General features: G+C 42.9%; 3 protein-coding genes across 4 annotated transcripts; 1 reads left to right on the forward strand and 2 right to left on the reverse strand.

Annotated features, from left to right (window-relative positions):
- Positions 1–7,115: 7,115 nt before the first annotated feature.
- Positions 7,116–27,670, reverse strand: LOC106602756 (succinate--CoA ligase [ADP/GDP-forming] subunit alpha, mitochondrial). Its single transcript, XM_014195595.2, has 9 exons — positions 27,563–27,670; positions 25,610–25,710; positions 23,613–23,729; positions 23,241–23,453; positions 23,035–23,092; positions 21,643–21,726; positions 19,787–19,938; positions 10,362–10,550; positions 7,116–7,579 (listed from the first exon to the last, which is right to left on the reverse strand). Exons 1-9 carry the CDS (start codon positions 27,594–27,596, stop codon positions 7,553–7,555), a joined length of 975 nt encoding a protein of 324 aa, XP_014051070.1. The 5' UTR covers positions 27,597–27,670; the 3' UTR covers positions 7,116–7,552.
- Positions 27,671–30,604: 2,934 nt separating this feature from the next.
- Positions 30,605–35,213, forward strand: LOC106602754 (CDGSH iron-sulfur domain-containing protein 2A-like). The gene is made up of 3 exons (XM_014195594.2): positions 30,605–30,889; positions 33,308–33,522; positions 34,054–35,213. The coding sequence occupies exons 1-3, from the start codon at positions 30,787–30,789 to the stop codon at positions 34,141–34,143; spliced, it is 408 nt and encodes a 135-aa protein (XP_014051069.1). The 5' UTR covers positions 30,605–30,786; the 3' UTR covers positions 34,144–35,213.
- A 2,351-nt stretch (positions 35,214–37,564) lies between these two features.
- Positions 37,565–56,248, reverse strand: LOC106602753 (sodium/hydrogen exchanger 9B2). Of its 2 annotated transcripts, none has more exons than XM_014195593.2 (13): positions 55,861–56,248; positions 49,540–49,876; positions 47,875–48,055; positions 47,040–47,210; positions 45,304–45,446; positions 44,794–44,921; positions 43,142–43,317; positions 42,555–42,661; positions 42,192–42,341; positions 41,571–41,679; positions 41,268–41,404; positions 40,581–40,764; positions 37,565–39,800 (listed from the first exon to the last, which is right to left on the reverse strand). In XM_014195593.2, exons 2-13 carry the CDS (start codon positions 49,639–49,641, stop codon positions 39,742–39,744), a joined length of 1,647 nt encoding a protein of 548 aa, XP_014051068.1. In that variant the 5' UTR covers positions 49,642–49,876; positions 55,861–56,248; the 3' UTR covers positions 37,565–39,741. The 2 variants fall into 2 exon arrangements, with proteins under 2 accessions (XP_014051068.1, XP_014051067.1); XM_014195592.2 differs by having other exon boundaries at positions 49,540–49,942.
- Positions 56,249–72,089: the final 15,841 nt, after the last annotated feature.

Here is a 72,089-nt window from a genome sequence, read left to right on the forward strand (position 1 = left end):
TACTACATGTAGGCCATGTGTCCGATGCTGTCTGGACATAAATAGTATGACATACCATACTATTTTTATCCAGACAGCTTCATATACATGTTCTGCACATACTTAGACAGAGGGGCGCGGTTTCGCTCGCTCGAATGCTTTTGAGCTCGACGAGTCTTTCTGTCCACGCGCCTCTGCACGGGGCATGATGATCAATAATTCAATATTTTATTTGAACAGGCAAGGAGGTACGGCAGTGCAGGGCCAGGACCTCTAACGCCGGTCCTGGGTGTGCATGCGTGCAGAGAATGTACGATGTATTTCTTTAAAGTTGGCATTTTCAAAAGAAAAGAGAGAGTGCTTCAACAAAATAGGAAAGAGTCAGCGAGGAAGAAACCTGGGGCTATTTTTGCCTCATCGCCTGTCACTCCGACACAGCGCGATGCACGTACACTTTCTGACCTCCGCGATTGAAGCTGTCGCTCGGAGGGTGGCGGCCAGAGCTCATGCAGCCCGTTCCTCTCACCTGTCTCATTATATGCGCAGCGAGATAAAAAAGCTTGGCGGTGTCTGTGTGCTCACTCGGCAACAGTTGGTTGAAGGAGAATAACAAGTAGAAACTCCTGAACCCCAAAACAAATCAAATTGAAATTCCACAGGCAATTTGTATTATGGTAATTTATCTAATGCAGATTATAAAGTAATTGCTAACAATGTATACACATAATACGTCTTGGCCACCTATGGGTTGAAGACAAATACTACAGAGATGTCCAGTATACTGCCCTACCAAGAGAAATTTTAAAGCTTCATTACCGACTCCAATCCCTGCATATTTAGAGAATATATTCCAGAGGAGTTGTCCATCTGTAACGTTCAATTTCCAACGGCATATCCTTTAAATGTTCTAATTTCACTTATTTTGTAGTCTAAATATGTAGGCCTTGGTTTAAGTGGCCTAATCTTCTTCAAGTCCTTCTATACTGTGTGTCATCTTATCTATTGTGCCACTTCTTGCGCTGCTTCTTTCCAAGGTTAATACGCCTACATGCGAGAGGAATGAATCTAGGCCTAGAGTTTCTCCCATTCTTCTCTGACCAAGGCCCTTCTCCCACGATTGCTCTGTTTGGCCAGGCAGCCAGCTCTAGGAAGAGTCTTGGTGGTTCCAAACTTCTTCCATTTAAGAATGATGGAGGCCACTGTGTTATTGGGGACCTTCAATGCTGCAAACATTTTTGGTACCCTTCCCCAGATCTGTGCCTTGACAGAATCCTGTCCCCGAGCTCCACGAACAATTCCTCCAACCCCACGGCTTGGTCTTTGCTCTGACATACACTGTCAACTGTGGGACCTTATATAGACAGATGTGTGCCTTTCCAAATCATGTCCAAACAATAACATTTTCAACAGGTGGACTCCAATGTAGAAACAAGATGCACCGGAGCTCAATTTCGAGTCTCATAGAAAAGGGTCAGAATACTTATGTAAATTATTTCTGTTTTTAATTTTTAAATTTGAGAGAAAAAAAAATGAAAAAACCTGTTTTCACATTGTGTATTGTGTGTAGATTGATGAGGAAAATATTTAATCCATTTTAGAATAAGATACATGTAACGAAATTTGGAAAAAAGTGAAGGGGTCTTAGTACTTTCCGAATGCACTGTACTTCCATAATGTTTTCAAAACCGGTACTGGTTACCTTAAGATGAGTCCCCTGACACTTGTGGGGGTCATAGAGCAAAACGGAGAACACCATCGTGTTCGTCAGAGTCTCCCCTTTCCATATAGTTCGTGGGTCAATAGTTTGTAGGTCAAACCGTTCTGACACTACAGACGTTTTCGCGAGAAGACCGATTTTCGGGATGTCTCATGGTCTGACACCGTTCTAGCTCTGCCTCCTTTCTAGTGCGACATCAGCGGATGCGGTGGATTAAGATGCATCCAATGCAAACATATCTGTAGTTTAAACTATATCACAAGCTTAAACTGATGGATTTTAATGGGGATTTTTTTATTTATTATGATACTTAGATTGACAACTCTAGGGGGGTTAAAACACTATTTTTGCACACAGAGTGAATCCATTAAATGTGTTATGTGACTTATTAAGCACATTTACTCCTGGACATATTTAGGCTTCCCACAACAAAGGGGTTGAATACTTATTGACTCAAGACATTTCAACTTTTCATTCTTAATTAATTTGTAAAAAATCTTGACATTATGTGGTATTGTGTGTAGGCCAGTGACCAAAAAAATCTAAACGTAATCTGTTTTATATTCAGGCTGTAACACAACAAAATGGGGAATAAGTCAAGGGGTGTTAATACTTTCTGAAAGCCTCATTATAATTCTCTGAGTTCTACGGACATTTCCTTGGACTTCATGGAATAGTTTCTGACTTGCACTTCTTCGGCAAGGTTTAATGGTGGTTGGCATCCAATATGTTGCATTACCGCCCCCAACTGAACTAAAGTATAGATCCATTACACTTTGATACAAAATGGGAAAGGGGAAGCAGGAAATAATATATATACACACATACATACACATCTATGTTTAATTATCCTACCAACTAACCCTATATTAAAACCCATCACCTTATTCCAGTCTGTTCCTACCCCAGGCCAACGGCATGATAGAAGAGGACACTACCACTCAACACACGCTGTAACTCTTCCGAAGTCAAATCTCATACCCCAAAGTACTGCTCTGAAGCTGCCACCACAACATATATTTTCTAGGACTATACGTTCCATCTCTGCGGTATATCCATTGCGATCAACGCTAAGAAGCCAACTTTACTGAAACGTATATCACTCATTGACCTATCCCTCTGTTCTGGCACAGATCTACTATTTGCAGGGATCCTCTCGGAATCCTTCACCCTTGATCCACTCTCCCCTACCTTCTTCACTGTCTCAGTCTACGACACCTTCTGCACTACTCTGACCCTGGCCACCTCTGATTCAGAGGAGTTAGGTTAAATGCGGAAGAGATGTTTCAGTTGAATACATTCAGTTGGACAACTGACTAGGTATCCCCCTTTCCTTTCAACATGCCTCTCTCGCACCCGAAACCTCCGATTCACAGCAACATGAGCACCCCGACAGTTGACACAGCTTTTTCCACTGAAACTACACATTCCTCTGTCCCATATCCTCCTACACACTTCCCACATCTTGGAATCTCCCTCCTACACACTGCTGTGACATGCCCATAAACGTGACACCCAGAACACCGCAGTGGATTTGGCACAAAAGCTCTAACAGCATAACTCATATATCTTAACATGACTTTGTCAAAGCTCAAAACAACAGACTGAGTCACCGCTGTTTTACCGGGTCTGCGTCGCACCAAACGGCGGGCGTAACAAATACCAGGAATCTTCAACTTCAATTGCTCCACCTCCACACTTAATGCTACCCCAGAAATCACTCCCTTCAATGGTGCCCTGTACCTAACCACAAAGCAAGATACATATCTTTCCCCAAGTGGGGTCGCACAGAGCGCCTGCACCCTCTGATCTGAAGAAACACAAACAAACGTCACAAGTCCACTTCTTCTCCGCTTCTACACCTGCATTGCTTGCTGTTTGGGGTTTTAGGCTGGGTTTCTGTACAGCACTTTGAGATATCAGTTGATGTAAGAAGGGCTATATAAATCAATTTGATTTCTTCTCCACTCAACCTAAAACCACCAATGGATCAGCCAAAAGGCCTGGTTCCACCCTCTTCAAAAGTCTTACTCCCACATGACCAAATGTATCTTTATCGTAGACATGTCCATCAATGCAAGGCTAGGGCTCCGAGCTCCTCACAACACCTTTTCCCCCTTCCATTTCACCTCCAGAACTCAAACTGGTGTCCGGCTCACTCTGTTTGAACTTGACACCAATCTTCCTCAACATACAGTCTTCCCTGGTTATTGCTTACTTCAAGAGATTCAAACCCATCCTTTTCAACCTCCTCTCTCTTCCCTCCAATGCTCTTCCCTTAACCAATTACCCGACTGCTTCTGAAAATATTCAACTTTTCCAAACCAAAATGTATTTTTAGCCTCCGAGAAAGACATGCTAAGCCCTGTACAACCTCCACTTCAAATTCAGTCAGCCAATCTACCTCGGTGCCCGGTCAAGACCAGTCTGACATGCATTTCTTATTCGGTGGAGTTTAACAGTGGTTGGCATCCAATGTTACATTACCACCCCAAACTAAACTGTAGTATACATCTATTACACTTTGTTATACAAAATGGGAAAACTGAAATAAATATTTATGACCATACCAACTAACTACACTCATTAAAAACCCAATACCTCATACCACAACTTGAACCCTATCTGCTCCTGCACCATGCCATCAGCCTGGGAGGACGGACCACCACTCAACACACCCTGTAACTCTTCTGAAGTCAAACCTCATACTTCTCTGCAGCTGCCACCATGACATCCATTTTCTGTGATTTCCATTCCATTACTGTAGTACAGTTGATAACCATTTCTAAGAAGCCAACCTTACTGAAGCATATATCATTCGTTGGCCATGTAGTATCTGTGATGTATATCGGTTTATATTAGTTACTATGCTGTTACTAAGCAGTAATGTATTACGGCAGTGTTATGTTACTACACCTAATAGGAAATGCACATGCGCACCATTGGGCCGGGAGCTGTAGAGCACGAGGTTTTGACTAAACGAAACTAACTGTACTCTCGTCTCCTGCCTGGTCATTTGTCCACAACACAAATATCCCTCTGTGCTGTCACAGATCTACTACTAACAGGTGTCCTCTCAGGATCCCTCACCCATGACCCACCCTCTACTTTCTTCACTGCCTCAACATATGAAACCTGTACTACTTTGACCACTTCAACCTGCCTCTCTCACACAGGACACTTCCAATCCCCAGCAACATGAGCACCCCTACAGTTGACAACTTTATCCACAGAAACTACACAATCCTCTGTCCCATGCCCTACTGCACACTTCCCACATCTTGGAATCTCCCTCCTACACACTGCTGCGACATGACCATAAACGTTGCACCTGAAACAGAGCAGTGGATTCGACACAAAAGCTAACAGGATAACTGATATATACTAACATGACCTTGTCGGGTAAAGACTGACTCAAAAAGGACTGACAGTGACTGTTTCACCACCGGATCTGCGTCGCACCAAACAGCAGGCATCACAAACACCAGGAATCTTCAACTGCTCCAGCTCCACACTTAGCACTACCCCAGAAATCACTCCTTACAATTGTGCACCCGTCCTAAGAGCAAAGCAAGAAACAGATCTTGACCCAAGTTGCGTGACACGTTGTTCCTGCTCCCTCTGGTCAGACAAAACACAAACAAATATCACAAGTCCACTACAGGTTACCTTCACTGATTCAACTGCACCCAACTTCTTTCTCACCCACCCTGAAACCATAAATGGATCCGCAAAAAGGCAAGGATCCACTTTCTCCAAAAATATCACTTCTTCATGCCCATTGATACCAGGCTTGAGTTCCGAGCTCTTCACCACACCTTCCTCCTCACTTAACTCACACTCCTTCACTTCCATTTCACCTCCAGAACCCGTTCTTGCGCACAGCTCACTGTTTGGACTCAACACCAACCTGCTTCAACACCCCAACTCCATGTTTATCACCTTTCTCAAATTCAACCGCTGCTTTCCTAATTATTTTCCTCCTCCCCCCCCATTCCTCAGAAATCCACCTTTCTGCGTCCCTGTCCCAATATTCCTTTTCTCCAGACTTCACTTGCAGCCCAGTGGCATCCCGATGTAACTCCCATCTCATAATCATCCTGCCCACCTCCGAAAAGTGTCTCCTCCAGGAGCCAAGATTTTGAGAGCATCTTCCCAATATAGCTACAGTCCTCTCCATTCGATTTCCTTCTCATGTGCCTGCAAAGCATGCACTGGGTTTGGGCTGAATTGGCCACAGGTGGAAGCCAATCAAGTTGTAGTGACATCTTAAGTATGATCAAAATTTGTTGCACCTGAGCTCAATTTTAAGTGGCATAGCAAAGTGGGTGTGAATACTTATGTAAATTAGATTTCTGTATTTCATTTTCAATAAATTTGATAGTTTCTAAAAACATGTTTTCACTTTGTCATTATGGGATATTGTATGTAGATGGGTGATTTAATTTTTTTAAGCCATTTGATTTCAGGCTGAAACACAAAATATGGAATAAGTCAAGGGGTATGAATACTTTCTGAAGGTTACTATATGCTCTCTACTAGCCTGGACAAGGTACACAATTGAATGTAGCCTATAAGTGGGCCAATTGACTGAGGGTGTGATGATCAAAATGTAATGCCTGATTCACACAATGCTACTATGGTGAATGCTTACCCAGGCTGATCTACAAATAATGAGTAGTTATGATGCAAGGGGATTTGTAGTCGGTAGTCACCTGCACTGTCGAACAAGCCCATAAACCCCTCCATTGATTAGTCTTTTGACCAATCGTATCAGATCTTTTGAGATTTTCCGTTTAGTCAAAAGACCAATTAGTTGGGGAGAGAGATCAGAATTGGGTTGCTTCTGTAAATACATCCTTAGTATTCATCCCTTCAACCACAGCTCCAAGAGCAGTTTTGAAAAGTGAATTGAGAAGGAATTAACATTTTCATCTGGTATACAGTTTCAACATTTGTCATTATGTAATGAAGCAATGCAATTATACTTTAGGAGAAAGAAAAGGCCTCCTACACACTTTCCCTTTCCACGAGGCAAAGAGAAAAGTGTGCAAATGCAAATCCTGTAATGGGTGACGTGTTAGCTCTATTATAGCACCTGAAATCCCTGGATTGTATATACACTGCCTCCTAATTGGCCTCACCAGGGAGTGACACTGCATGACGGGGGAGTGTGATTGGATGAATTCAGTTCAGTGGAGACCTTTTCAAATTCGAACAAAAGAAAAACATCTTCCAAATAAAGTTTAGTATTACATACCATTTCCAAACAGACATTGTATGTAATGCTATTACACTGTAAAGCTTAGCAGAACCATCCATACATCAAAACCAATAACACGCTCACACTGTCATGCCAACCTGTGTGTGCTCGCAAAAGAGCGAGAGACGAGCATAAAAATGAGCCCATAACCAAAACTGTGTTTGAGAAATATTTTCTTATTCAGGTGTATAGCCAGTGAGACCAGACATTTTAATGGAATACTTGGTTACAGTAGGAGAGTAGTAGAAAGACACCAGATCACCTCAGTTACCATGGCATCCCTCAATAGTCTAACTAATACACATCAAAAGCTACCATAACAGATGGCAATAACTGTCCTCTAAAGGACACTTTTACTCAAGTCTATAACAAGCATGTATTGAAAAAGACACCATCAAGACATAGTGATATAATTACTCTCGTGTAAAGGTAGGAATTCATAGCTGAAATTAAAAACACTGCGTAGTGACTGTGCGTATGGTAGTTTAACTGAACTGCAGGAGAGTTGTAGGACGCTGGAGGGCATTGCGACCTCAAATCAGGGTGCTCGGCTTCGTTAGGGGAGATGGGGGGGGGGGGTGTTGCCTCACCGTTTACAACATCTTCCTCTTCTCAAACTCCTGCGGAGAGAGGGACAGAACAGAGGAGAGATTATTAATTCATGTGGATTCACACAGTTTGTTTACATCTGGAAGCTACAGGGGGTGGGGGATGGATGGGTGCTAGTAGACCCCAACAAGGCACTTTCCTTTCTTCCCGGGGGTTGGGGGGGAGGAATGTCTTCGTCACAAATGGCACCCCCATTCCCTACATAGTGCACTACTTTTGACCAGAGCCCTATGGGTGCCATTTGGGATGTAGACAATATATTTATCTCATCAGGGATTAATGAAGAGTTTGTAGGTACAAATAATATTCTAAATTGTTCTTTTAGATGCAAAGATAAATACCTTACAAACCGAATAAGGTGCTATGCAAGGCTCATATACAGTGTGTTATAGTCCAAACACAGAAAACATGTATATTCACACCAAAGCATCAAGATCCATAGTCATGTGATATGACAGCGAAAAAAAATATGTGAAAGCACATAACCAAAAGGATGAAGGAGAACATCACGCATGAGATGTCTCCATTTACATACACCATTTACTAAATATCAGCAGAGGAAGGGCGATAGAACAAATACTCTCCTGCCCTTCCTCCTAGAATTTCCAATTTCACAGAGGAAAAAGCTTCCTTTATGCAAATGTCATTTATCAGGTCTGCAACAACAGATGCATGTTGTTGCCCATTGGAAAATGCCTAACTTTCAAAATACCTGGATGTCTACCGCCACCAAGTGGTTGAACAGATCTACTTCGGCTCAACACTCAACTTTGACACAGTGCTAGAGAACTCGGCGGGGTGTGCGTGTGTCATCTGTAATGTAATACAGAGGAGTGTTAAGGGAAGACGCCCTTCAGTCTCACGCGGGGTGGGTTAAGTGGATCTGTACGCTCCGATCAAGGTCAGGCCCTTGACTTTCTGAGAAAGGGACAGATAGAAAGAGGAGAGAGAGAGAAGAGAGGAAAAAGCGACTGGGGGGATGAGCGGGGCTGTGTTAAGACTTCATGGTGGCCCCGAGGAATTAGGCACTCTCTGATGGATGAAAGGAGGGCGAAGGGTGGAAAAAGGGTCCACTCAGAGACTGTTCTGTCTGCTACTGCACGGCAAGTGGTACTGATGCACCAAGTCTGGTCTCAACTGGACCCTAATCAGCTCCTAACCCCAAACCACTGCTAAATAGTATACCAATAGCTACTCGAACTTACACTTGACTCATCACATACGCTGCTACTGTTTATTACCCATCCTGTTGCCTAGTCACTTTATCCGTACCTATATGTACATATCTGCCTCAATTACCTCGTACCGCTGCACATCGACTCGGTACCCCATGTATATAGCCAAGTTATCATTACTCATTGTGGATTTATTCCTCGTCATTATTTTTCCATTTTACTTTTCTTTTTTTGATGCATTGTTAGGAAGGCCCCCGTAAGTAAGCATTTCAATGTTGGTCTACACCAGTTTTTTACAAAATATGTGACATAAAATTCGATTTGAAGAGGGCGAGAGAGCGAGCAAGATAGAGCAAGAGATGCAAGAAGGATCGTCCTTGTGTGTGACAAACAGTCAGGAGGGGAGAGTGTCAAAGGTGCTCAAGACAGAAAGGGGAGAGGCGGAGGAAGATGAAGAGCGATGAGGGCAGGATGAAGGAGAGGAGAGAGGGAGGGATGAAGAGTGCTGGTGTGTGACAGGGACATTTTGTCAAGAAGGGAGGCCATGAGAAAGAGTGAAAATGGAGAGAGCAACACACAGGGGTGAATGGAGGTTTATGTGGGCTTGACAGAGTTTGCGTGGAATGCTAGGTGAGTGGAGTTTGCACTTTTGGGACTATTCTATCGGTGACATGCAAGCTTAATCTAGCGCAGTTACAGTATTTGAAAGAAAACAAATACTTGAATCTAGGTGTGGACACAAGGGGAGCTTCACTGACCAAGCAAAAACAAAAACACTAGAGGGTTGGGCATTGTACTGTACTGAGAGCTGAGCATGTTATACCAAACCAAACTACCCCCTGCAGGCACTACTTTGTTTGTTTGCTCTGGTGTGTCGTGTGTATTATTACGCCGATTACAGCAGCCGCCAATGAGATTAACAGAGACGTATGAACACAATGGGCTGGGAAATTAACAGGCCGGGAAAGAGTTTTTCATCATTACGCGCAATGATTATGAATTAAACCAAAACAGTGCTACCACCGCACAAATCCATATCTGTGTGTTCGGGTTTGCCACACTGCGCTCGCTCGTAATGAAAGAATAAGATGATGAATGGGTGTAATACACGCTTTAACTTTTTATACGTCTTGTTAAAACTGCCGTCCTCCGGTGATAAATTGAAATAAACACGCAGCAGCAGCGGAGCTAAATTGCCCACCCCGGCATCAACAGCCATGGTTATTAATTTCCCCCTTTCACCTCGCTGTTGCCTTTTGTTTATTACGTATTAAAAAAAAGTTAGATCAAGTCCCACAACCTTGCTTGTTAACAAACCCAAACACTGAAAACATCAACAGACTCAAGTAGAAAAAAACTCAAACGTACTCAACCTACAGTAAACTCTGTTTAGTTCATAGTTTTTAGTATATTTGAGGGAAGAGGCAGAGTTGGGATGTGGGACTAAAGTAACCCTTTTGCCATCCTCCCCCGGCTGCTATGAGAGAACGGTACAGTCCGTCACGCCACTGAATGACAAATGTTCTCGCTCTACTGGTCTCACCCATAGAGTTGGCTAGAGGGCTCTAGAACCATGGAAAAGGTAGATTAGCTCTTTAATACATATCTCTAGTCTCACCTTGAACATGGTGCTGCCCAGCTGGGCGGGGGACATGCTGACCACAACGCCCGCCTGCTGTAGGGCGGCAATCTTCTCTTTGGCTCCGCCCTTGCCCCCTGCGATGATGGCACCGGCGTGACCCATCCTACGGCCCGGCGGGGCAGTGAGCCCGGCGATGAAAGACACCACAGGCTTGGCATTCGCTCCCTGGGGGGTGAGAGAGAGAAAGAGCCTCAGTCACACTTGCATTCTCAGACAAATAACAGAATAGATGCTGCAAAACAGACAAAATGTCTTCCTGTTAACAGCCCCTCTAAAATGGCTTCTAAGAATGCCTATCTTACTTTATTATTAAAGCAGATGGTAGTGTACAGTAAATGTTATTCACATTCATGTCAATACTATATTACATGCTCTGTCCAGATGTGAGTGAAAGAGTCAATGAGACCATTTAATTGCATGGGTGTGAGCGTGGATGGGCACACATACACACTCCACACACACCCCTCCCTGCCATTTCATATGATCTCATTCTTGCAGAAGCAGGTAATTAGTCACACGGACACTGATTAGCTCTGGCCCTGTCCGCTCAGCTCGTCCTGATGGATGGCTAAATTCAACATTCGAGATAATCTTCCAGTGCTGGCGGGAGGGGAGAGAGAGCTAATATTTCACACTCAGGAATAACATCATATTGGGGATGAAAGACGCAAGGGTGGGGCTTGTTCATTAGGGCATGTGAAGGAAAACTTTTTGAAATGGGTAGCAAAAAATGAGTGTTTCCTATTAGACCAGGTACTGTAGTAACTACCCATTTCAGTACATTTTTTGCCAAATGAACACAATCCAGGCCTCTCTTCAGACGCTCTTTCTCGGGTACTTGCCTTGTGATAAGGCTCTCCCTCCATATTTCTCTTGCTCTCTTTCTCTCCCTCATTCCGTATCCTTCAGAGGAGTTAACACGGCATGTCAAACAAACTGGCCGACAAGCCAGGAAAGGTGGGCCTCCTGCTTATGGCTTTACTTCACTTCTACCATTTCAGCACAGGCTTTCCAAATGGAGCGCTCCTGAAACTGGCACTTATGTACAGCAAGACGACTCCTATTAATTTCAACACGCTTGAAGACACTGGATAATTGTTTAAGCAGAGCAGCCAATCCACTCATCTCTCAGCCAAGAAAATCTATAAAAAAAATAAAAAAAACCTGGCTAACAATGTACAGTATTAACAAGAGATGGCTCTGAAAGCAAATGTTCACTGAATGGGGGAATATGACTGCAATCAAGGGAAAAAAAAGGTACAGAGAGGATACTAATTATTAGAGGTGAATGTTTCCTCTTCTAAAGTGGCCCAAAATTTTTTCCTTTAAAATGGGTCAGGACGAGGGTGGCCATGCCCTGCTGCATGCTTTTATTCCACACCTGATTCTACTACTCAGCTGCTTTTCAGGACCTTGACTAGCTGAAGCAGGGCTGGAGCAAAAGCCTGAACATTCAGTAGCTCTCCAGGAGGGATGGCCACCTCAGTTTCAGAATCTCTATTCACAAAGCGTTCCTGTCCATACAACCTCATTCATTATGATCAACAAGGCAAAACTGATCATGGATTCATGAATGCAGGCCCAATATCGTTCCTCTAGCTAGGCCCTAAAAACTCCAGTTCCAGCACTCGCTTGTCCCGTCCTAATGAATTCACAACTTTGACAAAACGAACCATCCCCGTGTGAATCAACACTTAAAATCTACCTAAACATGTTAGGCTGTAATTAGTCAATTAATGTTTATCTTCCCTCAGAGAGAAGAAGTCGGTGCATAACAAGAGAAGCTGAATTAGCATTTGAATGTTCCCACCGCCTTTGTCCTCCATTGTTAACCGGGGAGATGCATTACTTTAATAACGGAACAAGAGAGAAGAGGAGAAGGTTGTTTCCCCACCTCTTCTTCAGTTCGTTCCCCCACAGGAGGGGTGGAGCAGGAGGCAGGGGTTGTTTAGAAAGTGGGAAGCCTTGCTGTATGCTCGAGGGTAGAGCCTCAATCTTGTCAGATTAAGACAAACAGACAATTACAAAATTTACGAGGCCCCCTGTTCACACACTAGATGTGAATGAGTCTGCTGCCCCACCTCTTTCTAAAATCACTCCCCTGCCCTCCTACAGTGAGGGAAAAAGTATTTGATCCCCTGCTGATTTTGTATGTTTGCCCACTGACAAAGAAATGATCAGTCCATCATTTTAAAAGGTAGGTTTATTTGGACAGTGAGAGACAGAATAACAAAAACTGAAAAACGCATGTCAAAAATTGTATAAAATGATTTGCATTTTAATGAGGGAAATAAGTACTTGACCCCTCTGCAAAACATGACTTAGTACTTGGTTGCAAATCCCTTGTTGGCAATCACAGAGGTCAGACGTTTCTTGTAGTTGGCCACCAGGTTTGCACACATCTCAGGAGGGATTTTGTCCCACTCCTCTTTGCAGAACTTCTCCAAGTCGTTAAGGTTTTGAGGCTGACGTTTGGCAACTCGAACCTTCAGCTCCCTCCACAGATTTTCTATGGGATTAAGGTCTGGAGACTGGCTAGGCCACTCCAGGACCTTAATGTGCTTCTTCTTGAGCCACTCCTTTGTTGCCTTGGCCATGTGTTTTGGGTCATTGTCATGCTGGAATACCCATCCACGACCCATTTTCAATGCCCTGGCTGAGGGAAGGAGGTTCTCACCCAAGATTTGACGGTACATGGTCCATCGTCCCTTTGATGCAGTGAAGTTGTCCTGTCCCCTTAGCAGAAAAACACCCCCAAAGCATAAATGTTTCCACCTCCATGTTTGACGGTGGGGGTGGTGTTCTTGGGGGTCATAGGCAGCATTCCTCCTCCTCCAAACACGGCGAGTTGATGCCTAAGAGCTCCATTTTGGTCTCATCTGACCACAACACTTGCACCAGTTGTCCTCTGAATCATTCAGATGTTCATTGGCCAACTCCAGACAGGCATGCTTTCTTGAGCAGTGGGACCTTGCGGGTGCTGCAGGATTTCAGTCCTTCACGGCGTAGTGTTACCAATTGTGTTCTTGGTGACTATGGTCCCAGCTGCCTTGAGATCATTGACAAAATCGTCCCGTGTAGTTCTGGGCTGATTCCTCACCGTTCTCATGATCATTGCAACTCCACGAGGTGAGATCTTGCATGGAGCCCCAGGCCGTGAGAGATTGACAGTTGTGTTTCTACTATTTGCGAATAATCGCACCAACTGTTGTTACCTTCTCACCAAGCTGCTTGGCGATGGTCGTGTAGCCCATTCCAGCCTTGTGTAGGTCTACAATCTTGTCCCTGACATCCTTGGAGAGCTCTTTGGTCTTGGCCATGGTGGAGAGTTTGGAATCAGATTGATTGATTGCTTCTGTGGACAGGTGTCTTTTATACAGGTAACAAACTGAGATTAGGAGCATTCCCTTTAAGAGTGTGCTCCTAATCTCAGCTCGTTACCTGTATAAAAGACACCGGGGAGACAGAAATCTTTCTGATTGAGAGGTGGTCAAATACTTATTTCCCTCATTAAAATGCAAATCAATTTCTAACATTTTTTACATGCGTTTTTCTGGATTTTTTTGTTGTTATTCTGTCTCTCACTGTTCAAATAAACCTACCAATAAAATTATAGTCTGATCATTTCTTTGTCAGTGGGCAAACGTACAAAATCAGCAGGGGATCAAATACTTTTTCCCCAATTGGAGTGTGTTAGTGAATTACAAGGGCTTTGCGTCATGCGTAAAGCACCTAGGAGAGAGAGAGAATGCAAGAGCAGGGGCTAAGAGTCAGAGGATAAAGTGAAAAAGGATTAAAGGATACGTTTAGTGTTCACAGAGGGTTAGCTGCCAAATACTACCCGTCTCATTGGAAAGCATGGGCACAATAGTGTTCGGTCTTAGTTAGCCTTTTAATTTTACAAATGCATGGAGAGGCTGAAGAATACTAGGTGGGATTTAGAAGTCTCAAAAAGAAAAAAAAGGGCATAAGACCTTCTATAAAGGTGACTTACACGGAACAAAAATATAAAAAATGCAACAATTCCAACATTTTTACAGTTACAGTTCATAAGGAAATCAGTCAACTGAAATGAATTAGGCCATAATACAGATCTGCATCTGTTGGTCACAGATACCTTCTGCCTCATACAGTGTGACACTTCTCCTTCGCATAGAGTTGACCAGGCTGTTGATTGTCACCTGAATGTTGTCCCACTCCTCTTCAATGGCTGTGCGAAGTTTCTGGATATTGGCGGGAACTGGAACATGCTGTCGTACACGTCGAGCCAGAGCAGCCCAAACAAGCTCAATGGGTGACATGTCTGGTGAGTATGCAGGCCATGGAAGAACAGAGACATTTTCAGCTTCCAGGAATTGTGTACAGATCCTCGCAACATGACCATAAATAAAATGCAATTGTGTTGGTTACCCATAGTTTATGCCTGCTCATACCAAAACCCCACAGAGGCACTCTGTTTACAACGTTGACATCAGAAAACCGCTTTGCCCACACGACACCATCTTCCCAGTACAGTTGAAAACGGGATTCATCAGTGAAGAGCACACTTCTCCAGCAGTTTGTGCAGACATTTTTGGGTTGCGCAAACACAGTTTCATCAGCTGTCCGGGTGGCTGGTCTCAGATGATTCCACAGGTGAAGAAGCCAGATGTGGAGGTCCTGGACTGGCGTGGTTACATGTGGTCTGCTGGTTGGACGTACTGCCAAATTCTCTAAAACGACGTTGGAGGCGGCTTGTGGCAGAGAAATGAACATTAAATTATCTGGCAACAGCTCTGGTGGGCATTTCTGCAGTCAGCATGCCAATTGCACACTTCCTCAAAACATCTGCCTCCCAGGCTTTGTTGCAGACGGCCGAGAAAAGAAAACAGCGCACAATTGGCTCAGCGTCGTCCGGGTAAGGGGAGGGTTTGGCCGGCCGGGATGTCCTTGCCCCATCGCGCTCTAGCAACTCCTGTGGCGGGCCGGGCGCATGCACGCTAACCAATTGTACGGCGTTTCCTAACTACCAATTGGATACCACAAAATTGGGGAGAAAAAAGGTTAAAGAAAAATCATACGAAAACTTGAGCCATCTGAGGCTCATAGAACATAACATAGAACAGAGAGAAACTAGAAGGAACCCAATTTGTAAGTCGCTCTGGATAAGAGCGTCTGCTAAATGACGTAAATGTAATGTAATGTAAATGAACCCAAGACCACTGCTAAACAGTCTTTTCTTTAGACTTTAAAATGTGCAGTTGTGTTGTGACAACATTTTAGAGTGGCCTTTTATTGTCTCCAGCACAAGGTGCACCTGTGTAATGATCATGCTGTTTAATCAGATTTTTGATATGCCACACCTGTTAGGTGGATGGATTATCCTGGCAAAGGATAAACAATCACCAACAGGGATGTAAACAAATGTGTGCAATTTTATTTTTTATTTCAGCTCATGAAACCAACACTTTACAAGTTGCCTTTATATTTTTGTTCAGTATATTAAAACCGACAGGTTGGCAAGCAGCCCACAGAGTTAGAGGAATAGTTTTAATATGTAGGCCATGCAATGACCTCTAAAGTGTGTACTAATTCTAGCTCTGCGAAATGAAAAACATCAGTGCAACTTTTGGGTGCATAGATCTCCCGTTTAAGGCTCCTCTTTTGTAAATTAGTTAATTGTCTATTTTTAATACATCCCTCTCTTTTATTGGGCACATTATGTCAAGTGTTACACTTTTAATAAAGACTGATTCGACAATTTGATCTCCATCCCCTAAACTTAAATCGTGTACAAGTGCTCACCAAATGGTCGATCGTGATCTTCAAGGCATTTCTAGTCAATCGCCAAAAATGTCTGTAGAAAGGCCAATGATAAAGGCTTGCTTTTATTTTTTGCGCTGTTGGCGGTAGATAAACTTGATTCAGAAGCCCTGCACATCGGGTAGGCAAAGTGATCCCATTTTGAACCATTTCATTTGTCTCAAAACATCGTGCCTACAGCTTTCACAACCCCAGCCACAGCAAAGTTTGATACTAGCCTAAATGAGATTTCATAACTTTTAAAAACAATGACCAGAGGGAGACTTCAACACCATTACAAAAGGCGTTCTTCCCTACTTCCACTCGCGCTGCAATGAATGAGTAGCTAAGTCCATCAATAGCCCTGCGTTTTTATTATTAGCAGCTCGTCGTGTCTATTTTAATAGAGGAATATTTAACTTTCTCTGGTCATAGGTACAACATGAATTTGTGCATGAGGCAGATGCATTGCAACTTGAGTTTCACCATCAGGTGGAAGATGGTGTCCCCTCCCTCTGGTCAGTCTCACCGGGGGAAAGGAAGGAGAGAGCAGGGACCATGAGAGGCGGACCCTCTGCTGCTTTCTCCCTCCCTCAGCTGAGACTAATACCGTGTTCAAAACAACTGGGAACTTGGAAACCTCAGACTTCCAAGCGTTCAAGACAACTGGGAAAAGTTGCTTTGAACGGTCATCCAACTCGGAATTCGAAGTCGGACATTTGGCCATCTTTCTAGAGCTGACTTTCCGACCTGAAAAAAAAATCACTGACGTCATAATTTGACCTCTTCCCCCTCCCTAGAGTTCCCAGTTGTCCTGAAAGAACCATGACAGATCAGTAAAATAAAAAAAGCTAATATGCTAATTATTACAATTTATGCTCAGCTGTGACTCAAGTGCTATACCAACTGATCTGGAAGCTTGAGTTTTTAAATATATGGTGTGAAGAACAATATTGGCAGGCCAGGCATAAATACAATATGCTGTGATAATGTATTAGACCTACTATACAAACCTCATTCCTACAGAACTGTTATTAGGTTAATGTAAGTTAAGTCATGTTTTTTTCATCTGAGAAGTAGATCTCTGCCGTCTTTTTGACTGCGAAAATCATCTTGACTCAGAAAAGGTTGGTGATCACTGATTTACACCAACCCTATTTCGACAGTCTTTACCCAGCACCACCTAACCTCTGCCAACATTAAAGAATATTTATAGACAAATTACTTAAAACATGCAGGTAAAATGTTGTACAACTTTTTATGAGCATTTACAAGATGTAATGATGTGTTTTCATAAGGCTTAAGTAACACTATCTTATGTCTATGTATCAAAATGTCAACTGACTCAAAATCAATTTAAGACCAAGAGCTCCGCTGTCTGTCCCGTCTTCCGTTATGGAATCGATACGCGGCCGTCATTAACAGTGGCGACGTCTCAAATGCACCCTAGTCCCTATATAGTGCACTACTTTTGACCAGAGTCCTATGAGCCCTGGTCAAAAGTAGTGCACTATATAGAGAATAGGGTGTCATTTGGGATGCACCCAGGGGACATCTCCTACATCTCTTCCAGGAAGATAAAGTTCAATACATGTAATGTTGCCTGACCGTTCATTGATCATGTCCTCTGCGTATTTCACACCAAACCCTCATTTGTAATCTGTCCAGTGTGATGAAATTCATTAAGGATCGGTCCCAAATCGCACCCTACTCCCTACCACACTACTTTTGACCATGGCCCGGGCTTTGGTCGAAAGTAGTGCACTATATAGGAAATAGGGTGCCATTTGGGATGCAACCTAGGATGATGTGTCGGCTGTAACTAATAGATTGAAGGGTTTGAAGGTTTTTCATCTGTGCAGAAAGAGATCATTTTGAAATATCTATCTATACTGGTAAGGACATACCAATGTGATATTGTATTCTACTTTTCATCAGAGTCCCAAATGGCACCCTATTCCCTAGTGTCATTGTATTGTACTTTTCATGTGCGATTCCCTTAAGTGTCTGAAAATATGCCTAGCTGATCTTATGGCGAATTAGAGTAAAATACATGTATTTGTGTGCATGTTGTAGATTCAGAAATTCAACACTGACAATAGTTAGTATTTGTGTTAGGGTTGGGCAGTATTCAGATTTTCATACCGTATTACTGGAAGTGCACACAAGGAGCTCTATTTCTAAATAAATACATTTTGTATTTATTTTTGATGCACAATTTATTTTTAATTTTTAGGCAACATGGATCTTGATCTTGCCATCTAGCCACTTAGCTAGCAAACCAAATGCATAGATGGAGCCCTGAGCTGGATATAATTTACTTGGCAAATACATAGTTAACTTAGTTATAACTTATAGTTTTCTGAAACACCTGGGAATTTTGGGAAAGCTACCGAAATGTTGCAACCCTAGAAAAGAAAATGTCCGATACGTGGAATTGTTCAATGAGACAATCTAAAGAGAGGAACGTCATTTTGGGGCTGGCTTTGCATTCAGTGTTTTCGTTTCTCAACGTTGACAGAACAGCAGCTCAGATAAAACAATTTCAGGCTTTGGTTAAATTGCTGCCTCTGTGTGGAGCGTTGAACACCAATCGACTTTCTGAGAACTACCCGCGGCTTACACTCTCAAATTGGCTGAGCTGTTTGTACATGAGGAAGGGAGAGTGGCTGCGTCCCAACTGACACTGTAATCCCCATGTAGTGCACTACTTTTGACCTTGGCCCAAAGGGCTCTGGTCAAAAGAAGTACACTATTAGGAAATAGGGTGCCATTTTGGCCTCAGCCAAAGAGTTGTTCTCCCGACACGGAGGGTGGTGAGAGAGGGATTTGCATGCATTAGAGCAGCAGAAAGCACATCAAATTCATATTTATCTGCCGAACACCTGACACAGACAAACCGCATAGTGTGCGCACACATATGTGTCACAAAAATCTCTTTGCTCAATCAAAATTGTGTGTCTTGACAAATCTAGAGGGCAAAACACACAATTGGCAATAACTGTCGCTGAAAGGCACTTAACCACTTTTCAAGCCTTGCATAATTCACCAGCCATGCTCCAAAGATCAGTCTCTCTCACGCCTGCCTGGAAAGTGTCAAAGGTGTGTGCCGTATTCTGCACCATGAACCCTAACCCTCTCCTTCACTGGAAGTACATGCACTCTAGCTCACACCCTCAGCCTATCCAGAACCCAAGGTCCATTAGCAGGTGGGAACACACACAAACAGTGTCTTACTATACTTGAGGACTTTGGGAACCAACAATGGTTTCCTATTGAAAATCCTATTTTCCCTAACACTAATTCTAACCTTAAAATAGCCTTTTTACAAGTGAGGACCGGCAAAATGCCTCACTTCTCTGAATTTGAGTTAGTTTACCATTCTTGTGAGGACTTCTGCTACTCACAAGTATAGTAAAGATGTGACCACTCACACACAAGTTTTGGACCTGGGGGTTCTGAGTGCGCCCTGAGGGCGGAATCAAAGAGATGAAAGGGAGTACCTGACAGAACCACTCATCTTTCCAAAAGGGTCTGGATGATTCACGAAAGCACTGGAGGACCATTGACAAAGTGTTAACAGTCTGGTAACATGTTAATGTTGGTGTGTCTCCTCTTACAGAGTTGTGCTGTTTGAGGTAATCGGCAGCGTTCTCCTCGGCGTTGCCTCCGATCTCTCCGATCAGGATGATGCCGTCCGTCTTGGGGTCCTGCAGGAACACCTCCAGGCAGTCGATGAAATTTGTCCCATTGAAGGGGTCCCCACCGATGCCTGAACAAAAACCACACGAACCATTAGAACACAGTTACGCTGCTTATATCCATAAGATGGATGTCAGATGTGACCGTAGGCATAGAGTACAATGTACTTGTCGTTTTTCCTTTTTGATTTAAAATGTGACTAGGAAAGTGTTATGTACGCATTAAAAATAACTACACAGTGTACAAAACATTAGGAGCACTTTCCTAATATTGAGTTGCACCCCTTTTCGCCCTCAGAACAGCCTCAATTCGTCAGGGCATGGACTCTACAAATTGTCGAAAGCATTCCACAGTGATGCTGGCCCATGTTGACTCCAATGCTTCCCACAGTTGTGTCAAGTTGGCTGGATGTCCTTTGGGTGGTGGACCATTCTTGATACACATGGGAAACTGTTGAGCATGAAAAACCCAGCAGTGTTGCAGTTCTTGACACAAACCAGTGTGCCTGGTACTTACTACCATACCCTGTTCAAAAGGCACTTAAATATTTTGTCTTGCCAATTCACCCTCAAGTCTCAATTGTCTCAAGGCTTAAAAATCCTTCTTTAACCTGTCTCCTCCCCTTCATTTATACTGATTGAAGTGGATTTAACAAGTGGCATCAACAAGGGATCACAGCTTTCACCTGGTCAGTCAGTCATGGAAAGAGCAGGCGTTCCTAATGTTTTGTAAACCCATTGCCTTCAGAAAGTATTCAGACCCCTTGACTTTTTCCAAATTGTGTTACGTTAGGCTTATTCTAAAATGGATAGAGAAAATAAATCCTCAGCAATCTACACACAATACCCAATAATGGCAAAGCGAAAACAAGTTTTTCGAAATGTATTTGAAATAAAAAAACAATACCTTATTTACGTAAGTATTCATACCCTTTGCTATGAGACTAGAAATTGAGCTCAGGTGCATCCTGTTTCCATTGATCATCCTTGAGATGCATCTACAACTTGATTCGAGTCTACTTCTGGTAAATTCAATTGATTGGACATGATTTGGAAAGGAACACACCTGTCTATATAAGGTCCCACAGTTGACAGTGCATGTCAGAGCAAAAACCAAGCCATGAGGTTGAAGGAATTGTCCGTAGAGCTCCGAGAAAGGATTGTGTCGAGGCACAGACCTGGAGAGGGGTACCAACATTTTTTTGCAGCATTGAAGGTCCCCAAGTACACAGTGGCCTCCGGCATTCTTAAATGGAAGAAGTTTGGAACCACCAAGACTCTTCCTAGAGCTGGCCGAACCGGCCAAACTGAGCAATCAGGGGGAGATGGGCCTTGGTCAGGGAGGTGAGTGGGGAATAAATTGATGAGTGGGGAATAAATTATTTCATTAATTTTAGAATAAGGCTGTGACGTAACAAAAAGTCAATGGGTTTGAATTCTGTCAGAAGGCGCTGTATTTTGTCTATACCAGGGGTGGGCAACTAGCAGACCTTTTTGTAGTCCCGCAGAAAAATTCTCTCTCTGCCCCATGGCAAAGTGTAGAATTGCATGAAATTACTCTAAAACCTCAATGTTCTCTCTGCTGAAACTTTCCTTTGGGCTCTCAAAAGGCTAGGGCCGGCTTTGACTGCATGGGTGGGTACGCAGACCCGCGAGCCACTGAGGCCCCTCATTATCAGTTCAGATGTTTTAGTGGCCCCCACCCCATCAAAGTTGCATATCCCTGGTTTATACATTTGCAGTATCTGTATATCATAATGTTTAGTCCCACGTACCGATGCAGAGAGACTGTCCCAGGCCAACTTGTGTAGTCTGGTGCACAGCTTCGTATGTGAGAGTTCCTGACCTTGAGACAATGCCTGAAAGATAAGGAGAGAATGATGACAAGTTCCAATTCTCTTAACAAGCATCCTTCCATTTTCCCCTTCTTGAGAGGTAAGGAGGAAGAATGCATTTAAGTATGGGAAAGGACCTGTATTTATACTGTATGGGTGTGGCCCAAATTGCACCATATTGTTAGGTTCTTATTTTTCAGAGTAAATAACCCACGGACACTAGAGAAACTTTAACCACGTTTAATTCTTCCCAAAGGTTCTGTACAGCTGTAATCAGACAGCAAAACATTTCTCTCCATCACAGTTATATACATCCTACTTAAGACACTCCCTCTCTCCAATCCTTAGTTTATGCCCAACAGGAAGAAGGTAACCAGATACTAAACCCTGATTACTCCCTTAAGGGGAACTAACCTCACCCCTCACCTCCTGACCTCAACCCCTCCTTCACCTAATCCACAGATATCCATCTGTCTTCCCTATATCGACACTTCGCTCTCCTCTCCTCCATCAAACACATTCCAAAGCCTTCTGGCTTTCTACAGAGAACCCTTAACTTCTGACATAAAACCCATTCTCTCCCACTCTTTCTATTCAAGGCTTCTTCTCTATCACTTATTTAATATCTCAATGTTCAAAATGTCAAACCCAACACTAGATAGTGCAATATGTTTGACTGGAGCCCCATAGACTATAGTGAATAGGGTGCCATTAGGGACGCACACTGTATGCCTTTGCAATGAGCAGCAAGTGGTCTAGGATGTCAGTGCAGCGACGCAGCGACCCAGCAGTGACTTCATCACTACACCAGCGCAGGCTGGTAGGAGGAGCTAGAGGAGGATGGGTTCATTGTAATGACTGGAATGGAATAAAAGGAACAGAGTCAAACATGTGGTTTCCATATGTTTGATGCGTTTGACAGAGTTCCATTCATTCCATTCCAGACATTACAATGAGCCAGTCCTACTATAGCTCCTCCCACCAGCCTCCAATGCACCTGGAGAAACATTTGCTATGGCTGCGTCTGATGCCTAGTACCTACAAGGCCGCAGCACTGACATCTTCTCAAACTGTCTGCCGTGAGACAGTGAAGAAAATAATCCGCTTGGTCGCTCTCTGAGCGACTATCGCGGCTAGCCACATGGGCAGAGGTCCTTTCTCCTTCTCACCTCTCTGACTCATTCTCCCGATTCAACTACACGCATGTCATTTTGGAGACTGAAGCACGTATCGTGGGATCTCTAACCTACTGTTAACTTTCCATAAGAAACAGAAGAAGATGTTGGTCTGTCACTGAGGTGAATGCAAGTGAGCTAGGCAAAAATATCTCACCAATCCTTCCTTTCTTGTGAATGTGGCCCGGCATGATCCCGATCTTGCATTCTCCCGGCTGCAAAATAGGAAAACACAAAGTTAATACCAAAAGTGTGTGTGTGTGTTCTAGCCTCTTACGTTGATCATACTAGAGCAGTTGCGGCCGATGAGGCGCGTAGTGCCCTGGCGCAGCAGCTTGTGTGTGTGTATATACGTATTCTTACATTAATAACTCCGGGGCAGTTGGGGCCGATGAGGCGGGTGGTGCTCTGGCGCAGCAGCTTGTGTTTGACCTTGACCATGTCCTGCTGGGGGATGCCCTCTGTGATGCACACCACCAGGGGCATGCCGGCGTCAATGGCCTCGATGATGGCGGCACCCGCGAACGGAGGGGGCACATAGATCACTGTGGCCTCTGCCCCGGTGCCCTCTCTCGCCTGTAGGTGCGGACAGAGGGACATGGTGAATTTAGGGCTTGCTATTCATCAATGTATGTATTTATTTAACCATTTCTTAACCAGGCAAGTCAGTTGAGAACCAGGTCTCGCTTAGGGCTGAATAAGACCAGAGACAAGAAATAGTGGAACACATTTAACCTCCTTGACAGAGTTGAAGACGGGCACGCCGAGGTGTGTCCTCCCCCCCTTGCCGGGGGATACGCCACCGACTAGCCGGGAGCCATAGTCGATTGCCTGCTGACTGTGAAACGTCCCCTAGAGAGGGAGAGAAGGAGGAAGAATCAGAGAGAATCAGCTAGTCCCAATCCACCCAGTCGTTTCTCTCTTGAATTTAGCCCACTTCAATGTTTGATTGGAGATCTGTAAGATGGAAGAAATATCGTGGAGTTCCTTCAGTTCAAAGGATTAGGGCCAAGGGGAAGGGAGGCAGCGGTTGACTGTGATAGATGGAGCGGGGAGTTGTCCCGGTCACTTGCGGCACCAACCGCAAACCTTGAGATATCATTAAAGCCAGGTATAAGGGAATGAGGAGAACAGGCCTGCCATCCACCATTAATCAACAGGGCAGAATGGTGCCCAGTGCCCACAGAGGGAGGGGACATGGGAATCAAGCTGACATGGATGGGCACACAGACACCGCCAGCATATTAAGACTAGGTACAACAGCAGGTAAATCAAGGACTATGTGAATGGTGGTCAGAGAGGAGATTTGGTAAATGATATTCAGGTATTTTACCGTGTCTAATTGTCACCTAGTCATGCATTTAGGTCAATGGGAGACTAAGTAAAAATTCTACTTAAGTCTAAGTTAGGATTCGCCTGTAAGTCAAAGGTGCTTAGGTTGGCATCACATACAATCAGTTTAAATCCAACCCAGGCACACTAAACGACCATAATCAATGGCATTGTCTCTATTTCAAGAGGTCATCAATAAAAAATAAAAAATAAAATGTTAAACCACTCACAGTCCCAACTTTACTTTTTCAGGGACACTGAGTCCCATAATGTGTCGTAATATTATTAATATTCAACCTGCCAAGTTCCATCAGCCTCCTCAGTTAATAATTACAGAGGCTGTCTAGAAACGCTATAGATAAGTGGCTACGAGGGCCAACCACGGCACGTCCAAATCAATGACCCTAATGTTAAAACTATAATTACCAGCAGTAAAGAGAAAGGAAAGACTGAGCCAGCACTTTTTTCCCCCTCGCAACGCAGATATCTTTAAATTTCAATGTTTTTTTCCCTCCACCAGCCTCATCTTTTTCTTCCTCTGTTCATTTATAATGCAACGTGCACTGTCTGCTCACTTTGCTCTTTTCTCCGGTGGTGGCGGTCCTAGCTATCATCCACTAATGAGCAGACAATGAATTTGAAGTATGGTTTGCTTATCAAGCCATAGAGGAAAGTCGGTGCGCAGCAGCGACACTTGAGTCATTGCTCAGCCCTTTCTAATTAGCATGAGTGTTCATTAGAAGAACTATATTTAATAACCCTATATTAAGTTGATGAAGAGTTGTTGGAGAGGAGGGGGGGGTATTAACCTACAATGTGGAAGAGAAGAGAGGTGTTCGCTTGTTGGACAATTATGCCGATACACTTCTTTTTACTGGGCCTTCCATCCTCACCTAAGACAATATTGGGGAACGAGATTATGCTGTCATTTATCTGGGGGTAAAGTGCTCAGTTGCAGATAGCTAGCTACTGTGTGTGTTGCTTTAATTTATATGTTCATCTTTCTTTTTTTAACTCAATGTAATACATCGCAAATTCAAATCCTTAGCCAGTGGATAGACAATTGGTTATTTTTAAATCTCTAGGTCTACATGCTCCTCTGGCAACTTTGTCAATGAATGTTTTGGGCAGATTATTGAGCTGTTTTGACTCTGCACAGGCATATCATCAACAATGTCTGTTGTCAACAGATAACCCTGATTGGGTTGTGTTCATTCGGCACCAAACGAATGAAAGCAGACAGACAGGGAGGGACTACCTGGACGTGTCCAATAGGAAACACAAATTTTCAATAATTTCAGTTGCAAAAGTTAAGATTTCCTTTGAGCGCCGTAATGAACACAACCCAGTTGAATGCAGACAGCAGCCAGTGTCGGCCGGGTGTTGTGTAGCCTACATACCTGCTTCCCTGTGAAGCCTTGGCAAATGACCTTGGTGTCTTTATCAATGTAGAGGTTCTTTCTTGAAGCAGTATAACAGCTCCTTACTCCATTTTGCTGCACTGCAAACGGAGACAGAAGAGGAAAGTGAAACCAAACACAAAGGTGACATTTCCAAAAAACACTATTGTCACATCATGAAGGAAAGGGGGGAAGGAATGCCATCTAGGAGACAGTCCAGTGTTGTTGCCTGAGCTGTTGTCACATGTGCCTTTGATTACTTTAAATCAAATTAAACAGACCTGATAGGCTCTGGGCCTATGTTCCAAAACCTACTGTACAACTGTCAGCAGTAAAACACAAATACATTATCCAAGTATAGTGGCCTACACAGCGTGTTTTTGCTGCCCATTATGCCTTTTCTCTCATGATTGATATTGAAAGGCAGGGAAAGGGGGATACCTAGTCAGTTGTACAACTGAATGCAGTCAACTGAAATGTGTCTTCCGCATTTAACCCAACCCCTCTGAATCAGAGAGGTGTGGGGAACTGCCTTAATCGACATCCACACCTGGGGAACAGTAGGTTATCTGCCTTGCTCAGGAAGACAGATTTTTACCTTGTCAGCTCGGGGATTTGATCCAGCAACCTTTTGGTTACTGGCCCAATGCTCCTACCCACCAAAATAAGCCTATAAATGGCATTAGTCTGTGCAGTTCTGTATGACAGTCATGGTGAGATTATTACTTCACAAAGGCACGTTATAAATAAGGGAAATGAAACAAATTACCATGAATGTGTTTTGTAATCTACAGACATTTGTAAGATTCAGAAGTGGAAATTCTGCTATTTGCCCATGAAGGCCTGCTTAAACAGAGGGCAACATCATGGTTGCATGTAACGTTCGTTTGCTAGCTAACGGTTAACACTTCATGTTGTTGTTTGTCCTCCATTTGTTTTGAGCATTGAACTAAACTGAGTCGGAAAATCCATTAAAAAAAAACATTTATAGTATCTGATAGGCTACTGAGTGATAAGGTTATTTTCAGGCTTCTGCTCAGGGGCAGTTGGTCCACAGAATTAGCCAAGAACCCTATGAGCTTTTGACCTATGCTATTTCTATGAGCTGGTCAATGTGTAGCTAGCAGATTATAACAGGCTAATGTGATGCTACATTAGCCGTCACAGGATAGGTGCTGTTTGGCGTAGCACATAATTTGAAACCAACCTTAACGATACCATCTTCGTTCTCGATTCGGCCAAACATATCGCCAAGTCAAGGATGGACGTAAATTATCTGTGCTATGCCAAACATGAACTTACCCTGTAACGGTTAATGGAGCATCGTAGTTCAACTAGTAATTGAACTACATTTTGAACTACTTTTTCAAAGTAACTTTAGTTAATTAAGTAAACCATTTCTTAAAATTAAGGTATACTAAAGCTATGTTTCTTTCAGTGTGAAATAATTAGTAGCTTGGTTAACTCTTTTCAGAGTGCTAGTAGCTTCCTCCAACACTGCAACCAACATAGCCTGTAGCTACCTCCATATAAAGAGATGTAAATCACAAATTTAAAGCTTTTACTAGCTGTTTGCAGCGTACAATACAATGGGGGAGTAACGTTAGGTAGCATTAGCTTACCAAGCTACCAAACCAACTAACTACATGACAGTTACAATATAGCTAACTACATGTCCTAATCTCATTTATAGAATTGACATGCTAAATATAAAGCCCAAAGGACAAGCACGGTCAAAGTTCAGTAGTTCGGACTGTGGCCTGGAAATTGATGCGCTATCAGCATGCTAAAAGAGTTAGCCAGTATAGAGGCACGAGCGCTGAGTGCCATGGCTACCCTGTGAGCAAGAACCAACAAATCCCGTGCAAAACGTGCTCCGTGAAGCACTTAATTTATCAGAAACTAAACATTGAAGACTTTTAATAAGGAGAACACATATGTTGTTCTACTTACAGAGCAGCCGGGCAAACAATCTACTATGCGACATCTCCGGTCATTCACCAATGACACCGGAGGCTAGGGACCTAAACGTAGAAGGCAAAGGGCTGACTATAAATATGCCCAACTAAAAAAAAAACATTTTGCAAAAAATGTTTGAACTTGTTCAACCGAGATACCAATGAAATATGTTGTCATTATACCAATTATTTAAGTCGCTGACAAAATTAGTACAACCACTGAGATGGAAATTTCTCCAGGCAAATATTCAAGGTTGGCTTTAAACAGCAAAGAATTCTGGATAGTGGAGTTCAATCACTTTCATCATCAACTCAGATGAGGCCTGCATGCCTCATATACTAGAGTGCGTGTTATGCCCATCATAGAAATCCCAAGGGTAAAACCTGCTATGGAAATGTGATTCTTAGAGTGAACAAAAATATAAAAGCAACATGCAACAATTTCAATTTTTTTACTGAGTTACAGTTCATATCAGGAAATCAGTCAATTTAAATGAATTCAGTAGGCCCTAACCTATGTATTTCACATAATTTAACAAATGCCATTTAGCAGACTCTTTTACCCAAGGTGACTTACAGTCATGCATGTCATGGGCTCCCGAGTGGCACTGCCTCTCAGTGCAAGAGGTATCACTGCAGTCCCTGGTTCAAATCCAGCCTGCATCACATCCAGCTGGGATTGGGAGTCCGATAGGGTAGTGCACAATTGGCCCAGCGTCATCAGGGGTAGGCCGTCATTGTAAATAAGAATTTGTTCTTGACTGATCTGCCTAGTTAAATAAAGTTAAAATGCATGCATACATTTTAAGTATGGGTGGTCCCACGAATCAAACCCACTATCCTGGCATAGCAAGCGCCATGCTCTACCAACTGAGCTACAGAGGACCACAACTGGGAATTCCCGAGATGCATCTGTTGGTCACAGATACCTTGAAAAAAAGGTAGGGACATGGATAAAAAAACAGACAGTATCTGGTGTGACCACCATTTGCATCATGCAGTGTGAAACATCTCCTTCGCATAGAGTTGATCAGGCTGTTGATTGTGGCCTGTGTAATGTTGTCCCACTCCTCTTCAATGGCTGTGTGAAGTTTCTGGATATTGGCAGGGAGTGGAACATGCTGTCGTACACGTCGATCCAGAACATCCCAAACATGCTCAATGGGTAACATGTCTGATGAGTATACAGGAAAATGGGAGAAATGGGATTTTTTTTCAGCTTCCAGTAATTATGTACAGATCCTTGAGACATGGGTCTATGCATTATCATGCTGAAACATGAGATGATGGCGGCAGATGAATGGCATGACAATGGGCCTAAGAATCTCGTCAAGGTATCTCCATGCATTCAAATGACCATCAATAAAATGCAATTGTGTTTATTGTCCATAGGTTATGCCTGCCCATACCATAACCCCACTGCCACCATGGGGCGCTGTGTTCACAACGTTGAAATCAGCAAACCGCTCGCAACACGACACCATCTGCCCGGTACAGTTGAAACTGAGATTCATCCATTAAGAGCACACTTCTCCAGCGTGCCAGTGGCCATTAAAGGTGAGCATTTGCCCACTGAAGTCGGTTATGACGCCAAACTGCAGTCAGGTCATGACCCTGGTGAGGGCGAACAGCACGCAGATGAGCTTCCCTGAGACGGTTTCTGACAGTTTGTCCAGAAATTCTTCAGTTGTGCAAACCAACAGTTTCCTCAGCTGTCCGGGTGTCTGGTGTCAGACGATCCCGCAGGTGAAGAAGCCGCATGTGAATGTCTTGGGCTGACGTGGTTACATGTAGTCTGCGGTTGTGAGGCCATTTGGACGTACTGCCAAATTCTCTAACACAACGTTGGAGGTGTCTTATGGTATAGAAATTAACATCCAATTCTTTGGCAACAGCTTTGGTGGACATTCCTGCAGTCAGCATGCCTATTGCACGCTCCCTCAAAACTTGAGACATCTGTGGCATTGAGTTGTGTGACAAAACTGCATGTTTTACAGTGGCCTTTTATTTTCCCCAGCACAAGGTGCACCTGTGCAATGATCATGCTCTTTAATCAGCTTCTTGATATGCTACACTTGTCAGGTGGATAGATTATCTTGGCAAAGGAGAAATGCTCACTAACAGGGATGTAAACAAATGTGTACACAACATTTGGGAGAAATACGCTTTTTTGTGCTTATGGAAAGTTTCTGAGATATTTTATTTCACCTCATGAAACATGGGACCAACACATAACATGTTAAGTTTATATTTTGGGGGGAATTCATGAGGAAATAAATATCAACTGGATATGGAAAGTACAACGGGATGCATGCTTTTCCTCTGTGCATTTCAATAGTCCTTCCATTCATCAGGAGTGAGTTGAAATAATTTGACAGGTGTAAGCAAATTCTCTGAACACATCAACATTCACATTGACTTCACCTCTTCTGTGTTTTTAGATCACCACAGATTGCATAACAGAGGAGACAAGGACAAACCATTTTGTCCTGTGGAGAGAGAAAACGCCATCTTTTAAACTGAAATAATGTGAGATTATGAACGATGCCTGAGACATAGATATATGATTTAAGTTGCCCCTAAACCTTTAGGTGGATCCCATTTGTAGCCAACTACCCACATCACACACACACACACACACACACTGGATGACTATGCAAATAGATACATCCCAGCCTATTTAATTTCCTCTTGAAGTTCTAATCAAATTATTATTATATGGGTGAAATTATGAGTATACAAACATTTACACGTTTGCTTTGGAAGGATGAATAAATCAATGAATGACTGAAGCCAATGCACAAATAAATATATAACAAATAGAATAGAATACAATACAATAGCATACAATAGAATGGAATACAATGTATTTTTCCCCAGAAAACAACGGTAAGCTACTTTGTCATACAAACATCACATTGGCCTATGTATCAAACAACATTAATGAAATTAGCTACTTTCTATGTATTTGCCTCATTATAAACTGTCCAATCAGATGACACCAACTCTGCCAACGTTCATTGGCTACATGTTTTAGCGTCATCTTCCGCAATTGCGTCTATTCACCAACACATCTACGCGTCTTCTCTATTTATTTCTATTGCACGGACAATTTTTACGCACCGGTCAAGACTTGAGCTACTAAGATAGCGTAATGACGCAAACGGACCTCAGGAAATATCCAGCTCAAACTAAAACCTGCCTATAGTTTCATTCAAGATGGTTTTAGAAACTATTTCAAGGATCATAAAAATCCAGCTTCCAGCCTACCTCAAGAAGCTCCCCCTTCCCGAAACGATTGGAGGATTTGCGAGGTTAACAGGTAAATGGTTACAATGTTGCAATGGTGAGAACAGGAAAGAGAGAAAACCTTGTCCCCATGCATGCATGCCTACAAGATTAGCCACATTAGTTCGCCAGTTTTAATGTGTTTTTTTCAAATTTATTATAGATTGTCGGGGTTTTCTGTGTGGCTGTTAAAGTGCTAATCCACTTCATATTGAATAAAGTTCCTTACTTGGCTCAAGTCAAGTTGATTGAACATTGAAGGGTAGTTTAACAGTGCACTACTTTGAGATACGTTTGCTTGTACAGTTACAATGTATCAGACTCAGAGAGTGGAAACATTGTATCAAGTGTACTGCACCGTAGGTGTAGGCAAACAAGTGTTTTGTTTGTATGTAGCACATTTCCTCTCTTGGCTATGGAAGGGAACTAAACCATGTTATTCCAAGCATATGAAACATGAGGCTACAACAAAATAGATGTACAAATTAAAATCCAAGTTGAGGCTATTTTATACTTTGATATACAGGCTACAGTGATGCGTGTTTTACACACTCCTGTGTGCATAAACAACAATCTCCAAGCTTCAGTTGATGTAGCTCATTGCTTGACATGAACAAAGTATATGTTATTAGCAGTGATGATTCTTGCTCTCATGGCAGGCAGGCATATTGAGACCAGTCATTCAATGAAGCAAAAGTGTGTAGCTTCTGAAAATCACCTAAAAACAGAGGAAACCAACTATAGGCCTATTGGTGGTCTAAATGTTTATAAGACGATAATAACACTTGAGAAGCTGCTTAAAGTAAAACGTTACCAACTAGTCACATGTAGGCTATAAGACTCACTGGACAATACTTTATAAAAGTTCCTTTTGAAACTGCTGCTAATATAATTTGATGTCATTAAACAGTACGTCTACAAACCTTTACTTTGCCTTAGCTGCAAAACACTAAATACGCTCTCATAGTATTCCCATAGAGCAGTGTAAATCTAGGACTGCGTGCTTACTCAATGGAGAACAGATTCCTCTCACCCTACACCTGAACGAGGCTCACACACTTGCTTTTCTGAGTAGTTGTGAGAGGAAAAAGGTCTGATGACAGTAGCTGTCAGTGCACAACATTGAAAAGTTAGGCCTTGAATTTAAGTACTATGACAAACCCACTGTAAATATTGGTTTTAAATGAGCTATGCGACCTCTTAGTTGTTTCAAGTTTTGACAACTTGAAGAAACGCTTACGTTTGACCTTTGGGGTGAACGCTGAATGCGCCCCTATAGAAAGTGTCAGATTTGGGACCTAAAAATAGCCCTAAACTAGTGGCTGGGGTTCTCAGTTGGGCCTTCATACCAGATATCCTTGAGTGTGGAGATGACATGCCCTTTGCTAAGGAAAGGAGCAGACCTGGGTTCAAGTAATATTTTCAAATGCTTTGAGTGTTTTCCCCTATTCTGTCTGGATTGCCAGATGGGAGGGGTATGCAGTTTTGGGACTATTCTATTTGTCCATTAAGCCAGGCAAGCTCAATCAAGCACAGACAATATTTGAAATTAATTCAAATAGGATTTGAACCCAGGTCTGGAAAGCAGTAGTGGTAAATTGTGGTTTCTCCCATTGCCCTGAGGTGCTCCATACTGAGGATCATTGACGTTGTAAACACTGATTTAATAAGTCTTCGCTAGCAAATCTATAGGATATGCATGAACATGAAGCGACTGGAATAATTGGCATGGCAATGGAAGCTCAATTATAGTTAATTTCATTGCTGTGTAGCTTTGAAGTTATAACTTGCCTGCAGTCAGTAGCATAAGTACTGAGGTTTTTTCCAGCCCTATATTATATTTGTTATTTTAATGTTTTCACTCTCAGGAAAAGATGGGAGTCAAGTGAAATGTCCCTGCAGGAATCTAAAGACACTATGACTGCATTTAGACTGTCAAAAGACCAATTAGTGGAAAAATATATAAGGGACCAATTCTGGTATTCTTTTCACTAATTGTTGACCAATCAGATCAGCTCAGCCAAATTCAGTCTAGCAGCTTCAAGGATGAGCGCCTCATTCAATTATTTTATTATTTTGTTCGGATATGGTGTTTTTACATTTGCCTTTTGAATTCGAGATAAATCGTATAATGAGATTAACATTCTCCCATTAGGCACCCTTCTTTTTAATCAAAAGCCATTTAATTTGATTGCCGTGAGATTCAAATACACATCCCTCAAAGGTGCCATAGGCGGCATAGCATCGGACACTGATACAGAACACCCCAGGCAGAATGTTATGGGAACCGCAGGGGTGGAACAATTTGAGGAGATCCAACATCTCTGTGTCTGTGTGTGTGTGTGTGTGTGTGTGTGTGTGTGTGTGTGTGTGTGTGTGTGTGTGTGTGTGTGTGTGTGTGTGTGTGTGTGTGTGTGTGTGTGTGTGTGTGTGTGTGTGTTTTTCTTCTCAGTCTCTGAATGGCTCCGGTTGCTGCCTCTCCTGGGAATCTTGGCCCTGCTGGGCTACCTCACCATCAGGCCCTTCCTGCCCAAGAAGAAGAAGCAGAAGGACAGCCTGATCAACCTGAAGATCCAGAAGGAGAACCCCAAAGTGGTCAACGAGATCGATATTGAGGACTTGAAGAGAACAAACGTCTGCTACTGCCGCTGTTGGCGCTCCAAAACGGTAAATTGGACTAGAAGTAGAGTTGAATGGTTATTGCTAACACTACACAATCTTAGTAATTTCAGGACCCATATTGCCTAGTTAAATAAAGGTTAAATAAATATTCACAAAGTCTCTCAGTAAGAGTGCTGAGGATCAATGTTGCATGATAGATCATAATGAATAAGACTATATGGACAGGGGGAACCTAATCCTAGATCGCATTTCTACTCTGAGACGCTTTTTGAATACAGGCCCTGATCAGCCTTTATGCATTGGGGCCAAGGGAATTGGATGGGAGGGTTGGCTTGAGATTGGTTTTAGATCATGTTAGACGCAAAGATTTAAAGTTATAGCTAGTGGTCTTCTAACCTCAGCAATTTATGCGGATGTCAGCAGTTTCTTTTTACATTCTCACTGTCTTTTGAAGCCAAGGGGAAGCACATGACTAAATAAATGGTCAACTATGCAGGTGGGGCTCTAGTTAGCCTATCTATAAGCAGTGCCTCGTACTGTGTGTATCAGCTAATATTAAGTTGTTTCCTGTTGCAGTTTCCTGTTTGTGACAAATCACACATAAAGCACAACGAGTTGACTGGAGACAACGTGGGGCCTCTCATACTCAAGAAGAAGATATTATAATCCATCTTTAACACTGTATGGGAGACGTCCATCTTTATTCCCTTCTTCTGTCTTTAGTTTCTTAAAAAAAAATGGATGTATTTTTGGTCTGTATTTTAGGGCATGGCCTTTTGCACTCTGCCAATTTGTCTTTTATTTCGGTAAAAAAAAATGATATGGCGCATACTTTGCTTTTGGTAGTGATATGCTGCAAAAATGTTGGTGGCGCCTTAACTCCTCAAAGATTTTACCATCAACACTTTTGTGAATCGTATTTATTTGAACTTGCCAATAATGGGCAATAACTGAGAAGGTTTGAAAGGTTTTATGCTATCACCACTCCCTCTTATTGTCTCCTGACAAGTTTTTGTACAGTGGCCATTTTCCAGTCTGGCTATCTCTCACTCTCTCGTTAGAAACAACAGTTAACCTTGGTCTCCTTGGTAGCGCCACGCAGTTCCAAACTATTGGGACCACATTGAGGGGATTTTGAACTTCAATCACTACTGCAATTGGGGTAGCAACCTGCTATTTAGGGTAGTAGTATACTTTGTTAGGTTGAAAGAAAAACTTTACTTAGCCTTTTCAGTCTCCGAACTACTTTAAGCTTGAAGTCTTTCACTTGCATACAAAAACACTTACAGGATTTTTCCCTGCCATTTCTCTTTGTTCATAACCTTATAAAACATGCCTTAATTCTGTGTTCATGCTATATTGTGTGTCCTCATATTCAAAACTGAAGATCTTAAGACATTTTAGAACATCTTAAGTTCACTAAACTCCTCCCCTCAAGAAACAATGAACCCTTGTTTTTCTACACCAAAATATTTAAGTAATTATTTTTTCTGCCTTTACAGTATCAAACATGTCAGTTGTCCAATTTACTTTGCATTCAGACAATGTCATGCAAATATTTCTTAATTCATTCAACAACATAAGATTTGAAGAAGGGATCTGCTCCTTTGGTTACTGATCCTTATGTTAATGACCAATTACAGTACATAGATCTGTATTTTCACGTTTTACTGGAATTTAGGCAAACTGTGCCGGCCTGTGTACTTTTGTAAAATAAAAAAAAGTTACTTTGTTTCCGAAAATTAGTTTTGTCAAATGGCCAGAAGAAAGAAACAGATAGGCCTTGACGTTTTGGGAACTGATTAGACAAGTGATTTACAATCATTTGACAGGTAATATTTTCCATGAGTTTGTCTGAACAAAAAGGTTGACAACTATTGGATGGTGTTTTCATACTCCAACATATAACCTGTCCAGCACCAGTTACTATTTGCATCTGCTTTCCATTCCAAAACATTGACGCTAGGACCCGACCTGTGCTTTCTGACGGTGATAGGAAAATCTGACCCTTTATAATAAAATATCACCACATTAAAGATAAGAACTTTGCTCATCTCTAACACACAACAAAAACATGACAACTACAATACATGTGGGGCGGCAGGTAGCCTAGTGGTTAGGGCGTTGGACTAGTAACCGAAAGGTTGCAAGATCAAATCCCTCAGCTGACAAGGTTAAAAAAATCTGTCGTTCTGCCCCTGAACAAGGGGAACCCACTGTTACTAGGCCATCATTGAAAATAATAATTTGTTCTTAACTGACTTGCCTAATGTAGCAACTACTTCTACTCTGAGTGTTAAAAACATTAAGGACAATCTAGAGGCGAAAGAAACGCACACTTATTTAGGCGAGGTGCTGGCTAGTGAAGTAGAACACTTAGAAAATAAAGGAGAGCCGCACACTCTAGGAGTTCAGATGCAAAAATAATTATGTCCAACGTTTTGACAGACAAGCTGTCTTCATCAGGGTATAAGACAGCTTGTCTGTCGAAACATTGGACATAAATATTTTTGCATCTGAGCTCCTAGAGTGTGCGGCTCTCCTTTACTTAAAAAAAAACATTAAGGACACCTGCTCTTTCCATGACAGACTGACCAGGTGAAAGCTATGATCCCTTATTGATGTCGCTTGTTAAATCCACTTCAATCAGTGTACTGTAGATAAAGGGGAGGAGACAGGTTAAATAAGTATTTTTAAGCCTTGAGATGTGGATTGTGTATACGGTGTATACGGTATTTCCACATTTTGTTAAGTTACAGCCTTATTCTAAAATTGATTAAATCATCCCCCCCCCCCCTAATCTACACAAAATACCCCCCAATGACAAAGCAAAAACAGGTTTTAAGATTCTCACATTTATTAAAAATAAAACTGAAATATCACATTTACATAAGTATTCAGACTTTGTTGAAGCATCTTTGGTAGCGATTACAGCCTCGAGTCTTCTTGGGTATGACGCTACAAGCTTGGAACACCTGTATTCGGGGAGTTTCTCCCATGCTTCTCTGCAGATCCTCTCAAGTCTTGTCAGGTTGGATGGAGAGCATTACTGCACAGCTATTTTCAGGACTCTCCCGAGATGTTCGATCGGGTTCAAGTCCGGGCTCTGGCTGGCCCACTCAAGGACATTGAGCCTTGTCCCGAAGCCACTCCTGCATTGTCTTGGCTGTGTGCTTAGGGTCGTTGTCCTGTTGGAAGTTGAACCTTCGCCCCCAGTCTGAGGTCCTGAGCACTCTGGAGCAGGTTTTCATCAAGGATCTCTGTACTTTGCTCTGTTCATCTTTCCCTCGATCCTCACTAGTCTCCCAGTCCCTGCCGCTGAAAACCACGCACAGAATGATGCTGCCACCACCATGCTTCACCGTAGGGATGGTGCCAGGTTTCCGCCAGACGTGACGCTTGGCATTCAGGCCAAAGAGTTCAGTTATGGATTCATCAGACCAGATAATCTTGTTTCTCATGGTCAGAGTTCTTTAGGTGTCTTTTGGCAAACTCCAAGATGGCTGTCATGTGCCTTTTACTGTTGTGTGGCTTCTGTCTGGCCACTCTACCATAAAGGCCTGATTGGTGGAGTGCTGCAGAGATAGTTGTCCTTCTGGAAGGTTATCCCATCTCGACAGAGGAACTTTGGAGCTCTGTCAGAGTGACCATCGGGTTCTTGGTCACCACCCTGACCAAGGCCCTTCTCCCCCGATTGCTCAGTTTGGCCAGGCGGCAAGCTCTAGGAGTCTTGGTGATTCCAAACGTCTTTCATTTCAATGTTGCAGACATTTTTTGTTCCCTTCACCAAATCTGTGCCTTGACACAATTGTGTCTTGTAGCTCTACAGACAATTCCTTTGACCTCATGGTCTGGTTTTTGCTCTGACATGCACTGTCAGCTGTGGGACCTTCCATATAGACAGGTGTGTGCCTTTCCAAATCATGCCCAATCAATTGAATTTACCACAGGTGGACTCCAATCAAGTTGTAGAAACATCTCAAGGATGATCAATGGAAACAGGATGCACCTTAGCTCAATTTCGAGTATCATAGCAAAGGGTCTGTTAGCAGTTGATGTTACTCAATAACACAGACCCCAAAGCAAATCAGGGGGAGAAAATAGGTTTATTCAAAGAGGACAAATCATAGATGTTATGCTGAGAGGTAGATGTTCATTCTCCCCTGTCCTTGGTGATTCTCTCCACAGAACAAAGCGACAGGAAGTAATTTATAACCCAACCCTAATCTGTGGTTGACCAATTAGAATTCCTAGCAATAAAACTGGGCCAATGGCCAAATAACAAGAATCCCGTTTGACTCAATGTATAGACAAATTCTTCCCATGTCTCTGACCCATTACAGAAAAAAACACTTTCCATTGATCGTTAATTCCCTCTTGACATTTAGTCCTCTGCGTTGTGTATTTATCTTCAAAATATTCTTACAGGTCTGAATACTTATGTAAATAAGGTATGTTTATTTTTAATACATTTGCAAAAATGTCTTAACCTGTTTCACTGTCATTATGGGGTTTTGTGTAGATTGAGGATTTTATTTAAATCAACTGTTATAAGGCTGTAAAATAACAATGTGGAAAAGTCAAGGGGTCTGAATACACTGTATGTGACATTCAGAGGGTGAATTGCCTTTGAAAATTGTATGGCACCGGTTTGTGTCAAGAACTGCAACGCTGATGGGTTTTTCACGCTCAACAGTTTCCTCGTGTGTATCAAGAATGTCCTTTGAGTGCTGGATATTCCAGCCAACTTGACACGACTGTAGGAAGCATTGGAGTCAACATGGGCCAGCACCCCTGTAGAACACTTCGACACCTTGTAGAGTCCATGTCCAGACAAATTGAGGCTGTTCTGAGGGCAAAAGGAAGGGATGCATCTCAATACTAGGAAGGTGTCCTTCATGTTCTCTTACACAGTGTCAAAAGACTACCACCATCGTTAAAGGGCCAGTGCAGACATTTCTATCTCAATATCAAATCTTTCTGGTATGAATATATCATTTCGGGTATAATATTCCGGTTGAGCTAGACCTACGGTTTATATGCTCTCCGGAGCAAATTATAATGGAATTAGTTTGTTTGCGTAACAGATAAAATTAGCATTGATCTTTTTTAAGTTCAAGTTTCAAAAGCTATACAGGACTTTTACATGGTATGATATACTACCAGTTACTACTGAAAAACCTAAGGGACCCTTTCAAGAGTCCATACAAACGTAACAAAAAAATAATCTAAATCAACTGCATAATTAACTCATTATGGAATCCAAATTATAAATACTGAATAATAAGAATAATAAAAACTAATGAATAGAACAAAAAAAAAAAGACTTTTGGCAGTCTTTTCTTAAACATTACTTTTACAGTATATTGCTCAGAATGTGATGCTATTATCTGAGCTACACTGATTTTGCATTAAAGACCAGTCTTAAATACATTTTAGCTAGGGGCCCATATTATTCATGTTTTTTTGTGACGGTCACATTTAGTGCACACATGATTTGAATATTGCTTAAATGGAAACGTACAATAAATAAAACTGTCTTGCCTTTGTCCTGCGTCAAGCTAGCAACAACCGTCCATCGCTAAATATAATATTTTCTCTGAATCAAACCGCAGTACTAGTACAACACACTTCATTCACACAGAATACAACATCAACAGCTGGTAAATTGATGCATAAGGCCTAAGGACAAAAAATAAAATGTTGTGAGGGCGTACATACAGTGTACGGCTGTGTGATAATGAACACACAACATATGCCTGATGGTTAATGTCAAACACATTCAATTCCAGTGGCTCCGCTCTTAGAACCACTTTTAATGATAGGGTATAATTTTAGTAGTAGCATTACTGAATTTTCAGTCATTGTATCATAACGTTACAGTCTAGTGCAGAATGCTTGGATATCGTGGCTTGTTGGTTGAGTGGCAGCTGTAGCTCGAGGCCTGGAAACTACCCTCAGGGGAGATATAAATAAACATGGCAGGATGTCAAACACCAAGGACAGATACACAGATGAAGTGGCAAAGGCCCTCTGAAAACCCCACTGTCCGAAAGGCAATATCCTGGGTGTCACCAGAGTCTGAAATAGGAACCATGTTCTCTATACAGTACCTTTAAAAGGGAATAGGGTGCAATTTTTACACTAGAATAGGATGCTATTTTAGATGCATCCTTGAAGTGCCCCCATTTTCCCTATGATCCATCCATATTCCTCCTTGGTGAAGTGTTCTTCCTGGTTCCCACCACTGACGTTGGTTTGGTATCAGAGGGTACTCTCGTAGGTGATTGGGGACTCAGTCATAGTTCCGCTTTGCTCCCGCTCTGCATATCCAAGGAAAAAGGGTAGAAAATAATTTTAAAAAAGGCTTTGTGTGTGTGTGTAACTGAAGTGCCTTTGTGAGTATAAACAAAATATGACTATAGGCCAAATGGTCAACATGGAAAATGTCTCAGTGAGTGTAGTCTGAGACACAGCGATGGGCAGGTAACACGTTTTACCAGGACACAAAGTGCAGTCATAAAAAAAAATCTCCCTGCAAACCTGAAGAGCAAAAAAAAAAGCCACCATTGTGTGGTGACAGGGCTGAGACGAAGCATGATGCAGGAAACAAAGACTACCTGAAGCCACAATGCAAATCATTCTCCAACCCATGGCTTCTCTTTATTAGCCTAAGATTCTGACTGATACGCTCTGTTTCACCACTGTCAACAAAGCTGAAACAAAAGCCTATCAGTTTGGATTCCAGGCTTTTTCAAATAAAGATAATCTCTGTCATAAAGGGACACTGCTTTTCATAAACACGCTTCCTTCCCTATGCTGTGTGGACAAAGCTATGACAAGCTGTTTTTAAAAAAAGCACAATGGTGTATAATAGGAGTGGAGGGTAAAACCATAATGTGCTGTATAAGGTCACCGTTTACGTCATGTGGGGGATAATAGCTGTCACTCAAGCAAGGTTAGTAGTAGTTGTGGGTTTTTGTGTGCGTTTCGATTTTAAAACACAGATGGTGAGGCAGTCCTTCCTATTGCTGTGTGTGTACACTTCTGTCTGTGCATTTATGCAGACGATGTGTTTGCACATTCTGTGTGTGCGTCCTCACCCCAAGCAGGGTTCTTTGGTTTCTGCAGCAGGCGAGGTCCTGTGAGTCCGATGACCAGGGCCCCTATGGGGGCGGTGAGCAGGATGGAGAGCACGGCCACTGTCAGCACGTCCATGCCGTACTTCTCCAGCTCCGTATCCTCCTTGGTGCGGGCCATGTCCAGCGCTGTGGAGCCGATGGCCGCCTGGGGAGAAAAGAGGGGAGGAGATCAACACATTGGCCACGTTACCCTCAACATTGTGAGAGTTAAAGCACCTACAATTTACTGGAAAACTCAGTCATAAACTTAACGCCGACATTGGGAATGATATGACAGATGTTCCCTAACCCCTTCCCACACAGAGCAGCACCAGAGTATGCAAAAACATTTTTTACTCACAATACTAATATTGTTACAGACCAAAAACGTGTTGCACGTGCACAATCACAAGTTAGTTGCAATATTCAAATGCTATGGTTATTTTGCTTGTTGAAGCCTTTTTTTGTATCAGGAAAATTTCAGCCTTAGATTCTGTTCTTGGTTTGTTTTTTAGTTTTTTTAAATAAATAGATGAAAGGTAGGAGAGTGCTGAAAGAGCAGTAAGCTGGAGTCGAGCCCATGATGGCAGCGGTACATCGTACGTGTGCTCCAGAGGTAGCGCCTTCGACCACTCCAGGCCACCTTACTTCCTGTTTAACGTTAAGTACCTGTACGGTGGCTTTGGGTAGCCAGGCCAGAGCGATGAAGAGCTTCTCTTTGAAGTTGAAGCCGGCACACAGCACACAGACGAAGGTGAAGAGAACACGCACCAGCAGACCAATGGCCAGAGAGCCTATGCCCAGGCCTGGTGGGACAGAGAAGGGAATAGGGGGTAGAATGATAAACACTTTATTCAAGTTAAAGTAGGAAAACACACCCGATAGAAGATCTCCAAAGAGCGGGGTATAAATGTATATGTGGTGTGTGTGTTCTTACTGACTGTGTGTTTATGCGTGTGTTTGTGTTCTCACCGACAGTGTTTTTGTCCAGCTCTGAGATTTGGATCTCAGCCCCGATCAGGCCGAAGAGCAGTGGCTGGAACACTTCCCAGGCAATACCCACTATGTCCTCCACAGGGACCTGCACACAAACACAGAGTCAGTCAGACACACACGTTACGGTTTCTCAAATTACTGACATTTCCAAACACAATTTGTGAAAGTAGAGCAAATGGAGGGGTTTGAGAAACGCTATCAAGACAAGTGATAACAAAAACATGAAAACAAAACACTTACCAGACACAAACCAGACTACAGAGAGAGTTCAGCAAACACCAAGACTTCGCAACTTTGTTTCTCTACTAGAGAATCTGCCTCCCATAGAGACAATATCAGATGTGACTGTATATTTGGGATTGGGCCTCTGTATACTGACTGGAAGGGTCCCACTGTGTCTTAAGACAACAGTTTGTGCTGCACTGGAACGTTCAAGCTGTCCAGCTGCTATCCGATGCTTTAGTTTAGTCCACTGTGTTAGAGGTAAGGGCTAGAGGGGCATTTGGGTGTTGGGTAAGAGAGTAAGTGCCTAGCTAGAAGATGCAGGGTACGGAGGGTTGAGTGAGGGGTCGGCACAGGATGGGGTCGTTGACTGACCTTTGACCTTCTCCAGCCCAGGCCAGCCAGGAAGGCAAGGACCAGGGTGCAGAGGCCCCCCGAGCCAGGGAAGCCAGCCACATTGCTGCCGAACACGGCAAACACCGACAGGCCCAGCAGCAGGAATGAGCGCTTCATCACTACATTGTCCTACAGGAGAGAGAGCGAGAGAAGGAAGAAAGGACGCATTAATAAAGTTTCCCAAACAAGGACTATGGTCCCTGGAGTAACATTACTAAGAAAGGGAAACGCTACTGAGAAAACTGAGCTCCGTTATAGGTCAACTCTACAGGCCAGTTTCCTAGACCTGGACAACACCTACTCCTAGACTAAAAGCTAAGTGCTTTCGATGGAGATTCCTACCTGGTCCTTGCTGGGAAAGTAGCGCAGCAGAAATCCCAGCAGTACCCCAGCTACCATTCCCCCTCCCACCTCCAGTATACCTCTCAGCAGGTTGTACCACATGGAGCCTGCAGAGGGAGACACAGCACAACAAAACATATGAAGTTAATATCAAAACAGATGGTATCGTCCCAAATGGCACCCTGTTACTTATAGAGTGCACTACTTTTGACCAGAGTCCTATGTGGACCCTGGTCAAAAACAGTTCACTCTATAGGGAATGGGATGCCATTAGGGACGCAGATGGCAGCAGGAAGTCAATAATAAAAAGCATGCAATACAGAGGAAGACACTAACAGCTCATACTAAATGGTCCTGTGTAGCTCAGTTGGTAGAGCATGGCGCTTGCAACAACAGGGTTCGTAGGTTTGATTCCCGAAGTGTGAGGGCATCATCTATTGGATCCAGGACGGATTGCAGGAAGATCTCTAGTAACGTTGCAACAAAAACAGATAATAAAGTTCTTTTTTTTTTCTAGTGGTCTCCTCTCATCATTGGCTCAGAGCAGAGGCACAGATCAACATGCTCCTGACTAATTGGATCCCTACCGGTGGCGAAGGCCATGCCCATGCAGGTGGTGAAGCCGGTGATGGCCAGGATGTCGTCGAAGCTGCCGGCGGCCATGAGGAGGGTAGGGATGCCCTGCTCCAAGCCGTAGCCATCCTTCTGCAGCAGCAGCATGGACGGAACCACCACGGCCGGGGACACGGCTCCCAGCACAAATCTACAAGAGAGCCAAAGTGAGGGTTAATCATCATAACATCATATTCATCAGGTTTGGGTTGCCAGAATGGGTGAGTTTGGGTTGCCAGGCTGAAGAACGACCTCCGAAGTAACAACCAGTAATATGAATAATGATCATATGACCATTTAGCAGATAGCCAGTACAAACCTACAGGAGAGGAGACACACTATGAGAGTTCATCATATAATATGGCCCTGTAGAAGATGCTTTCAAAGGTAGGGTTACGGTAAAAGCACTTTGTGACAATTGCTGATGTAAAAAGGGCTTTAAATAAAAATAACACATTTGATTGATTGATTGATTTGAAGACATCACAAACCTAGAAGAGACAGGGGAGGGGAGAATACAATGAGTAAAGACAGTGTTTAATGATGCAGCTTTACTAATAGGGATTAGTTTGAGATATACACTATGTGGACATCCCTTCAAATTAGTGGATTTGGCAATTTCAGCTACACCCAATGCTGACAGGTGTATCAAATCAAGCACACAGCCATGCAATATTCCACAGACAAACATTGGCAGTAGAATTGCCCTACTGAAGTGTGGCAGATCATCATATTTCTGCCCTGCTAGAGCTGCCCCGGGCAACAGTAAGTGCTGTTGGCAACGTCTAGGAGCAACAACAACTCAGCCGTGAAGTGGTAGGCCACACCAGCTCACAGAATGGAACCGCCGAGTGCTGAAGCACGTAGTGTGTAAAATCATTTGTCCTCGGTTGCAACACTCACTACCGAGTTCCAAACTTCATTAGCACAAGAACTGTTCGTCGAGAGCTTCATGAAATGAATTTCCTTGGCCGAACAGCTGCACACAAGCATAAGATCCCCATGCGCAATCCCAAGCATCGGCTGGTGTGGTGTAAAGCTCATCAGTGCCCAACCTCACTAATGCTTGTGGCTGAATGGAAGCAAGTCCCCGCAGCAATGTTCCAACATCAAGTTGAAAGCCTTCCCAGAAGAGTGCAGGCTGTTATAGCAGTAAAGGGGGGACCAACTCCATTTTAATGCCCGTGATTTTGAAATGAGACGAGCAGGTTTCCACATACTTTTGGTCATGAAGTGTATTTAGAGGGATGGATGAATAGAATGATGGACAGATCAGAGTGAGAGACAATAAAAGTGGAGAGGACAAGAGAGAGCGCAAGAGGAGAGAGGACGAGAGAAATAGAGAAGACAGATATAGCAAGAGAGGGAGAGCGCGAAAAAGAGAGGAGAGAGAAAGAGAGCAAGGGGCTAAGCATCAGGATTAAATGAAAATGTATAAAAGCGGGGTCTCCAATCCTGTTCATCGAGGGCTAACCATCCTGTAGGTTTTTGCTCCAACCCCAGAAGCTGCAGAATACTGAATCCTGAATGGGATTTAGAAGTAGAAGGCTCAGAGAGGACAACAGAGAGACTGCGAAGAGAGATCGAGTGAGAAAGAGAGAGACAACGAGAGAGAAAGAGAGTTTACCCTAGGATGAACCCCCAGATCCAGGGCAGGCCCATGAGGAAGTGGGAGACGATGGCGACGGTGCAGGCCTCGATGATGCAGGGTCCCATTCCCACGCGCGCACACACCATACTCAGCTTCTTCAGAGCCTGGGAACACACATGTACACACACAAATTAAAGGAAAAATCCACATTGCATTAGTCCACTGTGGATACAGTCGCAAAATGTTTTGCACGTCAAGTTTTGAAGAAATAGGATTTTCAAGAAGCAAAGTGTCACTTGCTTCATCATCATGATGATGAGTTTTGCACCATGATGACGTGGCAAGTGACACTTTGCTTCCTGAAAACTTGACTGCTGAAATGAAAAACATTTTGGGACTGTATCAACAGTGGACTAATGAAAAATATATACACATATACAGTTTGAGGGGATTTTTTCTTTAACACAGGAACAAAAATAATAAAGGCAAGTACTAAACACTAAAAGCGTCGGCCTATGGAGAGAGATGAGTGTTTCATTGACATACCGAGCCGTCCAATCCCAGGCCTGCTCGGGTCAGGATGACAGCGAGGGCAATGTTTCTCAGGGAGGCGGACCATCGGAAGTCGATGTACACGGCGTCCGTTACAACGGGGATATTACGCAGCAGGAAGCCTGTCAATAGCATACCTGTAGAGAACGACAGAAAACAATGATACTTTATCATACTATTATATTAAAGTTAATACTTTTATATACAACCATGGTGTTATTCTTTGGACTTTCTCTCACAGCAAAAAGGGGCAAAAAACAATGTCTTCTTGTTGTTCTGAAGACAACCTTGTTTTTATAAGAGTTAAACAGAGAACTTGAGGCTAAGATATTATTCCCATCTTCACATTGGTTCAAATGCCAAGAAATACACCTTTTATGATAGCCTGGGAACTGAATATTAAAAAAAGGTTGAAGATCAATTGGTTTAAGATATCAAAGGCTTCTAGGCATAGGAGTCTTTTGAGTGTAAAGGAAAAACGTTTCCAAGTAGGAAAAATGCAAACATTGGAGTCTAATCTACTGTATGAAATTGAATTGCCTTTGAAGGTCAGAAAGATCAATCTGGTCCTGTGTGGTTCAGTTGGTAAGAGAGTGGCATTAGCCAACGCCATGGTTGTGGATTTGAGGCAACGTAGGCCAAAAAATGTCTGTTCAGTTCAAACAATGAAACGGGGACTTTGAACTGGGAAACAGAGTTCCTCTGGGTTTACAAAAAGAAAAAACAGGGGTTGGACAGACATTAACTATCAAAGATGTACATCCAACAATCAGGACTTTACTATGGGAGTGGCCTCTGTCGGATAGACACTACACTAACGATCAAAGATGGAAAATTAAAAGACCCACCAAACACTTATTTATGATCTACAATCTCCTTTCAGGACTGTTGAAAGTGAGGAGTAGATTGTGAATCTGAACGTCTGACTTCTATCTTCTTGTGGGCTGAACGAGTAGCCGCTGTCTTATTATAGGGGTCTATGCAAACTACAGGACTTGTCATGTGGTTACCGGCATCAAAAGAGACTTTGGTCAAAGCTGCGCCGTGTCTCAACCGAGTCTCTATTGTATGTTAAGAAATGCAAATACATTTGAATTCACTCCTTATCAGTCTAAGTCAACAAGGTTGTTCATTTGGTTAGAAATGGAATAAGGTGGGATATAAACTCACGTCACTGTCTAGGTATGGTAGTAACACATGTATGACGTACTACACACGAAGTAGCAGTGTTGGCAAAGCCAGACAGCATAATAAGAGACCGTTCGACCATGTTACATGCAGGTGAAACAGTCCCATTTGACATGTATAGTAAAGAGTAGTAGTGAGGGGACAAGCAAGTGCATGCATGCTAAATATAGTGAGTGGGTGTGTTAAATATGAATGTGTGCTTATTATAGTAAGTAGTTGTGTGTGTGTGTGTGTGTGTATGTGTTCTATCTACTATAACAGCAGATATCTATTACCAGCAGCCAGGCCACCATTCCCATATCAAAGACAAAGAAAAAGATGGCGTCTGACTGTTACTAAGGAACATGTATGGCACGCAACACCCTGAAGATGCCATTTTGTCTCACTCGCAACAAGTGAAATGAGGAAGAGGTTACAGAAAATAACCTGTTGTATGCTGCACGTACACATGCGGTCACGGACAAGACAGAGCCCATCACCTACAACACACAAACACATATATATACACACACACTCTCTCTCTCTCCATTCGCATTACCTACCCAGTAACGGGGGAAAGGGAGGCAGTTTGGGCAGCTGTATGAGGCCCACCAGTTTGCCCCCGGTGACGGAACAGATGAAGAGCACGGTGATGCCGAACAGGTTCCCCCCCGGCAGGCACTCCTTCTCTGTGATGGACCACACCACGCCAAACAGCACTAATGCAATGAGGACTGGGAAGGAGGAGAGGTCAGAAGTCAGTACGTGGCCAGTTAGCAGTTTGTTTGTTTTTGCCTGTCACCTGCCAAATAAAATAAAATGTGCTGTACTTGATTTGGATTGCAAGGTAAAATGGATTCAAAGGTCTACTACTAAGCCTAAATGTTAAATTGTATATTTCAGTACATCAGGGACAGTGGGTAGTGCTTTAGTCCATCTGTAAACCTACTCCATTTGTGCTATATAAATGCCTCAGGGTACAACTGTGGCACTGTTCAACAGCGTGCACTGGATAAAAATCAGCAATCCTAGAGGACCTTTGTTCCCTTTATTGACACACACACACTGGTTCTACAAACTCAATCCTAACATATTACCCTCTCGCTCGCTCTCCATTTTCCACTCGCCCAAGCACAAAACACTACAAGATGCCAACCCCTGATCCCATAGCAATGTCACCAAGGTAACATTTCTACGGTAACATTAGTCCCCCTGGTGCCCGGAATTAAATAAAAACACAGACCACAATGGCATTATCAGCACATTGGAGCGTTATGAAGGTTCATTAGGCATATATTGTATCTCTATTCTGGTGTCCATAGAAGTAGAATTCAATTTATATGGGCACCAGCATAGAGACACAATATTAGAGTGGCCTATTTCTATGCTGGTGCCCACCCTTGGTGATGAGGGAGGAGAGGAGGCCTCGGGGCGGGCAGGGGCACCCCCGGCGGAGCCTGCCACAGCAGATGACCGGGGGGTCGGTGTTGGTGCCCGCATCCACCACCGGGTTACGGGGGATAAAGTAGGTCTCCTCTGTGACTTGGGGGGTGGAGCTCCGGCTCACCACCACCTGAATCTGGGGGGCAGAGATGTAGAGGAAAAGGCTCTTAGTTCCAAATGAAAATGTGTCAGTAGCCATACTTTCTAATTCAACTTTCTTACAACAAAAATGCCATTTCAAAACAAGCTTCTGAAAAAGTTACACGCTATTGGATATTTGTTTATTATTTTGCCAAAGAGACACTTGACACAAAGGGACACTTCGATGTTTTTGAAAACCATCCTTACGACTCCATCGTACTCTGATCCCCGTTAAAATGTGCAATACGCAGAAATTGCTCCGCCATTTCCTGGTTGCTAAAATTTGAATAGATCGCTCAATTTCAGTTTATGTAACAAAAACAGCAATGTATAGTGTATGTGTAACCTTTATTTAACTAGGCAAGTCAGTTGAGAACAAATTCTTATTTACAATGACGGCCTACACCAGCCAAACCCGGAAGACGCTGGGCCAATTGTGCACCGCTCTATGGAACTCCTAATCAGGGCCGGTTATGATACAGCCTGGAATCAAAACAGGGACTCTTGCACTGAGATGCAGTGCCTTAGACCGCTGCGTCACTCAAAGTAGAGAATCATTGTACCATTTAAACCTCTGAAATATATCTTCAATAACCAAATATATTGTATTTTCAGCAGTTTGAAGCTGGTGTACAAAACCAAAAGATGCAAAAACAAACTTAACGGAAGCATTGAAATAGTGCAAAGAGAACAGCTCTTGCTTTCAATGAGAATGACTGATCTATAACTCACATTTCTATGTGAATTTGGAGAGCTCGCCCGAAAAAAGTTGCATATTGTAGCTTTAACTTCTTGAGTTTAAATTATAGCAATCTTTCAAGAGAGAATGACTGTGGTGTCAGGAACATGTTTTGGGTCGCCTCACCTAACAATTGAAAGCTGATAAGAATGGTACTGGAGCAAATGCCAGTGCTACTGGCTTTTTTGCCTCTGTTTCTTTGACACACCTATGTTAAGTGGTTCTTCATTGTTGACAAAGAGGTTAGTCACACTAACAAAACACTACTGTTTAAGTAATAGTTCTCATGCTTATCATAAAGAGTAGATACGGACTTTTACTACAAAGAGTGTGCCACGATGAGAACAGTTAGTGTCATGAAAAAGGCTGTTGTTCCAACTTATACCACACTCTGTGGAAAAAGAGGCTGGCAAAAATCATGGGAAAATCTGCTGGTAGGGTACATCTCAAGATATGTTTCAAATGACCTAACAAAACATCAGCAATGATTATTTTACTTTTCTTTTCCCGTAAATAATTGACCTCATAAATGCATAATGCCAAATAAGAGTGCACAGTACACTGCCAATAGGAAATGTAAACTAATGCCTTCAAAACTGATTCTAGAGCAATGTGTGTGGAATTACTATTATGCCAAAGCTTCCGGTCAGCCATGGCTCATAGATTCAGCGACTCAGTATCATTAAATTATGTAAAGGCTATCTATTAGCATTTTGGCTAAAGCACTAGATATACTATACCTCTGCATGGTTCGTTACTGCCGAGGCTCCGGCACTGTGTTCTAGGTCCAGCAAGGGAGAAGGTGTAGGTGGCTTCAACTTGGGCTGGTCGTCCTCCATCATGGCATCTAGTACAGTTCACTTTCTCCTCCTCACTTCTCTAACCTCACAGCAAACGCGGTGGAGGGGTGGGGTTGGCCATCGGTGCATTGCTGCTCTGCTCCTGTTGTATCCCAAGGTTTGACTGTCCAGCACTAGCTCCCATTCAGTGAGTCGTCACCTCTTTATCAGTCAAAGGCAGTGAGAGTGAGTGTTTGCTTGGTGGAATTGGCCAGAGAGGCATTTGAGGCAAACACGGCTGTAGCGATAGGAGGTGGAAACCAGCCAAATGCAGGAGCAATCAAAAGGTGAAGATAAACAGTAACTGTAAAACAGATAATAAAGTCTGAGGTTTTCAAATTTCACCATTCTGCTATCAGTATGGAATGAGACTGGGAATAAGGGCATCAATGCATGAATGAAGAATTTCCTCTTTAACATCATATAGTATGATTTCTATGTTATTAGCTACAAAGCCACTACTCTCCTTCTTCTATGATAAAGGCATTCAATATAATGGCATTTCAATTACAGCAGTATCCATTTTATCGGAACCAAGCTAAAGTTCGATTACTTCATATAAACACGTTCCATCCACAGTTCTTACGCGAGTAAAGTCATACTGAATAAAAATAAATTGTGACAGCTGTGATGGAAACAGGAAGTTTCGGTACAATTTTATAAATGCCGACAGATCATTCAACATTCAACATGGTTGGATCTTTTTGCTTCTGTAAAATGTATTATGCGCAAAATTGCAGTGGAAACACCTTTATGGATAACTATTGATACAGTATAATAAACCATATCCGAGTAAACTTGGGAGTCATGTGATGATATGGTCTGTGGTCCTCCCACTACAACTCGGGAAACCATTGATTAAATAAATAATGAACTTCACAGGGTGGTGAAGCCTTCCCTGTGGCTCAGTTGGTAGAGCATGGTGTTTGCAACGCCAGGGTTGTGGGTTCGATTCCCACGGGGGGCCAGTAGAAAAAAAAATGTATGAAAAGAAATGTATGCATTCACTACTGTAAGTCGCTCTGGATAAGAGCGTCTGCTAAATGACTAAAATGTACAATGTAATGGTGACACTGCAAGGTGATGAGCTTGACGCTGCTTTCCAATAAATATCTAGGGTCTTATTCTGGTGACATGATGATCGGTGCTTGACTGCCGTTCGACAAAAAATACAAATATTCTCATCATGTAGACTAGCCTACCCGCACGCGGAATTTCCTTTCATAGGATAACCAGATCCAAAGTAATTATTATCCATCGGGTGATTGGTTGAGCCTTATTTGAAGCCGTGACATCACTTTGAGCCCTTACCAAAACAATGGCGGACAATCTCTCTCCCCTCGGATCTAAAACTTGGTAACAAGTGACAACCCTAAAACCAGTAGTATCGACCAACTTCAATGACAGTTATCTAATATTCCCGCACCCCAATAACATTGTCGCCGAGGAGGGCTTGATAGCTAGCTACAGGGTTTGAGTCACCACAGCCGTTTTATAAAACAGCTCAACTAGCAACGCTAGCTAGCTTGTGTCTAGACTCAGGAGCTCATGGGCACATACTAGACATGTCACATAGGAGCCAGCTGGTTAGATATGATTCCACCATGGGCAACAACTGGCTACTAGTTCGTTTTCACAAAAACGTTAAACTAGCTATGAGTGTATCTAGTGATCACCACATTTAGAAGGATAGCTACTGATTGAAATGTAGCATGCTGGCTCACACTGGCCAGGCAGAAGCCATCTCGCTAGTTAACAGTTAGCTAATAGTGGACGCCAAACTCAGAAACTCACGGCCTAAAATAGCCAACTGGTTAGACATGATGGCAACAATGTCTGAAAACGAACTAGTCGCCAGTTAAATATGTTCAATTCATAGTTAGTTTAGCCACTGACCACTGCATTTAGGAGGCTAACTAAATTACTAAAATGTAGATAGCTAGCTCACTGGCCAGGCAGTAGCCACTACTAGCCATCTAATTGTGGATTTCCTATAGATATGTTAAACCTAAAATCCCAATGTCGATGAGCCTTTCACATTAAACTTCCACCTTTCCTGTAGTTTATTTTTTTATTTTTTTTATTGGTCACATACACATAGTTAGCAGATGTTATTGCGAGTGTAGCGAAATGCTTGTGCTTCTAGTTCCAACAGTGAGGCAATATCTAACATATTGGTGGTGTGACATCGGGTGGTGTAGGTGTCTTGGGAGGACAGGTAGTTTGCCCCCAGTGATGCGTTGTGCAGACCGCACTACCCTCTGGAGAGCCCTGCGGTTGTGGGCGTTGCAGTTGCCGTACCAGGCGTTGATACAGCCCGACAGGATGCTCTTGATTGTGCATCTGTAAAAGTTTGTCAGGGTTTTGGGTGACAAGCCAAATTTCTTCAGCCTCTTGAGGTTGAAGAGGTGCCGTTGCGCCTTCTTCACCACACTGTGTAGGTGGACCATTTCAGTTTGTCTGTGATATGTACACCGAGGAACTTAAAACTTTCCACCTTCTCCACTGCTGTCCTGTCGATGTGGATAGGGGGGTGCTCCCTCTGCTGGTTCCTGAAGTCCATGATCATCTCCTTTGTTTTGTTGACATTGAGTTAGAGGTTGTTTTCCTGACACCACACTCCGAGTGCCCTCACCTCCTCCCTATAGGCCGTCTAGTCGTTGTTGATAATCAAGCCTACCACTGTTGTGTCGTCTGCAAACTTGATGATTAAGTTGGAGGCGTGCATGGCCATGCAGTCATGGGTGAAAAGGAGGGGGCTTGTCAGTATGAGCATGCACCCTTGTGGGGCCCCAGAGTTGAGAATCAGCAAAGAGGAGATGTTTCCTACTTTCACAACCTGGGGCGGCCTGTCAGAAAGTCCAGGACCGAATTGCACAAGGTGGTGTTGAGAGACCCAGGGATTCAAGCTTAATGATGAGCTTGGAGGGTATTATGGTGTTGAATGCTGAGCTGTAGTCAATGAAGATCATTCTTACATAGGTATTCCTCTTGTCCAGATGGGATAGGGCAGTGTGCAGGCGATTGCGTCGTCTGTGGACCTATTGGGGCGGTACGCAAATGGAAATTGAAGTGGGTCTAGGGTGACAGGTAAGGTGGAAGTGATATGATCCTTGAATAGTCTTTCAAAGCACTTCATGATGACAGAAGTGAGTGCTATGGGGCGATAGTAATTTAGTTCAGTTACCTTTGCCTTCTTGGGTACAGGGACAATGGTGGCAATATTGAAGCATGACTGAGATAGGGAGAGATTGAATATGTCTGTAAACACACCAGCCAGCTGGTCTGCGCATGCTCTGAGGACACGGCTAGGGATGCCGTCTGGGCCGGCAGCCTTGCGAGGGTTAACACGTTTAAATGTCTTGCTCATGTCGGTCACGGAGAAGGAGAGCCCACAGTCCTTGGTAGCGGGCCGCATCGGTGGCACTGTATTATTCTCAAAGCGGGCAAAGAAGGTGTGTAGTTTGTCTGGAAGCAAGACGGTGTCTGTGACGTGCCTGGTTTTCTTTTTGTAGTCCGTGATTGCCTGTAGACCCTGCCACATACGTCTCGTGTCTGAGCCGTTGAATTGGGACTCCCCTTTGTCTCTATACTGACAATTCGCTTGCCTTGTGGAAGAAATGACTACACTGTTTGTATTCGGCCATATTCCCAGTCATCTTTCCATGGTGAAATGCGGTGGGTCATGCTTTCAGTTTTGCGCGAATGCCGCTATCTATGTTGCCAACGTAGCGGTGCGCACACTGAACGATGTGGCACAGATGGTGGTCACACACTTCAAGATTCTTCACCTGTTCGTGAGGATTCTCGATACCACGCGGTTTCGTGAAAACAATTATGTGATTAAATTGAATGTAGCTATGAGCTGAGTGTGGCGGTATTTCAAATATAAAGAGCTAGATAGCTCTTTTGCTAGTTGTCCTGATATATATGAATACATGCCAGGAGATAAGATATAAATATCTATAGCTAGCCCCCAACAGCCATTCAAAGCTAGCTAGTTATATTGAACTCCACTGGCTTCCAGTTGAAGCTCGCATCCGCTACAAGACCATGGTGATTGCCTACGGAGCTGTGAAGGGAACGGCACCTCCATACCTTCAGGCTCTGATCAGGCCCTACACCCAAACAAGGGCACTGCGTTCATCCACCTCTGGCCTGCTCGCCTCCCTACCTCTGAGGAAGCACAGTTCCCGCTCAGCCCAGTCAAAACTGTTCGCTGCTCTGGCACCCCAATGGTGGAACAAGCTCCCTCACAACGTCAGGACAGCGGAGTCAATCACCACCTTCCGGAGACACCTGAAACCCCACCTCTTTAAGGAATACATAGGATAGGATAAAGTAATCCTTCTAACCCCCCCCCTTAAAAAGTTTTAGATGCACTATTGTAAAGTGGTTGTTCCACTGGATATCATAAGGTGAATGCACCAATTTGTAAGTCGCTCTGGATAAGAGCGTCTGCTAAATGACTTAAATGTAATGTAAATGTAAACTAAAATATAACATTTCAAAGATTTGAACGAGTTACAGTTCATAGAAGAAAATCAGTAAATTTAAATGAATTCATTAGGCCCTAATCTATGGAGTTCACATGATTCACCCACTGGGGAGACAGGCCCAGGCAATCCGAATGAGTTTTTCCTCACAAAAGGGCTTTATTACAGACAGAAAAAAAACTAGGCAACAACAGGTGAAGAAGCCAGATGTGGAGGTCCTGGGCTGGCGTGGTTACACGTGGTCTGCGGTTGTGAGGCCGGTTGGATGTACTGACAAATTCTCTAAAACAAACATTAAATTATCTGGCAACAGCTCTGGTGGACATTCCTACAGTCAGCATGGCAATTGCACACCCCCTAAACTTGAGACGTCAGTGGCATTGTGTTGTGGGACAAAACTGCACAGAGGCCTTTTATTGTCCCCAGCACAAGGTGCACCTGTGTAATGATCATGCCATTTAAAAATCAGGAGAAATGCTCACTGACAGGGATGTAAACATTTTAGAGAAATAAGCTTTTTGTTTGTATGGAACACTTATGGAATCCTTTATTTCAGCTCATGAAACATGGGACAAACACTTTACATGTTGTGTTTATATTTTTGTTCGGTATAGAAAGAGATTCCATAACGTTAGTTAACGCGAGTTACCTTGCCTCACCTCACGGAGTACGGTTATATTTACACAATAATTCGATTATTGTGGATCATCAGATTAATATAATAGTTAGTTTAAAATGTTTACATGCTTTGCCAAAATAATGATTTCACTAATAATCCTGTTTAACGTTACATGGACACATTTGAAAATCAGGCTACCTGATGGCATTTTTTTTTTAAGCAGAAAATCGCCAATCAAAATAAACATGCGCTCGTACATTTTAACACTAATAATTTCATATTCAACAGATTATGGCAGAAGGCCGAGTATGGCGTTTAGATGACTATCTTAAATCGACGTAACGTCAAAATCGAAGTAAGCATACACCGATTAAAACACCGGGTTTTCTAAGCAAATTTGGAGATTATTAGGACACGTTAACGCTTAATCGGCGTTCAAGCACTGTAATTGATCTACGCATGTGCCAACACCCGTAGCTCGAGCAAACCGGAAGTATACATTTTAGAAAAGGTTTTCTATATACAAACTTTAGATGTCCGAACTATTGTTGGTGTATGTAACCGTCCTCAAGTCTCGACGTCAAACTGCAAAGTTACCACACAGACTCATTATTGCAAAGCAGCCATCCGTCTAGTGAAAATGATAACCAATGCCGGCAAAGAATATGACCCGCAACGTTGTTTATGCCAGTAAACTACGCTGGCCGACGTTAGTTAATCCAATTTTAAAGAGGCAAACACTAATCAATGCTAGGTTTAACGCGAGACCATATGGCACCTTTTGGAACCTAGTTACCTTAGCTGGCTGACGTTATTCTCAAGCCTGTGGCATATGGTCTCGCGCATTAGTAACAAACTAGCTAGTTGGCTTCATTATCGTATCTTTACATTCACATTATTCATATTATTCATATCGACGGCCTTTAAAAAGTATTTATTCCTGTAGACTCTTAAAACATAACTACTTAACACTATGGCTAACTATTATTATATCCCGGCTGTCTAAAAACGCACTGAATTACCGCGCGCAAACCTTCAGGAAAAATAGCTACCAACTGTTGTTTTATAAATCACACCACAAAGTACTCACAATGACTTGTCACTCACCTCAAAACGCAATAACTGCCATGCCCATTTATGAACTGTGTGTGCCTGCTAACGGATTCCACAGGATTAGTGATGTCCACTCCTGCACGGAGTTGCTACAGTACGTGATGATGGGCAGGAGGGATGACAAGACCATCCACATGAGATCAGTGTGTATTATTACAGTAACACACCGATTTTAATTCAGGATTTTGACTACTACAAGGCTAAGCAACAAAATAAAAAAAATTACATAGCAATAGTAGTTGGACCTCGGATCCGTATACTGTTCATTCAATCAAAATCCGAAATTAAACAACGAAGACGGATGTGAATTTTCACTGCATGACATTTTTTTTGTTTTCTTCTAATCTCATCCACAAATTGTTATTCAAGAACAGAAAGGCGTGGAGAGCAGCGGCTGCAACAGGATAAATACACACGGAGAGGCGTGGCTAAACGTGACCACGCCCCTGGGTAGGGTGCAGCGGTAGTATTCCCAAACTGGGGTATGCACAATTCCGTGGGGGTACGCCAAATAAAAATGTGATTCACATTTTTTTAAATAAAATAATTAAAAAAAAAAAAAAAATCTTCACATTTTCAAACAGTCCATTTATATTTTCCAACAGGGCTATACATTTGGCTGAGTTTTTTTCTCTTCTGAGTAGCCTCCTTTCACTGCCAAAAATACAAATTTTATTATCTAGTGTTCAGCGAAATAACAACACAATGTCAAAAACAGGTAGCCTAGTTAAATAATTAACATCCAATCACATTAACCATTACTCTCTCACTGGAATTCCACTAACGGTCCGTATGTAGCCAAACTTAGATGTTGCTCATTCCGTTTGCTCGAAAATTGATAAATGGTTCATCAAACAACACTGTTTCACGACGCATCAGTGACATGGCAGGAGATGTTTTGATACAATTACTGCTTTGCATACAAGCCAGTGAATTCTACGCGTTAACAGCTGGATGAGTCAACAGACATGGCGGGCCTGGCACAGCTCCTGGTATATGTCTGTTACGTTTATGGGGGGTCAATTAAGGAAGACATCCTCTTCTGCAAACCACTGGAGACCAGGACAACAGGAGAGGATATTTTTAAAGTACTGGACAGCTTTGTGACATCAAATGGACTTTAGTAGTCAAGATGTGTTGGTATCTGTACTGATGGTGCAAAAGCCATGACAGGGAGACAAAGTGGAGTGGTAATGCGCGTGCAAGCACTTGCTCCCGACACCACTTGGGTACACTGCAGCATCCACCGAGAGGCTCTTGCTGCCTGACAGCTTGAAAGACGTTTTGGACACAACAGTGAAAATTGTAAACTTTGTTAAAGCAAGGCCCCTGAACTGTCATGAATTTTCTGCACTATGCAATGATATGGGTAGCGACCATGTAACACTTTTACAGCATGCAGAAGTGCGCTGGTTATCAAGGGGCAAAGTATTGACACTTTTTTAAAATTGAGAGACAAGCTTAAAGTTTTCGTTACTGACCATCATTTTTACTTGTCTGACCGCTTGCATGATGATGAGTTTCTCACACGACTGGCCTATCTGGGTTCTCACCTGAATGATCTGAATCTAGGATTACAGGGAATCTCTGCAACTTTATTCAATGTGCGGGACAAAATTGAGGCTATGATTATGAAGTTGGAGCTCTTCTCTGTCTGCATTAACAAGGACAACACACAGGTCTTTCCATCATTGTATGATTTTTGTGTGCAAATGAACTCAAGCTTACAGACAATGTCAAATGTGATATAGCGAAGCACCTGAGTGAGTTGGGTGCACAATTACGCAGGTACTTTCCCGAAACGGATGACACAAACAACTGGATTCATTATCCCTTTCATGACCTGCCTCCAGTCCACTTACCGATATCTGAACAAGAGAGCTTCATCGAAATTGCAACAAGTGGTTCTGTGAAAATTGAATTTAATCAGAAGCCACTGCCAGATGTCTGGATAGGGCTGCACTCACAGTATCCTGCCTTGGCAAATCGCACTGTTGCAACCACGTACCTACAGTTGAAGTACGTACCTACAGTTGAAGTTGGAAGTTTACATACACTTAGGTTTTTCAACCACTCCACTCGTTAACACTATAGTTTTGGCAAGTCGGTTAGGACATCTACTTTGTGCATGACACAAGTAATTTTTCCAACAATTGTTTACAGACAGATTATTTCACTTATAATTCACTGTATCACAATTCCAGTGGGTCAGAAGTTTACATACACTAAGTTGACTGTGCCTTTAACAGCTTGGAAAATTCCAGAAAATGATGTCATGGCTTTAGAAGCTTCTGATAGGCTAATTGACATCATTTGAGTCAATTGGAGGTGTACCTGTGGATGTATTTCAAGGCCTACCTTCACACTCAGTGCCTCTTTGCTTGACATCATGGAAAAATCAAAAGAAATCAGCCAAGACCTCAGAATAAAAATTGTAGAACTCCACAAGTCTGGTTCATCCTTGGGAGCAATTTCCAAATGCCTGAAGGTAGCATGTTCATCTGTACAAACAATAGTACGCAAGTATTAACACCATGGGGCCACGAAGCCGTCATACCGCTCAGGAAGGAGACTGTTTGGCCATAATGACCATTGTTATGTTTGGAGGAAAAGGGGGAGGCTTGCAAGCCGAAGAACACCATCCCAACCGTGACGCACGGGGGTGGTAGCATCATGTTGTGGGGGTGTTTTGCTGCAGGAGGGACTGGTGCACTTCACAAAATAGATGGCATCATGAGGACGTAAAATTATGTGGATATATTGAAGCAACATCTCAAGATATCAGTCAGGAAGTTAAAACTTGGTCACAAATGGGTCTTCCAAATGGACAATGACCCCAAGCATACTTCCAGAATTGTGGCAAAATGGCTTAAGGACAACAAAGTCAAGGTATTGGAGTGGCCATCACAAAGCCCTGACCTCAATCCTATAGAACATTTATGGGCAGAATTGAACAAGCGTGTGCGAGCAAGGAGGCCTACAAACCTGACTCAGTTACACCAGCTCTGTTAGGAGGAATGGGCCAAAATTCACCCAACTTATTGTGGGAAACTTGTGGAAGGCTACCCAAAACGTTTGACCCAAGTTAAACAATTTAAAGGCAATGCTACCAAATACAAACTGAGTTTATTTAAACTTCTGACGCACTGGGAATGTGATGAAAGAAAGAAAAGCTGAAATAAATCATTCTCTCTACTATTATTCTGACATTTCACATTCTTCAAATAAAGTAGTGATCCTAACTGACCTAAGACAGGGAATTGTTACTAGGATTAAATGTCAGGAATTGTGAAAAACTGAGTTGAAATGTATTTGGCTAAGGTGTATGTAAACTTCTGACTTCAACTGTATATGAGAGTGGATTCTCAGCCCTTACTAGCATGAAAACTAAATACGTGTGGAAAAAGACTGAGACTCTCCAATACAACCCAACATTGCAGAGTTATGTGCATCATTTCAAGTACACCCTTTTCACTATCCTGTGGTGAGTTATTCACAATTTCTGATGAACAAATAAGGTTTTATACGTAAGATGGCTAAATAAAGAGCAAAATTATTCATTATTATTAGATTATTATTTGTGCCCTGGTCCTATAAGAGCTCTTTGTCACTTCCTACGAGCTGGGTTGTGACAAGGTGGCAGGTTTACAATGATGGCAAAAAACAACATTTGAGAGTGTGCTGACCCTGGTGCTAGAGGGGGTACGCAGCTGGAGGCTGAATGTTTGAAGGGGTATGGGACTAAAAAGTTTGGGAACCACTGTCTAAACAAACTACTGACACTTTATCATTTCAATAAACATTTTCAGCAGTGTCACGTGTCAATATTATCATACTTGGCTATCACAACAACAAATGATTTGCATGATACTTATTCTGACACTATGTTTGTTTGTTTGTTATATATGCATAGTCACTTCGCCCCCACCTACATGTACAGATTACCTCAACTAGCCTGTACCCCCACACACTGACTCGGTACCGGTGCCCCCTGTATATAGCCTCGTTATTCTTATTGTGTAACTTTGTATTATTACTTTTTATTTTAGTCTACTTGGTAAATATTTTCTTAACTCTTCTTGAACTGCACTGTTGGTTAAGGGCTTGTAAGTAAGCATTTCACGGTAAAGTCTACACTTGTTGTATTTGGCGCATGTGAAGAATAAAGTTGGATTTGATTTGTTAAGCGACTTAACACTGAAGCTAGTAAAACTGTTGCATTATACTCACGTCACTGTTTTTTTACTGGTTAACTGACGTTAGTTGGCTTGCTAGCGAGATAAATTAATCTCAATCAAATTTGCTAGTCTTAGACATAGTGCATATGTAACCGGTGTGAAATGGCTAGCTAGTTAGCGGGGTGCGCAGTTGTTGAAGGTTCGAGCCCAGGTATGGACAGAAGGAACACTGTTACATTAGTGCCATGACCCGGATCACTGGTTGCTGCGGAAAAGGAGGAGGTCAAAGGGGGGTGAGTGTAACCGGTATGAAATGGTTAGCGGGGTGCGCACTAATAGCATTTCAATCGGTGACGTCACTCGCTCTGAGACCTTGAAGTAGTTGTTTCCCTTGTTCTGCAAGGGCTGCGGCTTTTGTGGAGCGGTGGGTAACGGTGCTTCGAGGGTGTGAGTTGTTGATGTGTGCAGAAGGTCCCTGGTTCGAGCCCACGTAGGGGCGAGGTGAGGGATGGAAGCAAAACTTTACGTTGATGCTGTTGACCCGGATCACTGGTTGCTGACGAAAAGGAGGAGGTCAAAAGGGGGGTGAGTGTAACCGGTGTGAAATGGCTAGCTAGTTAGTGGGGTGCGCGCTAATAGCGTTTCAATCGGTGACGTCACTCGCTCTGAGACCTTGAAGTAGTTGTTTCCCTTGCTCTGCAAGGGCCGCGGCTTTTGTGGAGTGGTGGGTAACGATGATTTGTGGGAGGCAGTTGTTGATGTGTGCAGAGGGTCCCTGGTTCGGGGCGAGGAGAGGGACGGAAGGAACGCTCTTACACGTAACTACTTCCAGTCTTTGCCTATCCTATCCTGAAAAGTTGATTCTTATGTTCCGAGTGGCGCATCTCAGTGCTAGAGGCGTCACTACAGACCCTGGTTCGATTCCAGGCTTATCACAACTGGCTGTGATTGGGAGTCCCATAGGGCAGTGCACAATTGGCACAGGTCAAAAGGGGGGTGAGTGTAACCGGTGTGAAATGGCTAGCTAGTTAGTGGGGTGCGCGCTAATAGCATTTCAATCGGTGACGTCACTCGCTCTGAGACCTTGAAGTAGACCTCTGAGACCTTGCTCTGCAAGGGCCGCGGCTTTTGTGGAGTGGTGGGTAACGATGATTTGTGGGAGGCAGTTGTTGATGTGTGCAGAGGGTCCCTGATTCGGGACAATTGGCACAGCATCGTCCGGGTTAGGGTAGGCCGTCATTGTAAATAAGAATTTGTTCTTAACTGACTTGCCTAGTTAAATAAAGGTTAAATTAAACAATTTACCGGAGACCAGCTGTGCAGACAACCGTATCAAATGGCCCTATGGTTACATCTACTTGGTTGAATCTGCAGGTTTACACTGAACATGTTAGTTAGAAAGAAACAAGGGTTCGCTAGCGACTTACGGTGAATGAAGTGCTTCGAACTCACAAATGCATCAAGTAACCAGAACCCACAGCTTTCCATCATCACAGTGTATAGTCTGAAACCACGAGATTCATCTAACCTGGCCCTTGTGCAATTGATGAAACTTAATGTGGTGGTTTTCTCCAACTATTGTTCAAACAAAATGGTATGCAACAGCTTTTCGGCATTTAAGCTATAAAAACAGGGTTAGTTAGCGAATGTTAGCTAGCAATAGAAATGCCACCTTCACATGCTGTTTGGAACAAGGCAACTCGGACATGTCCATTGGAATCTGCTCTTTGACTGATAACCGTGATGCACATTCCATGCGACAGTCTATTTGTTCATGCTAACATTTTTACGTTTAGAATCAGTGTTTTTAGGTATGATGTAGTTTGTTGATTAAGACGACCAACCAAGCATATCCCAAATGTTTATAGAATGAAAAAAATTATAATACAACCATTGTCGGGTTATGAGTAAAGTAGGCAATGTAATATTGGTTTAAAAAGAGTACCGTACGGCTACTCGGGGGTGTGCTCACGTCAAACCATGCCTCGCCGTGTGTATTTATCCATACGTGTGATAGCGGTTTTCAAAGTTAAAGCCGTGTGACTAAAGTACCTGACCATGAGGGAGTTCAATTAATATCGCACGGGCGCCCGTGTAGGCATGTTTTGCACTGGCTGAAAGTTGACAGCATTTGATTTGGAACCGGGCTGCGTCCCGAGCTTGAAAGTCGATTGTGGCCCAAAACAAAAGTGACTTAAGTAAGCATGTGTAGTAATTAGGATTCTGTGTTCTCCCATGCAAAAGTGCTTGCTTTTGATCAAACATTTTCCATACGCACAAAAATATTATTTCTCTCAACTGTTTACATCCCTGTTAGTGAGCATTTCTCCTTTACCAAGGTAATCCATTCACCTAACATGTGGCACAATAACAAGCTGTTTACACAGCATAATCATTACACAGGTGCACCTTGTGCTGGGGAAAATAAAAGGCCACTCTAAAATGTGCAGTTTTGTCACACAACACAATGCCACAGATGTCTCAAGTTTCGAGGGAGCCTGAAATTGGCATGCTGACTGCAGGAATGTCCACCAGAGCTGTTGCCAAATAATTTAATGTTAATTTCTCTACCATAAGCCGCTTCCAACATTGTTTCAAAGAATTTGGCAGTACTTCCAACCGGCCTCACAGCCGCAGACCACGTGTAACCATGCCAGCCCAGGAACTCCACATCTGGCTTCTTCACCTGCGGGATCGTCTGAGACCAGCCACCCAGACAGCTGATGAAACTGGGTTTGCAAAACTGAAGAATTTCTGCACAAACTGTCAGAAACCGTCTCAGGGAAGCTCATCTGCGTGCTCGTCATCCTCACCTGGGTCCTGACCTGACTGCAGTTCGGCGTTGTAACCGACTAAAGTGAGCAAATGCTCAACTTCGATGGCCACTGGCACTCTGAAGAAGTGTGCTCTTCACAGATGAATTCCAGTTTGTACCGGGCAGACAGACTGTATAGTGTCGTGTGGGTGAGCGGTTTGCTGATGTTAATGTTGTGAGCATAAGCTACGTACGACAAACACAATTGGCAATTTGAATGCCCAGAGATACCAATGACGAGATCCTGAGGCACATTGTCGTGCCCTTCATCCGCCGTCATCACCTCATGTTTCAGCATGATAATGCACAACTCCATGTTGAAAGGATGTATACACAATTCCTCGAAGCTGAAAATGTCCCACTTCTTCCATGGCCTGCATACTCAGTAGACATGTCACCCATTGAGCATTTTGGGATGCTCTGGATCGACGTGTACCACAGGGAGTTCCAGTTTCCGCCAATATCCAACAACTACACAGCCATTGAAGAGGAGTGGGACAACATTCCACAGGCCAAAATCAACAGCCTTATCAACTAATCTCCAACTGATCAATTCAACCCCTTCATGTAGCCTACTTTCGCTGTCTCTCTCTCTCTCTCTCTCCAGAAGACCCCCACACACACACACCCATTGTTGATTGTTTGTTTTTTATTGTGCCTCGTGAAATATAAACTGTAAACTTTCAAAAAATGTTATGTTTTCAATGTTGCATGCTCTTCACTTTGGGGTTTGTGTATTGAGGTGTGTTACTTGTATATAACAGATTCCATAAAATAAAAAAATGTAAAAAACAGATTAAGGGAAAGGGAATGTCAAGGGGGATACCTAGTCAGTTGTCCAACTGAATGTATTCAACTGAAATGTGTCTTCCGCATTTAACCCAACCTCTCTGAATCAGAGAGGTGCGATTACTCATAAAACGCTCAGGAGCACTAACGAGCAGCAGATCTCTTTGTTGTGTTTACAAGATATCAGAGGGCCTCTTGAAGAGGACCATCTTTGTCGTTTAGTGCATTATCAAATAGTACTGACATGTCAGGATACTGCTGAGCAAAGTGCACTTGCTCTGTTTACTTCAGATGAGAAGGGATCGGTCCTAAAGATTGATACCCTGGTCAATGTAGATCCCACATCTTCCCTACACATGTCTGCCTGTACTGTGGATCAAGGCACCAGCTCTTCCCCAGTCTTTGTTGGGCATCCTCATCCATACTCTGCCAAGTGATTGGGTATTCCTTTGCCCTGCAAAATAATAAGATGGTACACCAAAAAATAAGCAATGTTAAGATAACTATTTGAAGTCAGCAAATTTAAGAGATAAAGTATATGGACAAATGTAATTGTTTTGTTCCAGACCGTCCCTAACACCTCATTTAACTAATTGTGATTAAAATTGTAGGCCAAGAATAGTTGAACATGTTGTTTGTCCTGGGCAGCAATACGAAATGTGCACAGAGTGCAGTTTCCTGGGACAGAAATCACCCACGTCTGTATTTTAGAATGAACTTCATATGTTAAAATGAGCTGACAATTATGTCATAGAGAATAACATGAGTGGATGGCAAATTATATATATGTATATATATATCATTTTAATTAAAACAACAATACAATACAAAGACAATACGAATGGGTGCTCTGGTCAGTGGGTGCCTTGCCCCCACCCGACCCGAGATGCCGTCAGGGCGCCACCAGGACCAGCACACACAGTGCTCACAGCGTGAAACCAAAACACAAAATATAAATAACTAAACACAAAACATACAATAATCACATTCCCACCCTCACCCCTGATTGGAGGACCTCAAAAAGGTATACTGTATACGTATATGCATTTTTTCCCACATTCATTCAGTCAAACATTCAGACAGCCACATATCAACCCACCTTTCCCAGTAAATAATCATTCTACCATTTCCTCTTACAATACATACCTCCATTCTACCATGGTGTCTCACTAGGGACTTGAACCTCCCCATTTGTAATATTTCTGCTGCAATTGCCCCAAAAATAAACATTTTACCCAAGATCACAATGATATTTCTTATTGAATGACTGTGGTCCTTCAAATCCCCCAACAATACAGTTTGCAGTCTCTCTCTCTCTCTCTCTCTCTCTCTCTCTCTCTCTCTCTCTCTCCACACACAGAAGTTTACCGATTTGCTCGTCTGTCCTATGCACCTTGTTTTGATGACCCCCCCTCCCACACTGTTGATTGCTTTTAATTATTGTCAACTGTGCTTAATTGTTTATGACATATGTCAAATATAGTTATAGGTTCTGTAAACTATCTAAAATGTTATGTTTTCAATGTTGCATGCTCTTCTCTTTGGTGTTTGTGTATGGAAGTGTATTACTTGTATACAAAATAAATTCCATTCAAAAAATAAAGAAAAATAAAACAGATTACTGCTAAACCGCACAGCAGCACTAACTAGTAGTAGATCTCTCTGTTGTGTTTACAAGATATCAGAGGGCCTCTTGAAGAGGACCATCTTTGTCGTTTAGTGCATTATCAAATAGTACTGACATGTCAGGATACTGCTGAGCAAAGTGCACTTGCTCTGTTTACTTCAGATGAGAAGGGATCGGTCCTAAAGATTGATACCCTGGTCAATGTAGATCCCACATCTTCCCTATACATGTCTGCCTGTACTGTGGTCAAGGCACCAGCTCTTCCCCAGTCTTTGTTGGGCATCCTCATCCATACTCTGCCAAGTGATTGGGTATTCCTTTGCCTGCAAGATGGTGAGATGGTGCACCAAAAAATAAGCAATGTTAAGATAACTATTTGAAGTCAGCAAATTTAAGAGATAAAGTATATGGACAAATTTAATTGTTTTGTTCCAGACCGTCCCTAACACCTCATTTAACTAATTGTGGTTTAAATTGAAGGCCAAGAATAGTTGAACATGTTGTTTGTCCTGGGCAGCAATACAAATGTGCACAGACTGCAGTTTCCTGGGACAGAAATCACCCACGTCTGTATTTTAGAATGAACTTCATATGTTAAAATGAGCTGACAATTATGTCATAGAGAATAACATGAGTGGACTGAAATGTATATATATATATATTATATACTGTATATCATTTTAATTCAAACGACAACAATATAATACAATACAATATAAAGACAATACGAATGGCCACTCCACTGTGGGTGCTCTGGTCATTGGGTACTCTTGCCCCCACCTGCCCATAGACGCTGGCAGGGTGCCACCAGGACCAGCACACGCAGTGTGAAACCAAAATACATAACATAAATAACTAAACACAAAACATACAATAATCACATTCCCACCCTCACCCCTGATTGGAGGACCTCAAAAAGGTATACTGTATATGTATATGCATTTTTTCCCACATTCATTCAGTCAAACCTTCAGACAGCCACATATAAACCCATCTTTCCCAGTAAATCATCATTCTACCATTTCCTCTTAAAATACATACCTCCATTCTACCATGGTTTCTCACTAGGGACTTGAACCTCCCCATCTGCAACATTTCTGCCGAAATTGCCCCACCAAAAAAACATAATGTTTCCTATTAAAAGACTGGGGTCCTTCAAATCTCCCAACATTACAGTTTGCAGGTCCAACCGCGACCTGATATTATGACATAACAACCATTCCTGGACCTGACTCCAAAAACAAGCCACAGATTAACAGTACAAAAAGAGATGCTTTATTGATTCTGTTTCTGCATTGTAGTCTGCACAGAGATGACTGTTGAATGCCCCATTTTCCTGAGCATTATTTTTGTGGTGCAAATGTTCAATAATATCTTAAATTGAAAAGCACTGATTGATGCGTCAAATGTTGTTTTGTTATATCAGTTCATAAATCTGATGGGATGGTGTTAAGACATCGACAATCTGTTCCCAACTATCTTGAATTTTATGCAAAATAGTTGTGAACCCTCTTGACGGTAGGTGACACTGATACATTCTATAGTTTACATTGAGTGCACAAAACATTAAGGACACCTGCTCTTTCCATGGCATTGTCAGACCAGGTGAATCCAAGTGAAAGCTATGATCCCTTATTGATGTCACTTGTTAAATCCAATTTTATCTGTGTAGATGAAGAGGAGGAGACAAGTCAAATAATGATTTTTAAGCCTTGAGACAATTGAGAAACAGATTGTGAATGTGTGCCATTCAGATGGTGAATGGTCAAGACAAAATACCCAAGTGCCATTGAATGGGGTATGGTAGTAGGTGCCAAGCGCATCGGTTTGTGTCAAGAACTGCAACGCTGCAGAGTTTTCCGCTCACAGTTTCCTGTGTGTAAAAAATGGTCCACCACCGAAAGGACATCGAGCCAATTAGACACAACTGTGGGAAGCAGTGGAGTCAACATGGGCCAGCATCCCTGTGGAATGCTTTCGACTCCTTGTAGAGTCCATGCCAAGATTAATTGAGGGTTTTCATAGGGCAAAAGGGTGTGTGCAACTAAATATTAAGATGTTGTCCTTAATGTTTTGTGCACTAAATTGGTCATTTTAATCCATTATCATTTTTAATAGGTACAAGACAAACTAATTCATTGTTTTCTCTTTTCAGTAACTGCCTCTTCCTTTTTGTGGCAGAGCTGCGATGAGTTGGTTATCATTTTGGGAAAAGCATATATTTCCTTCACCTTGATTAATTACTTGTGTGACAATTTTGCCGTTTCATTTAAAAAGCAAGATACTTTAAACAGGGTTCCATTGTCAATCCACCCGAAATGGATAGTTTTAATCTGTATAACAGCAAAGAGCCCCCTTTTAAAAATTGGATGTATTTAGATACAATTTCGGTATAATAGAAGCTTTAAGAGAGAGGTTTAATGTATTAATATTTTATAGTTTTAGCCATCCAAACTCATATAAAAATATTCCCATTTAACTTCATCTGGTTTGCAATCCCATATAAAATGAAATATTCTTTGCTCACATGACTTGAAAAAAGAATCTCCTGGAGTCGGTAGAGCCATGAATAGATTTGCAAACTGTGATATCACTAGACAATTAAGCAGGGTAATTTTGATATAGATGGACAGATGTTTACATTTCCATGATTTCAAGACACTATCTATTTTTCTAAGTTTTCTATCAAAATGAATAGTTGTAAGATCATTAAACTTTTCTGGGATGTGGGGCGACAGGTAGCCTAGTGGTTAGAGCATTGGACTAGTAACCGAAAGATTGCAAGATTGAATCCCCGAGCTGACAAGTTAAAGATCTCTCGTTCTGCCCCTGAACAAGGTAGTTAACCCACTGTTTCTAGCCTGTCATTGAAAATAAGAATTTGTTCTTAACTAACTTGCCTAGTTAAATAAAGGTAAAAAAATAAAAAGTGTACACCAAGCACATCAACTGCACCAGCTGGACATTTAAAAGGGAGACCACATAGCAATTTAATATTTGTGTCTTTTAGAGACCTAATCCGTAATATAGTACACCTATCATAGTTGGGTTTTAATCCAGAGAAATTATCCAGGTCCTCAATAAGACTCTTCACGGTTGAATTGGATCTGATTTGTATAGCTAACAATTCAATGGCCATAACAAACAAGTATGGTGATGAGGGAGAGCAACCTTGCGTTTACATCTCTAAACAATTCAAAATTCTCACAGAAATAACCATTATTTATTATGTATTTATATCAAGGAGTGACTTTTATCCATTTCATGAGAGATTCTCCAAAATCGAAATAATCCAGGCATTTATAGATAAATTCTAGCCTACTTTATGGAAGGCTTTCTTAAAATCTTCTATAAAGATTATACCTGGTTTCCCTGCATTCTCATAGTTTTCCATTTTTTCTAATAATTGTCTAATGTTATCGCCATTATATCTTCCTTTTAATAATCCTGTCTGATCGTGATGAATAATATTCAGTAAGACCTTTTTAATTCTATGAGCAATACATTTTGCTAATATTTTTGCATCGCAAAATTAAAGGGTGAGGGGCCTCCAATTTGTTTAGAGACTGGGCCTTTATACTTTTATATTATCGCCTCCCTGCTGACCTGGCATCCTTTCACTCCCTCCTCTCTACATTCTCCTCTTCTGTCTCTGCTGCTAAAGCCACTTTCTACCACTCTAAATTCCAAGCATCTGCCTCTAACCCTAGGAAGCTCTTTGCTACCTTCTCCTCCCTCCTGAATCCTCCTCCCCCTCCCCCCCCCCCTCCTCCCTCTCTGCGGATGACTTCGTCAACCATTTTGAAAAGAAGGTTGACGATATCCGATCCTCGTTTGCTAAGTCAAACGACACCGCTGATCATGCTCACACTGCCCTACCCTGTGCTTTGACCTCTTTCTCCCCTCTCTCTCCAGATGAAATCTCGCGTCTTGTGACGGCCGGCCGCCCAACAACCTGCCCACTTGACCCTATCCCCTCCTCTCTTTTCCAGACCATTTCCGGAGACTTTCTCCCCTTCCTCACCTCGCTCATCAACTCATCCTTGACCGCTGGCTACGTCCCTTCCATCTTCAAGAGAGCGAGAGTTGCACCCCTTCTGAAAAACCTACATTCGATCCCTCCGATGTCAACAACTACAGACCAGTATCCCTTCTTTCTTTTCTCTCCAAAACTCTTGAACGTGCCGTCCTTGGCCAGCTCTCCTGCTATCTCTCTCAGAATGACCTTCTTGATCCTAATCAGTCAGGTTTCAAGACTGGGCATTCAACTGAGACTGCTCTTCTCTGTGTCACGGAGGCTCTCCGCACTGCTAAATCTTACTCTCTCTCCTCTGCTCTCATCCTTCTAGACCTATCTGCTGCCTTTGATACTGTGAACCATCAGATCCTCCTCTCCACCCTCTCCGAGTTGGGCATCTCCGGCGCGGCCCACGCTTGGATTGCGTCCTACCTGACAGGTCGCTCCTACCAGGTGGCGTGGCGAGAATCTGTCTCCGCACCATGCGCTCTCACGACTGGTGTCCCCCAGGGCTCTGTTCTAGGCCCTCTCCTATTCTCGCTATACACCAAGTCACTTGGCTCTGTCATATCCTCACATGGTCTCTCCTATTATTGCTATGCAGACGACACACAATTAATCTTCTCCTTTCCCCCTTCTGATAACCAGGCGGCGAATCGCATCTCTGCATGTCTGTCAGACATATTAGTGTGGATGACGGATCACCACCTCAAGCTGAACCTCGGCAAGACGGAGCTGCTCTTCCTCCCGGGGAAGGACTGCCCGTTCCATGATCTCGCCATCACGGTTGACAACTCCCATGTGTCCTCCTCCCAGAGTGCTAAGAACCTTGGTATGATCCTGGACAACACCCTGTCGTTCTCCACTAACATCAAGGCGGTGACCCGATCCTGTACGTTCATGCTCTACAACATTCGCAGAGTACGACCCTGCCTCACACAGGAAGCGGCGCAGGTCCTAATCCAGGCACTTGTCATCTCCCGTCTGGATTACTGCAACTCGCTGTTGGCTGGGCTCCCTGCCTGTGCCATTAAACCCCTACAACTCATCCAGAACGCCGCAGCCCGTCTGGTGTTCAACCTTCCCAAGTTCTCTCACGTCACCCCGCTCCTCCGCTCTCTCCACTGGCTTCCAGTTGAAGCTCGCATCCGCTACAAGACCATGGTGATTGCCTACGGAGCTGTGAAGGGAACGGCACCTCCATACCTTCAGGCTCTGATCAGGCCCTACACCCAAACAAGGGCACTGCGTTCATCCACCTCTGGCCTGCTGGCCCCCCTACCTCTGAGGAGCACATTTCCCGCTCAGCCCAGTCAAACATGATCGCTGCTATGGCACCCCAATGGTGGAACAAGCTCCCTCATGACGCCAGGACAGCGGAGTCAATCACCACCTTCCGGAGACACCTGAAACCCCACCTCTTTAAGGAATACCTAGGATAGGATAAAGTAATCCTTCTAACCCCCCCCTTTAAAAGATTTAGATGCACTATTGTAAAGTGGTTGTTCCACTGGATATCATAAGGTGAATGCACCAATTTGTAAGTCGCTCTGGATAAGAGCGTCTGCTAAATGACTTAAATGTAAATGTATACTGTCCTCCCGGCTGCTGCTTCAGTAGGACAGAAATCAGACCCTCTTTTTGTGAGACAGACAGTTGATCATTTATACAGTATATGAGTAATTAAAACATGCTAGTAGTGGATCTTTCTGTAATTCATAAAATGTTTGACAAATCTCTACTGGAATGCCATCAAGCCAGGTGTTTTGGAGTCAATTGTGTGTCTCTACTTCTATTATACAGTAGTGATGTTGAACACTGCTGAATAAACTCCTGGGATAGGGTGATTTTCCTGCTGGACTGGAGGTGCCCAATTTCTACATCTGTCTGGGTGATGGGGTGGGATGTGCTTCAACCTGAGAACAGAACAGAAACAAAAGGCCATGTGGGGAGAAATTAACATCACTGCTTACATTTCTACTAAGGTATGCGGAATTGTTTGAAGAAGGTCATACCAAGGATCATTTTGCTATTTTATTTTGAATTTTCAGACCCCTTGAATTATCTTTAAAAAATTGTTACATTTTTTTAAATGAAAAATGTGATTTTGCATTTCTGCTATTAGGCCATACAAACGCATTGAATAACAGATTCATTACATGAAAAACAGATAGTCCTCCCCCAAAATGTAAAGAAAGTTTTTTCTGAAATCAAATCAAATCAAATCAAATATATTTATATAGCCCTTCGTACATCAGCTGATATCTCAAAGTGCTGTACAGAAACCCAGCCTAAAACCCCAAACAGCAAGGAATGCATGTGAAAGAAGCACGGTGGCTAGGAAAAACTCCCTAGGAAAAACTCCCTAGAAAGGCCAAAAACCTAGGAAGAAACCTAGAGTGGAACCAGGCTATGAGGGGTGGCCAGTCCTCTTCTGGCTGTGCCGGGTGGATATTATAACAGAACATGGTCAAGATGTTAAAATGTTCAGAAATGACCAGCATGGTCTAATAATAATAATCATAGTAGTTGTCGAGGGTGCAACAAGCACTTCTGGTGAACAGGTCAGGGTTCCATAGCCGCACGCAGAACAGTTGAAACTGGAGCAGCAGCACGGCCAGGTGGACTGGGGACAGCAAGGAGTCATCATGCCAGGTAGTCCTGAGGCATGGTCCTAGGGCTCAGGTCCTCCGAGAGAAAGAAAGAAAGAGAGAAAGAGAGAATTAGAGAGAGCATATTTAAATTCACACAGGACACCGGATAAGACAAGAGAAATACTCCAGATGTAACAGACTG

The sequence above is a fragment of the Salmo salar genome, chromosome ssa04 (assembly GCF_905237065.1).
Source record: "Salmo salar chromosome ssa04, Ssal_v3.1, whole genome shotgun sequence".
Taxonomy (NCBI): domain Eukaryota; kingdom Metazoa; phylum Chordata; class Actinopteri; order Salmoniformes; family Salmonidae; genus Salmo; species Salmo salar.

Excerpts from the sequence above, each read along its gene's own strand:
- LOC106602754 (XM_014195594.2), top strand. The coding sequence starts at position 30,787 with ATGGTTTTAGAAACTATTTCAAGGATCATAAAAATCCAGCTTCCAGCC. Across the intron at positions 30,890-33,307 it reads AGGATTTGCGAGGTTAACAG|TCTCTGAATGGCTCCGGTTG; the intron begins GTAAATGGTTAC and ends TTTTCTTCTCAG. Across the intron at positions 33,523-34,053 it reads GCTGTTGGCGCTCCAAAACG|TTTCCTGTTTGTGACAAATC; the intron begins GTAAATTGGACT and ends TTCCTGTTGCAG.
- LOC106602753 (XM_014195593.2), bottom strand. The coding sequence starts at position 49,641 with ATGATGGAGGACGACCAGCCCAAGTTGAAGCCACCTACACCTTCTCCC. Across the intron at positions 42,662-43,141 it reads GGGCATGGCCTTCGCCACCG|GCTCCATGTGGTACAACCTG; the intron begins GTAGGGATCCAA and ends CTCCCTCTGCAG. Across the intron at positions 41,405-41,570 it reads GCTGGACAAAAACACTGTCG|GCCTGGGCATAGGCTCTCTG; the intron begins GTGAGAACACAA and ends CTGTCCCACCAG.
- LOC106602756 (XM_014195595.2), bottom strand. The coding sequence starts at position 27,596 with ATGTCGCATAGTAGATTGTTTGCCCGGCTGCTCT. Across the intron at positions 25,711-27,562 it reads ATTGTTTGCCCGGCTGCTCT|TGCAGCAAAATGGAGTAAGG; the intron begins GTAAGTAGAACA and ends CTCCGTTTGCAG. Across the intron at positions 10,551-19,786 it reads ACCTCAAACAGCACAACTCT|GGAGCGAATGCCAAGCCTGT; the intron begins GTAAGAGGAGAC and ends CTCACCCCCCAG.